The following is a 72089-nucleotide window of genomic DNA, read 5'->3' as shown; positions in this document are numbered from 1 at the left end:
CGGATAAGCGGTAGAGGATGGATGGATGGATGGACATTTACTCTACAAAACATAAACCAAGTACTTCTCAAAAGAGAAATTTCTATACAGCTAATAAAACATCTGTTTAAACCAGGTAGGAAAACATGTTAGCCCATTTTTCCCTCAAGACAGACCCAGCTGTGAAAACACACACACATTTTTTTCTAAAGATGTTTCTGCTCATCTATCTTACTTTGTCACACTGATGTCTGTTTGTAAAGTATATATTGTTCCATTTTTTTTTCTGCACCATTGGATCAATGTCATGCTGAGTGTGATGATTTGCCCTTACTTGCCAATGCTAGACCAAACATTTAATTACCTGGAAAGCTCATTGTTGAGACTCAGAGCCTTATTATGCTCAGTTTTATGATTGAAAAACAAATATTATTTGATGACTAAAGACAGCTAGCCTTTAATTTGTAATGTAAATGTCTAAAAAGTAACTGCGTTAGTTTGTGTTATTTTAGCATATAGTAAAGCAGTCAGCATACTAAGATCAACATTTGTGCTGCAACTTTTTTTTTAGTTATGTTATATATTAGTTTAAAACCAATCAGATCTGTCTGTCTGTCTTTCACAGTTTCCCGTCCTCCACTTGTCTTAGACTAGACTAGATTTTTACCTGCTCCAAATGACTTTGTCCACCACCGGCTGATTTTCTGTTTTACTTTCCCACTTTACTTTTGCAAAGTAAGCACAATGTTACCCTGGGAATGGCCTTATAACATATTTCATAGGAACTACCAATCCTAGTTTATACAAAGAACCACACTAACCAATAAACCAATTAGGACCAATCCTCTAATACCAGAGGTGATTTTCCACATCCTTCATTCCATCATATCCACTTATTTCCTTGCCTGTTATAACATAAACATTGGAATAGGAAAAGTATTTCTTTAGGGACATTATACATTAAATGTAAATTGGGTTTTACTGTGCATTTTTAACTCAGAGTCTTGCACTTTTTTATTAGTTAGCAGTTTGCTGCTATAGCAAGTGAATATAATCTATCTATCTATCTATCTATCTATCTATCTATCTATCTATCTATCTATCTATCTATCTATTGTGACAGTTTAGGGCTGTATCGCTCCCTTGAACCCCTGTCCAAGACTCCAGACACCAGGTAAAAGTCCAATAATCGACTTTATTTAAATGCCACAGTGCACAAAGCACCCTGTCCTCCACTATACTCATGTACAAACCAATAATTAATCACAAATACAATCCTCCACTCCCAGACGCGTTGCCACCCTTCCACCCAGCTCAGCTCACCGTCTGGGAGCTCCCACAGTCTTTTTATCCTCCCTGACCCGGAAGTGTTTCCAATCCCCAGTCCACGTGATTCTTTATCACTTCCGGGTCAGGTACAAGTCCTTCTTCTCACCCCGGAAGCACGTTGCTCTTTCTTTGACGCACTTCTGGGTTATAGGGCGCAAATGAGTCTTCGGTCCTCCCTGCAGCTCCCTCTTGCGGCTCCTGTGGTATCCAGCAGGGTCGTGTATGAAAACTACATAGTCCATGACTCCCTGCTGGTCTTTGGGGCACCTCCATACTGCAGGGAGGGCTCCATCTGGCGGCCTGGGGGTATTGGTCGGGATAACAAGCTGGCCAAAGACCACACTATCTATCTATCTATCTATCTATCTATCTATCTATCTATCTATCTATCTATCTATCTATCTATCTATCTATCTATCTATCTATCTATCTATCTATCTATCATCACACATGCAGGCAGGAGGCAATCAACAAGCCCTGAGATGAATGAAATATCACGAGACAAGGGGTTGATTTGTGGTACTAATGCCTCTCTCTCTTTTTCATCAGACAAAAAGGAGAAAAATAACATATCTCCCATACTTCCGGGTTCCCAAGATGGCAACCAAACGTCACTTGCTCATCCGGCTCCCACAGATGACATCACTTCTGGCTCCATCTCAATGATGTCACATCCATTCTCCAGAAGATAATGTCACTTCCACCATTACATCACTTCCGGTTCCTTCTGATGGCATCACATCTGTCAGTTACGACGTCATCTTCTGCCACATCATTTCTGCCCGCCATTTTGTTACATTATAAAAACACCATCTTTATAATTCATAATTCACAAACTCCTTTCCATTGTGGAAGCTTCGTTATTTTATCTATCTATCTATCTATCTATCTATAGTCTTCATTTATTATGTGATTCTAGTCCATTTCTGAAAATGGGTCAGAAAATGAAAAAAAATGCATATTGAAAGACAGTTTCCTATTTTCTGAATGAAAAAAATAATAATAGAAGCTGTGTTTATTATTTTTTATGCAGTCATTACATTTGTTGGACTGGAGCCCTGTATGATTGAATGAAGTTATGGGTGTGCAGCATTAGTTCCTGGCTTTTCTTGATAGGATCCGACACCCACTGATGAACACCATGCTGACAGCGAAGTGGATATTGACTTTTTAAAATGCATAGAGTGAATTGTTAGTTTGGCTTTTCCTAGATCAGACACTAAAAAAAACCCAAAACTTTCCATAGTCTGAATCCAAGTCAGTAACTGCAAGTCCTACGCAGCATTTTCATCCACAGGCATGTTGGTCACTTGCCATTTTGGTGAGACAGAGGGAGCAAGCGTCTCATCATGCATCCTGTGTGCCTGGCAGTCCCGTCTTTAGCTGGAGAAGTCTGTTCTTGCCTAATCGAAAAGGAAGTGAGTAGTAACCACAAAACAACAGTGAAAGTTTTCTTTATCACTATTTCAAATGAGAAAATGTGAGTCAGAGAGTAACAGAAGGGAAGAAAGACATGTAGAAAGGAGAAAAGGAAAGTCTTAAGAAGCCAGTGTTAAGGAGGAATTCCTGAAAGGCAGTTCTTCACTTTGAAAAAACAGGAAGAGAAAGAGAAAATTCCCACAGGCATTTATTTTTTCAGAACAGAGCCTTATAGTTGAATTGAATTAAATATGCAGAGGAGACGAAAACACCTCCTGCTTTAAACCATTCTGTTGTAGAGTGGCTCTGCTGCACAGTTCATTCAAATGTCGCACTTTTCAGTTGTTCATCTGTTTGTAGGAAGCTCTGTACAGCATACACTGAGTGAATGGGATGATTTTATTCCAGCTGCCTTACACTACGTCATCTGTCTGCACTTTTGGAACACCACTGAGATTCAAATGCCATTAAAATTACAAATATATTACTGAAAAAACTGCTTAACTCACTTCCTGATTACCATTTTCTGCCTAATCCCTTAATAATCCCTGTTTTAATTTTTTTTCTATGCCAGTTAGCACTGTAGCTTAGTATGTTATTTATAAAAACCTGATGAAAATAAATCGACAGAATTATTTTTTAGATGTCGGCACATACTTGGCAATTTCTTTAAGACATTGTATGAATATTTGGTTGACCTTGAGCTACTGGATGACATTTAATTCTGTCAGAATGTAAAGGATTCTTATTGCTGATGTCACCCATATGGTGTGGGTGGCAGTGTCAACACTTACACGTACCTCAGACCAACACGTTCAAGAAGTGATGTGTGCTTTGATTGCTATTCATTTTAGCCCTTGTTGGATATTTCTAAATACATTATTGATTATTCCAGTGGTTCTCAACCTGTGGGGCGGGCCCACCTAGGGGGGCACGAAGTAACAAAAAGGGGGCGCGAAGATGTGAAAAAAGAAAACAAGAATCAAAAATATGAAAAAAAACATCTGTTGAAACCAAAACAAATTAACTTAAACTACATTCTGATAGTAGAACAATAAATATAGAGTTAGATAAATGTCGATAAAAGTTAAGTAGGTATAATAAAATATGTATCTACATTTCAAAAAAATGTTAGGGGGAGGGGCACGATTAAAACTGTTATGAAAACTCGGGTTGCAAATGCTTAAAGGTTGAGAAATGCTGGATTATTCTATACTCTGTATAAGTCGCTGCAACTTCTCTCTTTATTTGTTTGATTTGATTTATTTCTCCTTTCTATAAGCAGGATATCTCCAAATAAAATTTCAATTTATTTCTTATATTTGTCATCCAAACAAAATATAATGAAAGATACCTGTATTTATTTTCAAATTCACTTTGCACTTTCTTGGTGGGTCACCATGGGTTCCCCACTTTGCTTCCACATTTACGAGATGGGCAGTTTAAATGAGTTGGCGTTGCTTTTGAATGTGTTGGCTTTTTAAAGGACAGACATTTGATTCCAGGCAGATTCCCGTCTTGTTCATAATTCTGTTAAAGATCCATATGAGGGAAGTAGAATCAAACAAATGTGTCTACAACGACCTTGTGCTTTCAGCAGCCAAATTTTAAGAAGTGCAATGCTGCCTTACAATCTCAGTGTACCTCTAGAGGATTATGAGTTCGGAGTTTAGGTCAGTGTCTTCACTACAGTTAATTAAATGGGGGCTGGCATGTTGCATCTGTTTTTAGGAAAAAATCACAACCATTTCATTAGAGGGCTTTGTTGGTTAACATTATTTTAGTAATGTTTTTGGTGTGATTCACAAAAAAAGTGTTTCTTATTCCTGATTATTTAGACATAGCACTGTCTCTGTGTGTGGTGTCACACACGTGTGAGTAGGAAGGAGCTGTATGAACAAAGGGAAGGTCCAAACACGGGAAAACCTGCCTGATTCACCCTTGATGACATCACTTCCAGTTCCGGCACACAGAAGAACGTCACTTCCAGTGCAGGCCTTTAAAGCCACCATATTCTCACAAAGACATCAGTTCAGTTGTGGACTCCAACCTATGCACATCAGTGCGATTTTCGTACCCTTTTGCAGCCAAGGATATTATACGGGTGGATGCCACAACCTTTTTTGAGTATGTCGAGTCTGTTTATTTCACAGTAGACAACAACAGATCATGGATTTTTCCTGCATTTGAACAAACGGTTAATAATAATAACAATAGTGAAATGTCATCAACTGAAAAGTCTGCCTACTCATCATCAATAAATGCTTCCCAAAGCTTTTCCCGTATTCTATTTTTCAGCCTGTTATATGCATGAATGGGTCAAAAGTGTTACAAGGCCAGATATAAAGGGGACACCTGGTAAGGTTTTAGAGTGGAGCCACAGCTTACATGTTTGTGCTTTTCTCCAAACCTGGGAGGACTGCAACATGGAACATTTCCTGAAAGCCTGCCTCTGATCTACCACCTAGTCTACTCCTTCTAGGGAATATAGCCGCCACCTCCATAGCCAAGAAGGTGCAGAAGCATCTCCACTTCCTCCACCGGCTGAAGAAGGCAGGACTATCTCCTCATCCATTCTGACGGCTTTTTACTGGGGCACCAATGTCTGCTTTGGGAACTACAGTGACACTGACTGTGAGGTCTTACACCAGATAGTGTACACTGCAGAAAAGATCATTGGGTCCTCTGTGCCCTCCATTGAAGATATCTTTGTAAATGTTGTATCCACAAATCTTACAGCATTTTGAAGCACCGCTACCACGACTACTATGGTGTCTTTGTCCCTCTTCCATCTGGTAGAAGGTTCTGTAGCATGTGAACCAGTTCTGCCAGGTACTACAACAGCTTGTACCTCTAGTCTGTCTGGACTCTGAACTCCGTGCTGTCCCACTGCCCTCAGATCTGCCCCAGTAGATAATTTATATGTAGTACGTTTGTTACAATTGTCATTTCTGCTGTTTTTATATTATTAGTTTTACTGTTAATGTATATGAATCATTTATGTATTACTATCCATTTCAAATGATTACTATTTATTCTCTTACCTATTATTTATTTATAGTATAGTTCTTTACCTGTCTTGCACTTGTCCTGTGTTTATGTATGCAGTATGTTTGTAGTATATTGTGAATTAATGTTTTAAAGTTGTTATGATCCAGATAACTAAGGTAAATATATGAACACTAGGGAGAGTAAATAAGAGACAGGGGTTAGCAACAAAGAGTAATGGAGACTGAGGTTTTTTATAAAGTTCTACTTCATGTGCTTTATTAATTTAAAATCTTTTATGAGTTAGCCATCTGCCTCGCACTGAACCATTTATGGAAGCTTCCAGAACAAATAAAGAATATTATAATGTTACAGAATGGATTGGTAAGAAGGCACACTGGTGAGAACTGCATAGCCAGTTATTTTTTCTGGTCAACCACTTTCCTTATGGCATTAAATGAAGACTCTTTACTAGTTTTCCATTCTTTACTCTACGCCACTAAAAAAGCGTTTCTTTGTGAGACATATTGTTCCAAAGATCTGTACACCAGTGGGGTTAAATCTAAAATGAAAAAGGACAGCATTCCCTGTTATTCGACCACGCAGAACACATATTTGAGTTTTGACTGAGTGAATGTGAACCTCCTGAGTCTTTTCCATTAGACATTCATAAAGTAAACAGTGTAGTCTAAGTCTCAGGCAGAACTGGATTTATAACTTACACACTCTTAGTAACATCTTTTTCTCCTAGCTGCTTCCATAAAAAAAGTAAAGCTAAATAAAAAGCTTTAAATGTAATTTGTATTAGTGTCTTGGGTCTTCTGGGGGTGGCCAAACATGTTTAGACAATGCTGCTGGTGAAATTCTTACAAATATTGTAATGTCAGTTATTGCTCTGCCAGAAATTCTACCTACTAATCTTAATGAAGCAAATAACACCAAGGACTAATACTCGTGGTGTTGATTTGTCATAAACATTGAAGAGGCAAAACATTATAGGCTACAGTATAAATAATAATTTAATCTGGCTGCATTGGGCAGGATATTACTGACAATATTTATTGTATGAGTGCAGTGATTCATCATTGGTATCAAAAAAATCAGTGCTAGTGAACTGCAGTGAAGCTTTTAGTTAAACAAAACAACACAAGTTTTGAATATTTGTTCAAAGGCATTGTAAGCTTCTTGGAGTTTTTTTTTATTTAAAATTTGTCTGGCAAACATGCCTTTAATAGACTTAAGTTCAAGACTGCTAATAAGGTCACCCTTGAGTGACAATGATGTAAATAATTCCCCTTTAGATTCATACTACTGAAAAATAATTATGGCAGCCACCCTTGATAAATTTAGAATTTATTTTAGATTTCTCTCTTTTCTTTAATTAAACACTTAGGAGCCCGGGATGAAAAAATCTGTTGAGGGCTTGTGCAGCGATTTTGAATGCACTGGCTGGACCGTGTTTCAAGAATTCTGTGCTGAAATATTGTAGATGAACTGACAGAACATGCTAAGGAGTTGTATGAAGTTTTGGAAGGATGCCTTAATTCATTTTAATCCTGTTAAAACAAGCCATGAATTACCAGACATTTAAAAGAAATTGATAACCAGATAAAACAGCACATTTCAACATGGAACATTAACAGGACAGAACAGAAAGAACTACAGAAGAAGGTCAAATGTGGCATCAAGCACGCAAAGCTTAAGTATAAGGACAGGATAGAGAATGAACTGCAGACTGATCAACTGGGCCCATTGTAGAATGGCATGAAGATGATGGCTTGCATTCACTGTAAATACAATAAACGTGTTGAATTGGCAGGGGTTAAAACTCACTATCAGATGGCTCAATAATACATTGAATTCTGTGTAAGGTTTGAGACACACAATCTTGCTTTGGAAATCATTTGCCACACGAAAAGGCTAGGAGTCAGCCCTTCTTTAATTAAGGCAATGTCAGAATAATCCTTCAACAAACTAAAATCAAAATGAATTCCAGCCCAAAAAGACTTAGTCAATCCCTAACAGTGCAGCTCTCTCTAATACTCCTCTCTTTATTTAACATACCTCTGGATTTACAGCAGGTGCCCAGTCTATGGAAACAGGGAGATGTTATTTCAGGAGCAAAAACTACACACCCAAAACTATTAAGTGACTTCAGACCAGTGGTCTTAACTTCTTCCATCCATCCATTATCCAACCCACTATATCCTAACTGCATGGTCACGGGGGTCTGCTGGAGCCAATCCCAGCCCACACAGGGTGCAGGGCAGGAAACAAACTCCGGGCAGGACGCCAGGCCACCGCAGGGGGTCTTAGCTTCTTCTATCATAAAATCCTTTGAAAGGTTAGTTAAGAAACAACCACTTAACAAAAGCCAGGCCTATCTGGACCCTTACCAATTTGCATACAGAGCAAAGATGTTGTGGAAGATGTCACAGCAACATTTCTCAATCTGCTGTAATAATAAAAACTAGAAATTTTAGTTATATAGCATCTTTCCCATACTCAAGATGCTTAAGGAACTTGGAAGGACCAAAAAAACCATGCAAGGTTGCAGTTTATAGATTTCTCGTCATCTTTTAATACAAAGTACAATCCATACCAATAGTTTAGTTGACAGTCAGATTGATCAATTCTGAGTGGACCCTAACTTGGTTGGCTGGATCCTGGACTTCTCAAATAACAGAACACAAACAGTGAGTGTAATTGGCCGTTTTTTTGAGATTCTTAATTCAGCGACTAGATCACCTCAAGGCTGTTGTCAACTCCTTCTTGGTTTATCATGTACATAAATTACTGCATGTGTTCATACAAGGAAATCATATTTTGAAATTTGCAGATAACTCAGCCATTTGTGAGTCTCCTACTGTGTGAGTGTTATACCACTCAAGACACTCAAAGCACTTAAGTCCTGAATATTTCAGAAAATACCCACAAGATGGGAAAATCCTACCAAAAACCCCAGCTAGAAACACAGAGAATTTTTATAAAATCCCTAACATAAAATACTTTGTCGTACATGCAGCTCTGTGGAGCACAAAAAGAAGTTGCCCAATAAACAATAAGACAATCCAAAGCAAACAAAGTCCCAATACAGTATCTAGAAATGTAGTCAAAAACAGAGCCTGAAGTCAACAATCAAAAAAGCACAGTAGAAACACAAGTAACCTCACCAACTCCCTAGTGCATTTGAATGAATCGACAGGAAGTGTGCCTTTATAGGGCTGAGAGAAATCCCTAGCAGTGATGAGGGTCCTGTCTCTTGGGGAACCACTCACAAGACACAAGGCATATAACACAGGCATAGAAAACAAGGCTGATCATTAATAAAAGTAACATTAACATAAATAACTGCCACAAAAATGAATAAAAAGGGCATAAAACAAGGAATTCAACCACAGCCAAAGTAGAGATGCAGGCTGAAATATACAGTAACAGTGATTCACCTACCTAAAATAGCCTAAGAGGTTTAAGGCCTTTAAAAATATCCAGCATGCCCAGAAGGAGGTGCACAAAAAGGAAGCCTAGCTTCTACTAGAGTAGCTGGGCCTGCACCAGACAAAGATGTGCTAAACAGATAAACTTCAAAAATATGCTTTGAAATGTCCCAAAAATGCTCACAAAATATTCGATTAGGGAGGGAAAAACTTTGCTAGTACAGAGTAAGGCAACAGAAACTCTTCAAAAAGTAAGGTTTATTCACAAAAATAGAAAAAAAGGCAAAGCTCAAAAAAGAGGCTCAAAGGAATTGCCTATGCAAAGTCCCAGTACGAAATCCAGAAATCATAAACCAAAAATAGTGTAGTATAATGTCAAAAAAGCCAGTGAAACCAAAGAATAATCAATAGAAAACAAGAGACTCTCAGCAACCACAAAGCACATAGTAATGTAGCACAGAGGGACTGCAATTCCCATGAGCCTTAATAGCACTGAGATCAGTCCATCAACAGATTGACAGGTGGCCCCGCCTCTTGGGGATCCACCCACAAAATAGAAGGGACAGGGCAGAACAAGCATCCATATATAGAAACCAAAAAAATTAACAAAAGATACATTTATATAAAGAATAAATATAAATAAAAATGTTAACATCAAATGCTTAAAAATGAATGAATCCTGGCTTAAACATAACATCTAGAAGAAAAGGAGGTCAGCCCTTGACTTATTGATAAATTTATTTAATGGTGTGATTATTCCTTTTTACAGCTAAATATCTTTGTTATAAGTATGTTTTAAAGTGGACAAAACTATAATGACTCCTTTTTGTAAGTCCTTTATTGAACCTGTTGCCACATTTTCTTTCATACTGTAGGTTGGGTTGGCAAACTCAGCATTAAGAATTTTAAACTAACAAAAGGATACTGTAAAAATCAGTAGTATAATTACTGGTCTGCAGCAGACCCCTGTCACTGAGTTGCATTACAAACAAATTAATCCAACGCAGTTCTGTCAGAGAATGATGGTGCTGTATTGGATTATTTGGATATTAACTTGTTGTGACCACTAAGAGGTACTCATTAAGACATAGGACGACACCAGGGATATTGTTCAAAATCAGCAATGATAAATGTTTTTATTTTAACCTCTTTTGAAGTTAAAAATCTCATAGTGTTCCGATCTTTAAATGGTCGACGTTCCAACATTTATCAAGTATAAAGAGAAACTTCTCAGGTGGAGATTTTTACCACCTTTTTTCATGTGCCATCTTTTATGAAGCTGTTCATAGGTTTATCACGAGGAGGAGTCCTTCATGCATCATAGACCACTTTGTCCTTCGTGGATGAGATTAGACTTGCTAGACAACTGTCCTGTGGAGAGAAAATGGATGTATCAAGAGTTTCTGAACCCCTCCTCACAGTCCTCCCCATGAAAAGAGACGGTAGAGTGAACTGTGGCATTACTTAATTTTCCTAATTAAAAAAACATTATATACAAATGACTTTTTTGAAATTCATAACACTGGATCTTTTGCTAAATTCTCTCAATGCTGAACCATGTTGTAAAAGAGTGAGAGGAAATGGTTGTGTCTGTTTTTTAAAACCACATGCAAGAGATCATTACTCCAAGCTCTGTAATCGTTCTGATGAATACAAAATGTAATGCTAACCCATTTCCTTATAAATAAATCATACAGCCTCCCAACCAATAGTTACTTTCACAGATAGAACTTGTGTAAAACATGCCAGGAATTTATTTTAGAGATATGTTCATTTGCACCTAATATGCTGGTTTTAAATGGTTCCACATATCAACGTGGGACACTCAGTGAAGAAGAAGGCCCATGGCCACATCTTCTGAAAATTTGGATTAATATAGATCTTGGAAAGAGTCAACCGGAGTGTACCTTCCTTGGTGAAATTTCTGCCCATTTTTCAAAAAACTAAACTTTGAAAATGTCTTAACTCATAACATTATTCCCTGGCCCCTGATGATTAGTGCATGTTCATTAACAACTCATCTTAGCAAAGGTGCTCATAATGTATTGGTTGTAGTTTTTACAGCTTTAGTCACATTTTAACAAAGATGTTATATTATTGTAGGCTCTAATTTAGGAAATTGCAGGGTCAGGTTTATCGGAATGTCTGGTTTTGTTCATTCAGATGCATGCACCCTCTACCTGGCAATCTACTGCTGAATTCCTGCATGGGATTGCCTGCATCTTTTAAAAAGGATAATACTGATAATTGATTTGAACCTGTCCAAACAATAAAGAGCATACCAAGGATATTATTCATCCCTGAAGTGTCCTAGTCATAAGCACAGAGGTTAGTGCTATTGATACATGGCTTCTAGGTTTTAATCACAGCCCAGTCACTGTTTATGTGCATTTTATACATTCTCCCAGGTTTCATCAAATTATTGGTTTCATCTCAAAGACATATCTTATAAATTTGCCTAAGTTTCATCAAATGCTTTGTTTCGTACCTAAAGACATAGATTTTAGGCTAATTAGCAACACCAAAGAGTGTTATGATGCTGCCCTGGTTAGTGCTGCTGCTGCTGCTTCATGGTTCCAGAGTCATGGATCTGGCACCTCATCTTTCTCTTTGTAAAGTATGCAGTTTCCTCTGTTTCCATACATTTTTCTCCAGTTATCTTCCTACATTCCTTGAAGTGGTGTATGTTAGATATCAAATCAGGTGCCTGTGTATGTGTGTGTACCATGGGATTGCCTTCATCACTCCACCCAGGATGAATTTTTGCCTTGTGTTCCAGCCTGGGATGCCTCTCTGGGATTAATGGATTTTTCTTAATGGATGGATGGACTGACTCTAAATTATTACTGATTAGGATAAGGTTCACCATAACAGTGGAGAGCTATGTCAGAATTACTAATAGTTTTGCTTTTTTAATGATGAATCAGCCTCCTTATTGGCACTCCTTCCAGGGTTGTTTTTGTCTTGATTCCTGCAATAGATAACAGCATAAATAGTTTACATATGGATGAATCAACAAAAATATTGAACTAGTTAGGATATGAATGAATCCACTCACAATCACTGCATGTTACTTCCAGTGTTTCACAACATTGTGTTGCTGGCCTGTTGCTCTTCAGCTCCTCATTGCTTACACTGGGTTGCCTTATCCTCCACGATGTGTATCAGAGGGTCATCTTCTGGGCTCAGCAGAGGTAAGCACTACCCCCCCTGGAAATGAGGGGACATTGTCACTGACTATCTTGTCTCTTCCCACTCACAGCTCAGCAGAAGATTCCAAATGAGGGCAACTGACTCCACCCTTTCCAGTCCAAGGTCTATAAGAGCAGAGAGTCTCATCTGGGGACAAACAACCCACCCGACAGAACTCCAACCTGAAGCCTGACTGATCTTCATAGCCTTATCACCTTATCTTTAGCAGATGCCATTGTTTGTTCTGCTCTGTGCCATCATGTGTCTGTTATTTTGTTTGAATTTGTTGTTTCACTAAGCACGGTGACCCGGTTGGCACCCTAGCATTTTATTTGGATTTGAGTGTTCGATTTTGGTTGACAATAACTTAAATATGGATGACAAACAAAGTACTGTATGAAATCCAACTTTGTTTTGCACCGGTTGTCAATATACTACTTACCTTAACATATTACCTACTGGATATTCATGTGATCATCATTGTCTAATTCTTCAATGTGAAGCCTGAAAACCATGAGGACTGATTTAGATCATTTATGGTAGGAACAATAGCTAGTGGGGGCTGGGTGGTCTCATGGCCTTGGCAGATTTATTTTTTTTTCTCCAGCCATCTGGATTTTTTTTTCTCTCCTTCTAGCCATCGGGCCTAACTTTATTCCTTGCTAATATATTATTTATATATTTTTTCTCTTTTTCTTTCTTCATCTTGTAAAGCACTTTGAGCTCCATCATTTGTATGAAAACGTGCTATACAAATAAATGTTGTTGTTGTTAATGACATCAATTCTGGGATGACTCCTGCCTATAAATATGAGACCTCCAGGTCAACTTAAAAACTTAACATACTGAATACTAGGCAAAGTCAAATTATTTAATTATTTATCATTTCCCCTAAAAACCTTGGTGTGATATGTAACCGCTGCTGAATTCTGAGATGTATAAATCTGCTATAGTCAAGATTTTACCTAGCGTTTATCATAATATTACTGATGTATGGAATGTTGTGTGCTGTGCTTGGCTTACCAGCATTGATGATTTTAATGTGTGCTGTCCTGATGAGCATTTCCATTTTTAGTTTGTCAGGATCTCAATTAAGTAAACCTGCTTGGTGTTGGGGGGAAAAAAGCTGCAAAAACACTCAAAGATAGTAACAAAGTGTACTAGTCCATCCAAGTAAGGAAGACAGCTGTACCTGTGGTGACTGCCTTCAGAGAAAAGCACAGATATATCACATGATCAGGAGATCATGTGACCAGATGGCAAAATCAGGAGATTAAAAGGAAGCAATCTGAAAACCAGGTTAAAAGATTAAAAAAATGGAAAGACATATACTTTAATTTAAACACTTAATGGAAAGTACATGAAAAATTAAACAAAAATGGCAATAACCACAGGACTGATGATGATCAGTTCCTTGGGTGTATAAAGCAGACTGAGGGACCTTAGAAAAAGTAAAGCTTACTGACAAACTGAAAAATGAGAGATTTCCCTTGTTATATTTTTTTTTGCATGTATTTTGTAGTCTTCCTTTAATTTTGTTTTCAGTTATGAGTTATTTTTGTTATATTTGTATGCTTTTCATGTTGTCATTTTGTACTTTGCTTTATTCTCAGATGTGCTGCTATTCTGTGTTTTGCCTGGCCACAGCCATGACATTTTGTATTCTGTTTTTGGATGTTAGATGTAATTATTTGAACATTTTGCACTATGTCTACTGCCAGTTATGTGGCAGAGATGTTATGTGGTGATGTGTTGTCTTGATCTGTCCATGAAAGATGGTGGTGCACAACGTCTGTATGTGACGGAAACAAGCATTCTTTATCAGAGAACAGAGAGGGGAAAATTCCAAATTAGTTTAAGTTATTTAGCTTCAGTCACCTTTATTTAAGACCTTTGTTTCTAGTTAATGTTCTGATTTTGCCATCTCAGTTTTCATTTGTCTTCCATGGCATTCAAACATCTAGCCTGTTCTCTAACCACATCCTTGTCTTTTCCCAAAATTTGCTTTCCTTTCAGTGATGCCAATCTGTTTCAGTCACAGAAAAGTTTTCCCAAAACACAAATCTTATTACTTTACTTCTGTGTTAATCAGAAATGTATGAAACTCAACAGAGGGGCAATATCTTCTGCATTGTGCGTCTCTTCGTTTTGAGCTCTCTGTGCTTTGTGCTACCATTTCCGTCCTTTGTGTTGCAACCATTTCCCACAGCTAATTAAAGGGTATAGAAACAAACTACAATAAATTATAATAAGGTAATCAGAGATAAATTATAAGATAATCAGAGTTGCAATACTTATTCTAGCGTCCAGGGTGGTGCTACAGATGAATATTTGTGTTCAGCCAACCCCATGATTAAATACTGTACATGCTGCGCTGATTTTTCACAGAACACAAGTGGGAATTATACTACAACTTCACACAAGTACTAGGTAGGGCAGTCAGTCTGCCAAGTATTCTGCAGCCCATTTTTGAATTGGAGGTCTGTCCTGTATTGCTGGAAATTTCAGTATGACTGTTAACTGAACAAGGTATCTTAGATAGATGGAGAGAGTCAGGGTTGGGATCAGTGAACTTTCCAAACAAAAATATGTTATAAACTTTTTTAAAACAATAAGAACTATGCTAAAGACTGGTTTTATTAAATTTTACACATTCTACCTGGGGACACAAGAATTGCTTCACTTTTGTAAAAAAAAAAAAAGTAAGCAGGTTCCTACGCAAAAATAAAGTCTTTTTCTTCATGATCTATAAGGTGGTGCAGATCTAATTATGTCATTTTCATTATGCTATAACTTAAGTTTATTATATAGAGAATCCACAAACAATTTTTTTGTTGCTGATAGATGGCAGCACCTGCCCTGCATTCCAAAATGGCGGGAAGACGGTTGTCAGTCGAACAGCAGGTGTGATGTGTTCGCCTTTTCATAATTGCATAATTAGATCTGGACCGCCCTGTACATTTTTGTGTCATGTCAATGTGAACTTTCCTCAATAGATAGCTTGAAGGAAGTGGAATTTAGGCTGGTATTTAAAGTGAATGGTGGTGACACTTATTCTAAACTACAGGAGGGCTACCAGAAAAGACAAGAGTCAAGAAAGGTCCAAGCTCAAAAAGAAAAAGAAATTGTGTCAATAGTGCTAATATTCACCAAGTGAACAAAAGGAAGCATATTGCAGGCTCACAGTGGTACTGTTACAAATCTCATTAGTTGGTATTCTATGAGAGTAAAATTTTCAGTGAGCATTCTTGAAAATATCAGATGCATTGTCTGCTTATTTCAGATCATCTGTGATGGTGATTCCAAGAAAGTTAAACCTGTTGACCCTCTTCATAGCATTCCCTCAGAATAGGTGAGAATACGGTCTGCCTCCAGCTTCTTGAAATCTATGACGAACTTTAGGATTTTGTTGAAGTTAACAGAGATTTCTGTCGCCCTGGTTTAAAGAGGAAAGCTTTTTCCCTGTCAGCCATCTCATAATTGTTGGTGATCAGGCTTTGATGGTGCTGACAGCAGCAAATGTAATGAGGATCTTGCAAATGAAATGTTTCTGCCAGTTCACACATCTTTTGGCACTTTTAGAATATCTAAAATACAGTCTTACACAGCCCACAGTAGCTTTTATCATCCAGGTATGGAATATGGCCTCCTTTGTGGACAGATTTTGACAAAATCCAAACTGGAAGTGGTCCAGATTACCTGGAATATGGCTTTCAGATTGTCCCGGCACCAATATCTCAAAGCATTTCATCATAAGAGGACTGAGAGAGGTAGTCTGTAGTCATTGGAACGGTCCATTTTTGTTTTCATTGCTTTTACATACTGTCACAATCTTAAAAATATGAAAATATGTTAGCATTCTTCATTGTGCTCCATTTAACAAATGCCATTCACCATATCCAGATATATCTTTATCATTTTTTTAACTAACCACTAAATTATGAATGACTTTGCATAAGAAGAGGCCCGGCCCATTATTGCATTAAAGTTGCTGATGCAAAAACCAATTTATATTGAATCTTAAATGTACCTGTTTAGTATTATTTAGAAGCTACAGAACAGAGCAAAATGGCTAAATATACTAAAACTAAGGTTCTAATAGAAGCAAATGCATTATTATTTATTCAGATTCAAACTGTAAAAGTAAAATCTTAAGAATTTTCTGAAAAAATCGGTAAATGTTTCCTTCAACATATACTTAATCTATTTTTTCAAATAAACTATTTGATGAAAATACATGGATTTTACATGAATGTGCATGTGAATTGTATAAACACACAAGATTTTAGAAAGCTCTGCAGTATCCTTCATTGAAGTACATGACTTTATTGCAGTTGAACATACTGTAAGGGTAATATTTACTACATTTTCATATATTGTACTTAAAACAATCCTTTACACATTGCATAGTCAAACATGTTTATGAACCAGTCAATAGATTTATTATAATTCAATTTGTTTCATGATTGCAGGAAGACTCCTTTTTACTGTCTGCAGTTCTCCTTAGTCTCAACACCGGCCATTGCACCATGCAATAAATAACTAAGCAGACTTCATCAAGAACAGCTCATAAATATGCATTTTTATTTGACTTGTCAGAGTGGTGAAAAAACCTAGGAAATAGAAGAAAGTGTGTTTACATCAGAACAACTTTAAAAATATGAAACACCTTATTTCACTTTTGCTCAATATGTGTCAAAATCTTATTTAAAAGCACATCACTCATGTAGGTCAGCATGGTGGTGAAGAGTCTGTCCTCCCTGGCCATTGGACCTTACTTTTATTTTATGTTAATTAGTGTTCCCTAATTCTATTTTCTAATTTATTTTGTCTTTTTTTCTCTTTCTTCATTATGTAAAGCACTTTGAGTTACATCAATTGTATGAAAATGTGCTATATAAATAAATGTTGTTTAGCCTTAAAGCCTTGCACTCCCAGCCTGGGCATTACCTGAGTGGAAGTTGCTCATTCTAGGTGTGTGTGATTTGTGATGTACTGGCACCATGATTATCGTAGGTGGGGTGGCTCTCCCTTGGAATTATGAAAGCACAGTGAAAGGACAGATTGTTTGACTAATTGCGTTGAGTACCAGCCTACTTCAAGCACTGACTACCATGTATAAAACCCACATTGCCCATCATTTTTCCACACCTGCTTAATGAATAACATGTAAGAATTTCACTGTACTCTCATTAACATTACGATTGTCCTACTACTTCTACTACTACTACTACAATAACTAATGTTTTATGGTTACAGGTGTCTGGAGCCTAACTTAGTTGCATCAAGGGAAAGACAGAAGGAAGTTCTGAGTATATAGGTCCAATACAAGCTAGGTACTGCCATCAGTGGCAAAAAAGAACTAGCGGAACTCCTTATTTTATGCAGAGATTATATAAGAGAGCAGAATGGGAAGGTTTCCAACTTGGAGGTCCAAAAATGTACTGCTATATGAGGTGAGATGCAAAAATAACTGGTCTGGGCTTGGGGCTTTCCTGGAAAACTGTCTGGAGGTTGGACGAACATAACCCATAGAACAATATCCCCTCCTACACGCCCTCTCATACGGCCGACTGGCTAGGTATATCCTGTGAATAGCCCAGTCAGTATATTCACAAGAATCACTACACGAGTTGCCATTATAATGTCAGGTGAAAAAAATCAAACAGTGAATCAACATCAAATTTCTTGCGAAATTGAGCAGAATGGCCACAGAATCTCATGAAATGATAAAAACAGTATACGGTGATAACAGTTTATCTCACACACAAGTTTTTGAGTGGCACAGATGTTTCAAGGAAGGACAAGAAAATGTGGAAGACGTTCAACGTCCAGGTCGCCCAAACTCATCTTGGTAAGATGAAAACATCAAAACGGTGAATCATATTGTTCGACATGATTGTACTGCTTTTTCCATAAAGCGGTTTTTGACTGACAAAAACATTCCTGTCCTCTATCATCCTCCCTATTTGCCCGATTCAGCTCCCTGTGATTTTTACCTGTTCCCGAAAATCAAAATTGACCTGAAGGGAACACATTTTTCTTCAATGGATGAGGTGAAGACAGAAATGTCAAGTCTGTTGAAGAGCCTCAAGCATGAAGACTTCCAGCACCGTTTCAATCAATGGAAGATACGTATGGAGCGGTGTAGAGATCGAAAGGAGGAGTATATAGAAGGTGACAATGTTTAGAATGCCGTAATTCATCAATAAATATATATTTTTTTAACAATCCGGTTATTTTTGAGTCTCACCTTGTATATAGAGTATACTGAGCGGCAGGTGGTGTGTTTTCCCCTTGGAAGTATGAAAACTCAGTGAAAGGACAGATTGGCTACAGTGTGTAGCGGCCCACTTTTAAGCACAGACTACCATGCATTAAACCCACATTTTTCTACACTAGACCCATTAAGGGATGTGAAATAACTTTTAACTTTTGTAACATGAGATGAAAACCAATATACGAGGAATAACTGATCAGACAAAAAAAAGACGAAATCCCATCCCCTTCAAAACTAATTCAGAATGGGCCAATTATCCAGGAATGAATTTTATCATTATCCTAAAATAAAGTAAAAACATAGAAATTAAAAAAGGGAGAATATCCGAAACTAGAAGGTAACAATCACAGTGGGATTATAATACCAAATTATCTTGATTACAGCTGTCAGTGTCGAGAGACGACTACAAACTATTATGTTAGAGATGGTTAAGTTGTTCCTAAAACCTGATGAAACGTCTCAGTTTCCCAGGTTTGTTTTTCATCTTCAAGATCTGATTTGCAATCCAAGTATTCTCTTGTTACATGTCTACTATTTGTACTATTGAAATCTCCAATGTTTCTACAAAACACTGGTGTACAGTATAGTAAAGCCATAGTAAAACCACATCCTTCCATTCATGAACACCAAGCAACAGCAGCTTCTTATCAAGAAAAAAGTTCTAAATTATTTTTAAATTTTATATTCTGGAGCATTGGCCGTTTATTAAATATTTTTCATTTATATAATGTTCACTGTGGTGGGCTGGCGCCCTGCCGGGGGTTTGTTTCCTGCCTTGTGCCCCGTGTTGGCTGGGATTGGCCCCAGCAGACTCCTGTGACCCTGTAGTTAGGATATAGAGGGTTGAATAATGGATGGATGAAATGGATGGATAATGTTCAGCAATTTTAGCTTTCAACTTGTAAAAAGGTAACTACTAACAATTTATAAGGTGTACCTTACCTTTACTAATTGAGTTCTTTAATAATACAATATTCTGGAAGAAAAAAGAAACAGAACTGTTAACATTTCTGGGAAAATTGTAACTTTCCTGTATTTTTGCTATCAAGCATTAGTATAATATACATGTGATAAGGATACAATGAAAGGATATAAAGTAAGCAACAGCACATCCAATCCCGCTCAGCAAAACCCAAATAACTCAGCATAAAAGAAAATGTGAAACAAAAAAGACAAACACCATTGACACCCTGCACACACGTTCACATCCACCTCTACATCAGAATCTTTAATTGCTTTAAATAATTAAATGTGTTCATTTATATGAAGCTTCCAGCAACAAAACAAGCCAGCTTTCTAGGTGTGTTGTTTTTTTAATGTTATAAAGTCATTGAGAAGTATTTAAGGTAATTTAAGGTAATTAACTCTAGTACTGTACCTGTAGCAACAAAAGGATATGATCAAAGTAGAGCATTTGATATTATTTATATGGACTTTTGGAAAACATTTGATAAGGTGCCACATGAGAGGTTGGGCATAAAACTAAGAGAAGTGGGAGTTCAGGGTGATGTTTTTAGATGGGTGCAAAATTGGCTCAGACACAGGAAGCAGAGGGTGATGGTGCGAGGAACCTCATCAGAACTGGCCGATGTTATGAGTGGTGTTCCACAGGGGTCAGTGTTAGGGCCGCTGCTATTTTTAAAGTAGATAAATGATTTAGATAGGAATAGATAGATAGATAGATAGATAGATAGATAGATAGATAGATAGATAGATAGATAGATAGATAGATAGATAGATAGATAGATAGATAGATAGATAGATAGATAGATAGATAGATAGATAGATAGATAGATAGATAGATAGATAGATACTTTATTAATCCCAAGGGGAAATTCACAAACATATAAGTAACAAGCTGGTTAAGTTTACAGTTGATACCAAGCCAGGTGGATTGGAAGATAATTTGGAATCCGTTGAACCATTACAGAGTGACTTGGACAGCATGCAGGCTTGGGCAGATTTGTGGCAGATTATATTTAATGTCAGAAAATGTGAAGAATTACATGTAAGGAAGTAAAAATGTTTGGTTTGAATACACAATGGGAGGTCTGTAAATCAAAAGTACACCTTATGAGGGGGATTTAGGAGTAATAGTGGCCTCTACGCTATCAACTTCCAGAGTGTTCAGAAGCCATTAAGAAAAAGCACAAGGTAAGAAAATTGGCCTTGTCTGTCTATACTGTTGTCCAGTGTTATACATCAGTAAAAGCAGCGTGGTAGCAATTTTCTTGCTCCTGCTTTGGCCACATAAACAAGGTTTATAACTGTAATGCTAATGATTGATAACTTCATGTGGTGGGCGATGGATTAGTGAAACATCAGGAAACCAAAGCCCTGACTTGACTAGACTAGAGTTATTAAACTTGACCAATGCAGTAGCGACCACCACTGCATTTACCCAGCTCAAAGAGTGGTCAGTTCAACAAACTAACCCAAGAGTAGTGGCAAAAGCCAGTGGCTCTATTCAAAGTGGAAAAGGGCCACCATAAGGGAAAGGGATCTGATGTATATTATTATATCAAGCCAAATTAATAACCCATTTCTAGTTGTAAAACACTGAGGTCTGTTTGTTTAGCCCCTCACAGCAATCTGATTGGCCAGTTCGGCTTTGGTGATGCGACAAAAGGGGAAGTGCAAGTGTGAGATGCAGGAGGAGGTGTAAAGGTGCACACTTTAGAGAGTCATCTTCAAAGACAAAAAGTATAAAAGCAGACAGAACACGAGAAAGGTGCTTAGAAAATAATGACGCAGTCGCAGAAGCAGAATTTACTGGAACAAGCTTTGGAAAGGGAGCATCAATCGGAAAAAGATAGCAAATATGTTTAAATTGTTCTATTACCTGTCTTCAACAGGTTCCATGGGGAGTATAAATAAAAAACATGAGGTCCACGTAGATCACTTAGATTTCAACCTGTCTTAAATGAGTAGCAGAGCTAGTCTGTTTGTAAAGTTTCAGCATTAAAAGGTCTTTATGTAAAAACAATTTATTCTTTTATTCAGAAGAAAAGGGAGTAGATTTTGGTACACAGGGTTGGTAACTCCGTACTTGTGCAAGCTGACTAAGGACCTCCTGACTTTACTCAGAATAAAGTTTTTGCATATATCTAAAGACTGGATTTTTTCTTTTACTGTATTTGGTGGATACAAATGTCACACTGACCACCTGTCATTTACTGGAAGCACAGTAATTGCTGCTTTCTTTTTATCATTAAAGATAAAAGTGAATTGAACTACAAAGTAAAAGGAAGCAGCTGTGTCTCAATTGCCTGAAGAAAAAAGGATGATTTAATGGCAAAGAGTGGAAAGCCCTAGACGATAGCATTGAGTCAGTTGTGATTTGATTTATTAAAAATTTAAAATCACTTGGAAACAATGACATCATAAAAATTCATAGTCTGTTAGTATACAGAATCTGCCTGTAAATGTGTGGCATTAAGAAACTGGAAACATTCATTGAATTAATGAAATAATTTCACTTATTTTAGCCGGGGAACATATTTTCTAACATGTTAATCCAATTCATAGTTGCAAGGATGTAGATGTGAGCAGATGAAATGAACATTTAAATGGAGGTAATAGCTTTATGGGTAGCATTGTTGAGCAGGGCAGCTCAAACCCATGATTGGTCATCTTCCATTCATATAGAGTTTGATTCATTTCCATGTCTTATTGTGGATTTCCCTCCAGGTACTCTGAATTACATCCTACATCCTCAAAGATGTACTTGTTAGATGATCACGCATTTCCAATTTGATGCATTGTGACTGTGGATTTGTGTGTATGACTGGGCCCTGCTGTGGCCAGTCACCCACTATAGGGCAGTTTCCTGTCTTGAATATGATGTTGTAAGGGTGGGCTCTGGCCCCCCATAACCCAGAAACTGATTGCCATAGGTGTATTTGAGGATGTTATATTACTTATTTTATTTTTACGATTCAATATTGCAATGGCGCTGGATAAATTACATCAGTAAGTCGCCAAAAGAATGAACTGGCATTACATCACCAACAGCAGGAGCACCTATAAAACTGGTCATTCTGCAGAGTCGCGCATGCTTTTTCCAACTAGTGAGCCATGGCAAAGAGCCATGTAAAGAGCAGTGAATTCATCCATTGTGGACCTTGATGCCAACACCATATTGGTGTTAGAAGTGGGATATGGAGATGACCTACAATCCGACTTAGCATAGCACCAAGTGCTTTGGAGAGCTAAAATAAACCTGTTTGGCTCTTTGGAGGAGATGCTGGAGAGTCTTGAGGCGCAGCATCCCCACCACTGCTTCTCTATCTGCTGAGGTCCATTAGCCCAAGATCGTAAACAATGGTGGAGCTTCAGGCTTATGAGGCTTAGGGAAAAGTGCCACAGATCGAGCTGTCATTGACCCCAAGTGAGCTGTGAGAAGCAGGGTTGGTGGTAAAAATGTGCAAGCAAAGGACAAGGCAGACGATAGAGGCATTGTGAAGTGGCACTAAAGGCAGAGTCTCAAAGCTAAGATCCAGACCTGAAACATGGTTTGTAGCACCAGTTCAGTAAAAGCAACTCTTTTGAACTGCAAAACAGCACAGCACTTAGCATCCCAGTTATGCCACCTGCCAGTGCAGCATGTAATATCCCTACTGCACCACCTGACAAAACAGTGCTCCCAAACCCTGCTGATGCGTCCTTGTCACTGGCTGCATGTCGGAAGCAGGAGAGAAGACCACCCAGCCATTTTGATGAGGTTTTGCGCCGTTTCAGAGAGTTGGAAGTGGCCGCTGGGGACAGCATCTTTGAAGGGAGGGGTATGGACAAGTTACATCAGCCAGAGATGAGTCACCAAAAGAATGAGCTGGCATTATATTATCAATAGCAGGAGCACGTTTAAAAATCGCAGCTGCACAATTCACATGTGCTTTTTTCAACTAGTGTGGCAAAAGGCATGCAGTCCTTTTAAGGACAGTGAGCCACCTCAGCCATATAAAGATCAGAGAATGCATCCATTGCCTGAGAATCAATTCTATGTTCATCACAGAGAGGTATTTTCCAAGTCCTCTGGGTTCCAGTCAAGCATTAGGAGATAAAAAAAGAGATAAGAAATTTGAAATCATTTACTCCAGTTTCAGATGGCTTAGAATCTCCTTTTCCCTGCATCCCAAAATGGGATCAAACATGAATGAGTGCATGCAAATGTATGTTCATTCATTAAAACCTTCCCAGCTTTTACAGTCAACAAATTATATACTGAAAATCAATTCATACTGTATGTATACATTCAAAGTTAAGGAACCATGACATAGTTTAAGGCTTTACCTTCTTCTTGTGGCATTAAGAGGAACACCTTTAATCCCATGCAAGATGCTTTTTCTTGGAAATCCTGAACATGATCAGATGTTACATTTCTGGAGCGGGCTTCAAAGGAAAACATTATCATTTTATTAGTTCTTCTGAATTTCATTTGTATTATGCTTCTGCTTAACAAAATGAAAACTTCATAGATGGGTCATCAAAAAATGTATTTTGGACCTTTCTTGCCATTGTCCCTTTAGATTTTTCTCGGTTCAATTTGTTTTTTTTTTTTACAGTTTGGTACAACAGTTTGCACCCACTTCCTAAAGATGTGGCGTTATTGTGATTGGTGACACAGTGTAATGGTGTGTGACAGGTCCCCACAGTCAACTGGTGCTACATTCTGGCTTTGCTCCTGCCGTACACTTTTTGCTGCTGGCATAAGTTATTTCTTCTTATAACTTTCTATAGCCATAAGAAGATTTAAAAATAGATAGATGAATTGTATTGGTTAAATATGCTAATTAAAAAACAGAAATATAATGAAATTTCAAGATTTACTGCTGAAATAAGAATAGAAAAATGATAATAAGAAAGAAACAAAATAGTATATCAACAATAAACACAAGAAAACAATGATGGCTGTAAAAATTAACAACAGCTTGGTCTTGTGTGACCACTTTTTGCGTCCACACCGATTTGACTCCTTTATCAAACTGAGCCAAGGATCCTCTGAATATGCATATGCGGGCTGTTATCCCACTCCTGCAGTAGGGCCCTGATGAAGTTGCTGGACATTTGGTAATGGCAGAGGGTAATGTCCATTGATGTTGTGACGCCAGTTATCCCAAGAGTATTCTATAGCATTAAGGTTAGGAGAGGACAAAGGCTGATCAGCACCCACACAAGCAGCATTCCTCAGGACATTTGTGATCACAGCAGATGTTTGTGGACTGGCATTGTTCTTCTGTAGGGTCAGACATTTAGGAAGTCTGAATAGAGGACATTTGACAGGACACCTTACTCTAAGAATAGCTGTATAGAGCCAGTTCCTAACTATCCTGTTATTGATGTGAGTATTATGTCTGCTGGCAGTTTCAGAAGTTGTATGGGTGGCAGATCTGTAATGATCTTTGAGATGAACCAGTCAAATGGGTCAGACATGCTCTGGAGTGGTCAATTAAGAGCAACCATGTCTTTTTAAAATGGATCAGGTATTGTTTCATCTCTACCTTATTGGGTAAAAATGACCTAAATAGCTTTTGTGTGCTTGGCAGTGTGCACAAGCTACACTGCTATTCAGACAGTTAAAACAATTTTTTGCAAAAGTACACAAGCTATAACAACAGATTGCTCATTACAGAAAATATTGTGTTGCTTTTCCCTATCAGTATCAAGAAAATTCATTAACAATGGAAGAATTGAATTTCATTAGATATCAACGAAACCTGAGGCTGACTATTTGGATTCAGCATGTGACTTTCTTCTACCTATTCAGTATTTAGAATTTGGTTTGTTAACTGAAGCTATATAAAATATAAAACTTGGTATATTGAAATCTGTTGAAAGAAAGATTAATATTGAATATAATATTAAAATGGTAAAACACTAAATATGTAAAAATTAATTTATATTATATGATTGGGCTGAGTTTTCCGAGGGCCATGTGGCTGGATAACTACTGAGCACTGCGCTTTCTGAAGAAGCAGTGCATTATGCAAATGACACAACCACAAGCACGAGAGACAGGTTTGGAGTGGAAGGTCCTGGAATGGAGACGCCCATCCTTGGTGGTGATGATGGAGAGCAGAACAGCACAGGATGCAGTGTTGCTGGTTCCTGGAAATATTCCCAGTCCAATGACAGCTGAAAACCCGCCTAATGGTGTAGTGGATTAGCCCAATGAACAATGCTGCTGATGTCTGGTTTGGGACGCCTTAGAGTTCTGCTGCAGTAGACGTCTTTGTTCCCCTTTAAGTTTTGCTGCTTCTAATGTTAGGGTTCCCCCTTGAAGTTTCCTGCTGTTGACTATTTGCAACCCCCTTGGAAACTTTGCCATTTAGGTGACAGCATATAACCTTTGAAAATAGCATAAAAATAGCATACCACCAAATCATAAATTTGTCCCTGCACAACACTTTCAATAATAGCCCAATTTGTGGTGAAAACCGCACATCTGGAAACCCTGACGTGGTGCATCAGAGGCACACTTATATACTAGAGGGATGAGCAAGGAGAGTATATGTGAGTAAAGGGGAGTGAGGGTCATAACACTGAGGCAGAAGAAGAGCCGTGCAGTGAAGTTAAGGGCCAAGTGCAATTAAAGGCTTAAGGCCTCTCCCATGACCAGAACAGTGGAAGTGCAGTTGTAATACAAGAATAAAGGCTTGTAAGATATTTTAGCTTCTTGAACGTGTACCACTGTTGTTCCTCCCTGCCTGGTTGTGGGCTATACAATATTTTAATATTCATGTAAAAATAGTAAAATATAAACAACAAATACATTTTTAGAATGAAAACAACAACATACACACACATTATTTTATCTGAGGCAATTGAGGAACTTATTAAATTATAGCAAAAGAAATATTAAATTAATTTAGGTAATTCATATTGTCTAAAAGTATAGTTTGTTATAGAACACGAATGCTCTAGTCCAGTCCTGGAGGTCCATGGTGGATGCAAGTTCCAAAGCAATAGCTTAATTAGAAGCAAATATTTGCTGACTATGGCTTGTCTCTGTTTTCATTCCGGCATGCCCAGTTATTCTTGTATCAAAGATTTTTTCTTTCTGAGGATATCTTCCATATGATTTGTGTCATAGAGCCGACTAGTAACTCTCAGTCCTTCATTGTTTTCTGTTCAGTTTCTTCCTACGTGTTTCAGATAGTTCATGAGAAACACACATTGGTATAAATGGGACCAATGTGGATGCTCAGCTGCTGGTTTCTTTGAATTTCATTACTAATAGGAAGCAGGTTTAAAAACAAGAGCTAATTGAAAACAATAAATCCAGCTTAAAGAACTTATTAAATGTTTGGAATTTTAATAAGCAAGTTAGCTACAGCAAAAACAAACAGGATACTTTAACAATAATTGCATCTTAACTTTCCCTTGGGGACCAATTATCTATCTATCTATCTATCTATCTATCTATCTATCTATCTATCTATCTATCTATCTATCTATCTATCTATCTATCTATCTATCTATCAGCAACAATAGTTTGCTTCTAACTAAGAAATCAACATGGAACAAAAGCTTGTACCTACTGTAGCCCTTCAAGACTGAACTTGAGGACTCCTTGTATACTCAACAATGTTAAGTTGTTAGAATTCCTTAGATCCTAAATGAAACAAGAAAATAAAATTTACAGTAATATTAGTACAGTATTGTAAAACTAAAGTGATGATTATTTTACCATAGAGCATAATTCTGTTAAATGGATGATCTCCCATTTCTTCGATTTCCTGTAAAATGATACTGTTCTTAGTATCCGATTGATAAAGGAATGTCTTCCTCTCAGGGCGTCCTGTTATATTTAAAAGGAAAATTTTAATTTAGTGGTCATGCTGTTAACTGAATACATACAACTAAGCAATGCAAATTTCGAATTCATTAACAAAAAGTCTTTTTAAATTAATAACAAATAACTTTCAGAACTGAATACTATCATATTTAATAATATAAATTGTTAAGTGAATTCTCTCTTCAGAACACAAATGGCACATTTGCACTATGAATTTTAGTTTGAATCAAATTGAAGCATCTGTTGTAAACGACATTACGATGTAAACGCAAGTAATCTCATTGTAAGATAAACTGAGTCTACTTAAGTTTAATGCTTGCAAAGCATTTGAAAGTCAACTGATGCAAATTTAAAATAGACCTTTTTTTTGAATTACACTCTCAAATCCTTATCAGTCATAGCGTTTTATTCCAGCATTTAGCAGTTTACATACAAAATGGTTTAGTTTGTTTCCTGTGAGTCTGTTACAAATCAGAAACTCAAAGGCAATGCCAAAAAAGATAACAGAACTTTAAAAAACAGAAAGAGCTGCATTAACCACTCTGGATGACAGCTTGTTGTGGCACTCCAGAGACAGAACAGAACCTCAGTTCAAATACGTGAGGTGATGAAACTTGTGGCAGAGACGTCTAAAAGCGTCACACATTCATTATAAAGGACATATTTGTACATTTCTTTAGTTAAATCATTTGGTTCTCCTTGTTATAATCTTCCACATTATATTATATTTTAGATGGGACAGGGTAAATTTTCTTGTTTATTTATTTATTTTTTTTATCCATTCAATTTGACAGCTCCACTGAAATGTTTCAGTAAGTGTGCAATAGTCAGCACACTGAATAGTCAAATCTACAAAAGGTAGTTAGGTATGGAGTTTTAGAGGTAAAAGCGACACTGTAAGCAGAGACGTAACTAGAATGTGATGAGCTCTAATGCAAAAAAAGAAATCAACCCCCTCATGTGAAATTAAATCAAATCAAAATGAAATAATGGCCACCATCAGTAAAATACATCAAACATATAAGCTACATAATACTTCAGAAGTCATAATAAACGTTTATGGAATTGTGGGAATGACAACACTATTAATCTGTTTTAATGTCAGATAGGCAAGCCCGCCAGTAGTAAAGCCTTGCGAAACAACAATCATACTCTCACCAATGGCCCCCCAACTCAAACAGCTCTGGTGCAACTGGCCCACCCACGCTGCCTAAGGTTACAGCAATGACTGTAACAGTAACTTGAGTATGTTAATTATTAGCTGTGTTTGTAAATGAGTCATTCTAAAGTAATGCAATGAGCTTTAGATAAAAATTGCTGTTCATTTTCTCCTCCTACCTTGCAGGTCCAAGCCATCTTGGTGCCTGTGTATGAAGTAAATCCACTTTTTATCTACGCATCCATGTCCACTCCTGAAAACAATCATAAACAATAACCACAATAATGAAATTGATGATGTACAGCACTTACTGAACTGTGAGGTTTTGTTTTTTTATTATTTTGGCTTTTCTGCATTAAAACTATACGAAAACATGAAAGCTGTTAATGTTACTGCAGAATTCTTATACAGCATCGTACAAGTAGGGTTTATTAGATAGTCCAAATTATTGTATTCCCCATATCTTCAGTTTTGTATATGTGTCTAACATGTTCACATATTGATCATCCAGTAAAACAGACCCAGTTTCGTCATAGTCTTCAAACCAATGTTTGCTCTGCTCTCAGAGTGTGCCAACGAGCTGAAGGGTCTTGATAGTTTGCTTTAGACTACCATGTTGTTTGCCTTGCACAAAGCACATTTCTTCCTACGTTTCCATTCTCCATACATGCTTTATGTGTTTCCTTGAACTATTAAGTCTCCAGGCAAAGATTCCAATTTAGATTATAATTGGGAATATGGATGCAAATAAATAAAAACAGCTTTATCATTAAACAATGTTTTTTTTAAATATAATTCTATTTCATTTAAAATTAAAGTATCACAATTAATAGATTATAATATAATCCATCCATTATCCAACCCGCTATATCCTAACTACAGGGTCACATGGGTCTGTTGGAGCCAATCCCATATAATGGCACTGAACAGCGTAGAATATTCTGAAACTATTGTCTGGCTATTCTCTTCAGGTTCTGGTTCACTGAACTGCATACCAGGAAAAATAAACAGCTACTGAAATAAGATGAGTCAGGAAAAATAAAAAATCTATTCGAATGAGTTACTAATTTGTTCAAATGGATTTTTTTTTTGCCTAACACCTACAGAGCTCTGTTAAAGAGCGATAGTAAATGAGGGAAAAAACCAGCATCAGAGAGTGGGTTTTGATAGACTTTTACATTTGAGGAAAAAACATGTAACCTACAGGAAGCCATCAGAGGAACACAGGCTCCTTTCAACAGAACGCAAGAGAAACTGAATACTGTAGATCGAGGATTGCTTTTCCTTCTAAGGGTGAATTTAGGAGAGGGCCCGTTAGCCCTGTGTGAAGAGATGGTGGGTGATAATTTCCTTAAGGTTTAGTACGGAGAAACCCTTGCATTAAAGAACATTATGGCAAAATGTTAATACTTTTATGAGCATTTAAAAAAATTGTTTAGTTACTATAAATTCATTAATTTTATTGTTGTTTTTGTACTAGTGTCTTGTTGTGTTGGGCATGTGGGTGGGGTGCACTGCAGTGCAGGATTTTATAAATGGTTGATTATATTTGTGTGTGTTTTCAGTATTTATACTAACAACTTTCATTCCATTCTTACATTTGCTTCTGTCGGTGTGCTATGTACTTTTTGTTGTGGCTAGTAGGAAAGAAGTGTTCATCACTCACGCTCCAACTCTGACACATTTAATTTTTTCTTCTTTCTGACATTCTGAGGATTGGTAGCATATGTTAAAATTGTATCATCTCTCAGAGGTTACAAGTAAACACAAAACTCTTTATCAACAAAATTTGCATGGAAAAAATCCAGCAAGACTTGCATAGATGGTCAACCCTTCATCTCACTCTAGCTGGAAGAATTAACGCTGTAAAGATGAATATTCATCCTAAGCTCCTCGTTTTATTTCAAAACATTCCAATATACATCAATAAATCATTTTTTAAGCAATTAGATTCAACAATAACCTCATTTATTTGGAACTCAAAACATCCATGTATCCAAAGAGCGACCCTACAAAGACCTAAGGCAGAAGGTGGCATGGCGCTACCTAACTTTCAGTTTTATTACTGGGCAGCAAACATACAAGCTACAAAATCCTGGACGCAAATACATGAACATACAAAGGCTTGGTCCACAATAGAAGTAAAAACCTGCAGTACTTCTTTATATTCCCTGCTTTATGCCCCAATAAATGCAAGTTATCGGCAATATACTAATAACCCAATTGTGCTCCACTCACTCAGAATAATGAACCAATGTAGAAAGCATTTTAAGAGGGAGAAGCTTTTATCTGTAGCAGCTATGCAAGAGAACCACCTCTTTCAACCTTCGCAAACATATGCAGTTTTTAATATCTGGAAAAAATGTGGGATTAACTTGCTTAGAGATCTTTATATGGACAACGTCTTTGCATCCTATGAACAATTACATTCCAAATTTAACTTTCCAGCTACACATTTCTTTCACTATCTTCAAATTAGGAACTTTGTTAAGCAGAACCTGCCCAATTTTCCTCATCTTGCATCCTCGTCCATCCTGGAATAAATATTGCTCAATTTCAAGGGCTTAGACACCATCTCTGTAATATATAAAATTATTTTACAGTCCCTCCCTTTCAAAGATCCAAGAGGACCTTGGGAAAAAGATCTCTTAATTAATATATCAGAAAAGGAGTGGAAAGTGGCAATTCAGAGACTTCACTCGAGCTCCATATGTGCAAAATATACACTTATTCAACTCAAAATTATATATCAAACACATCCGTCTCACCTAAAACTGCCCAAAATGTTTCCAGGGCAAGATCCAACCTGTGAACGCTGCAATCAAGTCCCAGCCTCACTGGGTCACATGTTCTGGGCCTGCATCAAATTAACATCATTTTGGACCAAAATTTTTAATTACCTTTCAGACAGCCTTGGTGTCACAATCCCTCCTAACCCATTAACAGCTGTGTTTGGGGTTCTTCCAGAAGGGTTTAAAGTGGAGAAGGACAAACAAACTGATTGCATTCACTACAGTTTGGCATGCAGACTTATTTTGCTAAACTGGAAGAATCCTAACTCTCCACTTTAAAGTCAGTGGGAAATACTATTTGAAATTGGAAAAAAATCAAATACTCAGTTTGAGGATCTGTACAGATTTTTTTCAAAACCTGGCAGGATCTAATCAGTAATATTTTAGAATAAGCTCTTAAAGCACCGAGGAAGCAATTATCTCTGCATTTCTTTTTCTTCTCCATTCAACTCTATTGGCCTATTCAACTCATTAATTTAGGTACTGTATGTTTACAAGCCTTAAGTTTTACCCCATTGGCCATGCTTTCTCTATCAGGGGTGGGGGTTAACTTGTTCTCAATCCTATTTTTTGTAAAAATTGATTGCTTTGTATGGAATGATTACAATAAAATTAATAAAATAAAAAAAATAAAAAATTGTACCATCTCTGGGACAGAAATGTGTCTTGAGAAGTGGTACATGATGACCCTAAGGGAAAACTCACCCTGATTCAGTGTCTTACTAGCATTACAGAAGGAATGAGCAGTAATTTCATGAAACTAAAAAAGGAAAAAACAGAAATTTTAGTTGTTGGCAGAAATGAAAAAAATAGGGTTTTAGAAAAAAAAAACTTGATCACCTGGCTTTGCAAAGTAAGCCCAAGTAAATAATTTATTCAGTGTCTTCAAGACAGATTTAAACTTCAAGTCACATGTTAACCTTTGCCCTGATCTATGCCTCACCACAATTTAATTGTGGAATTCCACACAGAGATCCATCAACTTCACTGCTTGGTTTTTGCCCTGACCTGACCTGCATTGTGAATCGTGGGACCTTCAATACACAGGTGAATGATTGTCTCTCTACTCTAAATGCAATCAATTGATCTTGCTAGGTGAACTCCAATCAAATTCTAGACAAATGTCAAAGATAAAAAAAGTAAACAGGACGCACCTGAGCATAACTGGATGCCACATTAAAGGGTCTAAATACTTCTTTGAACAAGATATTTCAGTTTTTGATTTTTATTAAATTTATAAACATTTCTGAAAACTTGTTTTCACTTTGCCACTATGGGTTATTGAGAGGAGACTGATGAGCAAAAATGGCAAATTTATTCATTTATTATCTATTTAAAATTAAATCTACAGCACAATAAAGTGTGCAGAAAGTGAAGGGGTATGAATACTTCCTGAATCCACTATATATAAATCTGTACATAAATAAACATTCATAAATTAATCCATTCAACAGCATATTTATTTTCTAACCAATTTACCAATTAAGTATTTATAAACAGAATTATATTAAATGGGGACCAAAAATGGTCTCTTTATTGTGTTGACTTTGTTTTGTATTTCTTAAAATTAGCAAAAACAAGGGTTAAATTAGAACTGTTTCAATCAATGTTTAATTTGTAATTAAATTATGTTTATGTATTTTTTTTTAAATAATTACAGTTTTAACATTTACTTTGTCCTTGCTGATATGACTTTTTAACACTTATTATCATTCTATTTCATATTCAGATATAATCTTACACTTGCAATGCTCCACGAAGGACCAGTCTTTCTGGAATTTCTGCTCCTTGAAGATCAAAAATGATATTATCTACATGTTTGAAGGTATGGAGATGGGATTCTTCTTTCCCAGCAGCTGCAATAAAATACCATGTCCCAAAATACTATGACAGAAAAGAGAAAGGGGGTGTCATTACAATATGCAGCACACAGGACCGTAAAAAACATTTTAGTGAAAGCAGGGCACCAACATCAGCATAGTTCATTAACCTCTATTCATTTGATTTCATCGTCTTCAAGTCAAAATGTAAATGTCCCTGGAACACTGACGTCATCTACTCTATGGAGCAACCTATTTCTTGTATCTAATTCTTTGTGCGTAAAGAAGCTTTCTGATAATACCTGTGCCACAATGTATTTCTTGAAGAACAACTTTCATTGGATATCCACCCTGCTTAGTGCCTGTATAATTTGAAACACTTCTTAGTTTTCAAACATTTCTGTTGCTTCACCATTTAATCTCCACTTGAATAAGCTTAAAAGATTCAATTCCTTCCCTTATAAGGCATACTACACTGCCCTAGGACTTATATAGTTACTTTGGTATTCCTTCAATTAAATAATTCATAATATAATACTACATCTATATTATTTCAACATTTTTTCACAGCAATAAAATAGTAAGAACACACTGTATAAAAAAGCACAGTGTTTGATATTCTTGATTATGCAATAACAATAAAACACTCATTAGGCTGAAATAGTGTTTTATTTTTTAGGTTTCGTAGTATATGTCACATTTTAATGCCACAATCCTAATGATGGCTTTGCTGTGTGCAGCTCCTCTGCGTTTTTGCCCACAACATATTAATTGAAAATAGTTTCAGCTTCATATATCACACAATTTATTTGTCTTGAACAGTAAATGTGTGTTTGTCGTCACATTCCATAGAAGCTTGTTTGCAGTCTCCATGCAGCTTGTGTCAAAGTCATTTGCAGTCAATGTTGTTTATTCTAAACTTAATATGGACTAATTTCAATTTCGGGAAAAATGTTCAGTTTTCCACTGGTGTTGTCAGCTCCTGTGTTCAAAGTTAGTGACATGAGCAGTCACATATTGCAATTGTGTCAGCTAAGTTTTGCACTTATGGCTGTTCTCTTCTGTTGAACATACAGTATATCAATATTGTATTATGATGTTGCAGGATTTGATATTTCAATTATTCAAAGACAAAATATCTTTTATTGCTTTTAGTCAGTTTTAAGTCATTAGAATAAGTCTGTTTCATGATCCATTGCGATTAGGTGCCACTTCTTTAAGAGAGATAGAGTGCCTTGTTGTTTGGGTAAAAGAAGGCTGTTATATGATGTGGTGTGGCAGCACAAGAGATTTTCTTTTTGTGGATGTAACTTGGATAATAAATGTTACTTGATTTATTCAACACCCGGCATTGGAAGAAACAATCGACTGAACACCAGCAGATCATTGGTAAAGTTAAATCACATTGTTTTTCAGTTCTAGCTTTGTTGAATTTTTCATAGAAATTCAGATAAGAATTGGTATTGATCAGTGACCACTGTTTGCTGGTGGATATACATGCTTTTCATTTTTCATCTGTACATGATTCTTTTTTGTCTTTTAGTTTTTACTTTGAAGAGAATATGCATGGATGAAATCATAGGTTCACATAAATATTGCATTTTTTTCGGTATCATATTATTTTGACCAAAATTATTAGCAAAAAAAATCATTCTCTATTCTTTAGTCAAAATTAATAGGAATTTATGTAATTTTATGTAATTTTCTAACCTGCTGAATCCAGACAAGGGTCACAAGCAGAGGTGGGTGCTGGAATGTATCCCAAAAAGCATAGGACACAAGGAAGGAACAGGGCACCAGTGCATCACAGGGTAAAAACATACACATATGGACACCTAACCTGCATGTCTTTGGACAGTCGAAGGAAACTGGAGCACCCAAAGGAAACCCCCGCTGGCATAGGGATGACCCTAGATGTGAACCATGGTATCCTTACTGTGTGATGGCAGCACAACTGCTGTGCCACCCCTGTTTATAATTTATTCCATAGTTAATTGAAATGTCTCATTTGTGACTACAGTGTCACAGAAGAATTGTTTTTATGGAGCATGCACAATTGGGCCTCCCAATGGAGTCATGTGGTGATGTGCATTTTAAGCAGTGTTTTTGAATTTATTTTTGGTACAGAAGGGGTCAGTGACAGTCACCAACAGTAAAAAATTTATATGGTAAAAATACTAAAGGCTTTTTGGATTTCATGTATATTTCTCAGGATTCTGAGAAATACTAAACGCAGCTCTGGTTGTCCAATAAAGTAGTCAGTTTAGGTATTGCTTTAATCTGATGAAGACATCATTCAAGAGGATCAATATATTGGGACCAAAAAGCTTGAAACTGAACAATTAGTATTCAAGAGAACTGGGAACAACATCAATAATGCTATAGAGTATTCAAAAGTGTGTGCATGTTGAGTTCCAAGAAGTCTTTCAGTCATGGGTCACTGCTGGGGATGAAATAAGGATCAATCATTTTGAACCATCGACCAAAAGACCATCACCTAAATTTTCTTCAAGTAAGAAGGTTAAGTTACACCTTCACCACAGAAAGTCATGGCCATTGTTTTCGTTGAGATGCAGAAAGTTTGCATGCATACAGACTCTTTGAGAAACGGCTGAGGAGGTTAAGGAAGGTTCAGCTTCACAAAAATGTTGCTTAAGTCCTTCTTTCAACATGACAATGCACAACCACACACAAGTAGAAAACCACAGGCAGTAATCACAAACCATCCATGGTCTGTTCTTCACTATGCACACTACAATCCAGCTCTTGTTCCTCACATCTCCACCTCTTATGAGCTCCAAAAGACAGCATCCATGGAAACTGGCTTGGGAGTGTCGGTGAGGTTATTGAAGAAGCGGCTTCAAGGATTCAGACGGGTAAGTTGAGGGAGTGTAAAAAAGTGAGAGTTATAGCATCTAGTTATTCTCTTGGCATGGTCATACATGCAATTTAACTCTGGTTTGAAAATCTTTTTAAGCAGCTTTGTGCTGTACATTGTAATGATGGCATTTGCTAAAAAAAGAGTAATGTAAAACTTTAGTCTCAATATTTTTAGGAATATTTTGAATTACAATGTTACCATTTATACTGTTTTAAATACAGATGTTAAAGGAATATACCACCGAGATTTTTTTAATTTATTAATGTATTGCCTATTTACAGTACATACTTATTTAAATTTATATCTACATTTGAATTGAATACTCATGTTTTTCCTTCATTCATTAGTTATCAATGCTGTTGTCACGTCAAAAGCTCATTCTTGTGCAGGTGTATTTCCTCTGCGTACACTGTTCTAAGATTTTGAGAGCATTTATTTAACGATATTTTACATATGTGCATGTATTTTACCCATTCATGTGGATCTCGTAACATGAGATTTTTTTCATGGATGTTTTTATATTGTTAGCTGATGTACAGCACTGTTCTCCGTAGACGGTCATTCTATGAGGAAGTTTTTTCTTTGTTCGGGATGAGATTAAAAATGTTTTCTCAGCCATCATTCATAGAAAACTACATGGAGTAAAGTAACATATACATGGTGAAGTACTCTTTAAATATTTTACCTTACATTTAGTTTGAAGTAAATATTTGGCAGATATGCTACGTGTGAAGTTCTGCTTTGATTTCTGGGATTGTAATGATTTGTTCTGTGAAAAAGAGGTCCTATATTTAAAATAAATATAACAGCTTTGATTCTTTCCTTTTCCAAATATTTGGAATTACAAGATTACAGTCTGGGTTGCATTAATATTTTATTTCAGCCACATATACTAGTAAATTGATTCTTGACATGTTGTTTAGAGAGGAATTAAATCCTAATCACTACACTTTGTAAACACTTAGAAATTACAAGGATTTTAGTTGGATTTATTAAGTGAAGGCCTTTCTTTAGCAAAGAATGCAGTGCAGAGTTTTTTTTTTTAAATGTGTTTCTTTTAGTGTGAAAATTTAAGATCCGATGGTTGACCTAGTCATTGTAAAATATGGTAGTAAAAAGTTTAGGCTTGCAAATCAAACAACAGGCAGAAGAAAAAGTAAAGAGTAAAATATTTATTTATTTTAATAAATTTAACTGCACACATACTACAGTGATTTACACCTTTAGAAGTTAAAATACTTGGGTTAATTAGCAAGTTTGTATACATACATCTATTTTCTGAATTCATTTCATCCATTAAACTGTGTTTTGGACGCACTGTAGTGTCTGCTGTAGTTCATATGGGTGTTTTCTCCATCCATCCATCAAGTGTCTATATTATCATATGTGCAAGTAAGACTTAGTCCTTAAAGGGATGGCAGTGCATTGCATGGGACTCACACGCTCATACACAAGCACACGTGCAGACACCATGCACAAAAAAAACAAATAACCATTTAAGGAGAAGAAGCCATGTAGGCATGACCAGATCATGCACTCTCCACAAAGTCAGATATCACACTAAGTCTCCAACCCAGAATCCTGTGGCTGTTAGGCAGTAGCACTTACCACTGTGCTGCTGTACTTTCCCTGTAAACTTTAAGAAATTTTGCGCATTCAACTATACCTTAGAACTACAGAATTTAGTTCTATGTCTGTTTAGGTTTTTGATTAAAAATACATTTTTCATTAATTCCCAACTGAAAGTAGACATCCATAATGAAAGAATTCAAATTAGTCAGTGGTTTGCTTCTTCTCCTTTCGTTTTCTCTCATTTAACTCACTTGGTACAGTCACTCACTTTGACAACACCCCGTCAAGGTCAGAAGGTTTTGTGATTCAGTTTTGGTTTTAATTTTTATTCACTTTTATTGTATTTTTAGTTTTAATTATTTTTTACCAATAAATATAATATCATTATTTTTCTTTGAATTCTGTTAAGTAATTGTCAGTTATGTTCTTGTCAGGGTTTTCCAATGTCTGTTTTTTTTTAATAATATTCATTAAATTAATTCTGTTAGTGGGTGGCACGGTGGCGCTGTTGCCTCGCAGCTAGAAGACCCAGGTTCGCTTCCCGGGTCCTCCCTGCGTGGAGTTTGCATGTTCTCCCCATGGCTGTGCCAGTTTCCTCCCACAGTCCAAAGACATGCAGGTTAGGTGGATTGGCGATTCTAAATTGGCCCTAGTGTGTGCTTGGTGTGTGTCCTGCGGTGGGTTGGCACCCTGCCTGGGATTGGTTCCTGCCTTGTGCCCTGTGTTGGTTGGGATTGGCTCTAGCGGACCCCCGTGACCCTGTGTTTGGATTCAGTGGGTTGGAAAATGGATGGATGGAAAATTCTGTTAGTTACTTATTTTATTTTGTTGCATACTTTTTGTCTCAAGGACCAGAGCCACGAATGGTTGTGATTGGGGTTTGTTTAAATTTTTATCTCTTTTTAACAACTTTTTGTTTTCCATTACAGGTTTTATTTTGACACTAATTCTGATATTCATTTTTTATTTTGAAATTATGTTACTATAGTTATAAAGTATTTACATTTTTTCTGGCACCTTTTTGTTTTTATATACGTAGGAGCTGTCATTTTATATTTTTTCTATACTGTTATTAGGGTGGTTGCCATAGAAGGATGACCCGCGGTTTTCACCTTTGATGTACTCAGGTGATCAGTATAAAAATCATTACCACGCACATCCTCGTCATCTGAGACTGCAGATTTCATTAAAGACTTTGTGTGTGTTTCTTTGCTTTAGATCGTTTTGCTTTGTTTCCTCTTCTATGTTTTGGGCTTTGACTTTCTGTTTTCGACTCTGGCTTGTTTTTTGCCTCTGTTTAATCAAATTAAATCCAAACCCCCTCCTGGTATACTTATGTAAAACAACAGTTCAGATTAATTATGTCCGGCAGCATGTCATTATGGCTTACCTTATTCTATGGATTAGTGCCTGGTGGTGGCCTTCCTCACTCTCGGCCTACATAGATTTGCTTGCCTTTGGTCTCAGTTGCCCTTTTAGTTTGGCTCTTGCAAAAAGTTTTCTAAGTCTAAACTTCAATTTAGGGTTTGGAATTTTGTCATTTGTTTTGCTTTTCTTTGTTTGAGCTTTGTTTAGGGAATTGCATTTGACTAAACTATACTGTGAAGTATTAATTGCTTAACTGACTTGGTGTTAGATTGTGATGATTAAGTGTTCCCTTCATTTTTTGAGCAGTGTAGTTTGCCCTTTAAGGTTTTCATAGTAGTTTTCACTTTGGAGTATTATGGCAAAAGTTTACCTGTATTATTTTAATATTTAAGATTTTGTCGACACATTTTAAAAGCCAAAGTAAAATATTATATTTTAATCGAGCTTATGGTGTTTTCTTTTCTAATAGGGTTTTGTTATTTAGTAATTGCTGTCCTTTTTTCAACAATCCCTAAATGTATATGTCATCAATTCCTTTCTTCTTTTTGACGTCTTTAAATATTGATCAAGTCACATTTAGGAGAAGTAATAGAGCATTTGTTGTTCTGAATTGTTCTCTCTTTGTAGGTCTGATTTTGTAGTAGTAGAAGTTTTGTAGTAAACCGCAATATATGTCTGGTAATGTGTTATGCTAAAAAGAAACACTTTTCAGTGCAGTTGGTTTTATGGAAAAATCCATAAAAAAGAAATATATAAAAAATCTGAATGACGCAAATGTTGAGTGCATGGAAAAAATATTTTTATGTTGAAGCCTATTACTATCCCAAAAGAACATGCATATTTCAAAATGGGAGGTGAAGGGCAAAACAATCAACTTTACAGAAGAAAAGAAACTCAGCACTTATCTTGACTTTTAATACTGATTTAATTTCATTAAATAAACTGTTTTGAAAAGACAGGAAGACAGCTCATCATTAGAATAGGAATCGCTGTTACAACACTTATAAGAGGAACAAAGGCAAGTTTTTAAAATCTGTTGCCGAGGTCATGTCCCTTCAGCTGTGTTCATTTGATTTGACTCAGGAAAGAAATCTTCAAAGGCTTAATGTCTTGGTGAATTCCAACAGGACAGTAAAGGAATGTTACAACAATGCAACAGACTCAGCTGTAAGGTCTTATAGCTTCTCTTTTAATCATTCAAATAATGTTCAAAAGCAATACAATACCCTAATGAAAACAATATGGAATTAACTACTTTAACTTCTAGAATATTTTTATGTACACAAATAAATGTTCAGTAGAATGAACAGAAAATTGAATGAAGTGTACAACGTTAATAATATTTAATTTGAAACTAAACATTTTGGGTCAAATAACATGAACAAGCCACACAGACAGATTGGTTCATGGCTTAATGCCTCTGTCCACTTTGACCTGTACACCTATGGTGTGTGTGTGTGTGTGTGTTTTCATTTCTTTCTCTTCATCATCTGGCATGTACTCTGGTAGGGCAAACACGCTGTCAGCTATCTTCACTTATACATTTCTTTAAGTGAGTGTGTGCTTGCGTATGCCTCTGTGTGTTCATACTGTACATGTGAATCTAAATAAACTCCGGATCTCAGAAACTACTAGTGCAAACATCTTACAAATCAATACCTCTAGTTCCGGGACTAAAGAATCACGGTTAAATTAAACATTTTCTACGGCAGTTATCTTTGGACATATGTCAAACTTTTTGTAAAGAATATGGAGATGAGTATTGGACCAAACTGGACCAAAAACAATAGTCCTGGAGCCCGTGACAAGACAAACAAGATGGATCTTGTTTAAAGATGATAAGTCTTTTTTTTTTCTGAAGTTATCTTTGCACAAATGTCATAGCATTCAGGGAAGATATTTCTGAAACCACTTGATCAAAATGTTTCTGTCTTTGCTAGGGTATAGACAACTAGGAGCTCAACAATACAAATAAAATCATAATTATCCAACAAAAATTGCAATTTTACAATGTTAAAATCAATTTAGATTTTCTGCAGATATAGACACCTTGCTAAAATAAACTTTGCTCAGTGTTTTGAACATTGTAGAATCAGAATCGGAACTTAATTAAACAGTATGAGAGATGGCCAGCAGTTTATCCCGGCCAGCACCCCCAGGCCGCTAGATGGAGCACTCCCTGCAACATGGAGGTGCCCTGAATTCCCGCAGGGCATCATGGACAATGGAGTTCGGCTTCACAGCCCTGCTTGATACCGTGGGGGCCACCAGGGGACGCTGCAGGGAGACACGATTGTGTCTATTATAGCCCGGAAGTACTCCCTAGTTACGGAGATAGAAGAAATGAAGTACTTCCAGGCTGAAGAAAAATAAGAGTTTTCATCCGATCTGGAAGTGCTATGGAATCACATGGACTGAGGGACAGAAGCACTTCTGGGTCGAGGACTATAAAAAGGACGATGGGAAATCCAGCAGACTGAGCCGGAGTTGGGAGGAAGTGCCACAGAGCTGCTGGGTGGAGAGGAGGATTTATTGAATTGATTACTGTTGATTATTGTTTCTTATTGAGTATTGTGGAGGAGGAGGTGCTTTGTGCACAGTATATAAGAAATTAAAATTATTTTTGGGAGTTTTACCTGGTGTCTGGACGTATTGACTGTGGATTACACAGGACAACAGCGACCCCTAGTGCCACAACAGCAAATTTGTCACCCTATCACCAAATTTCCATTTACATGGAAGTAAAACCTCTTCTCCCTGGTGTTTGCTCTCTGTCTATAGTTTTTGCTTCTACTGTAAAAGAGATATAGGGCTTGACCTTCACTTCTCTTTTACTTTGCATTTGGTAGTTTATATTTGAAAACAGTCATCTCTCATGGCTCATATAATATCTGATTTTTCTGTACAAACAGTGCTTATCATTTGCATTGAAGCAATCTTAATCTATGCGTGCGCAGACAGACAGACAGACAGACATACAGATAGATAGATAGATAGATAGATAGATAGATAGATAGATAGATAGATAGATAGATAGATAGATAGATGTCTTTATATTTATTTAAAGCCTAAGACAGAGGTACAAAGTGAGGACAGATTAAACTTTGTATGCATAACATTAGGCCTAAGCAGTTAAAGTATCTAAAATATATTTCTGCTACACATGATTCATGACAAATAGGATTAATACATCAGACTGGAATGAAAATGGAAACTTATTGATATCAGTCTGGAACATTTTGCTAAAAATGGTTTTTAACTGAAACAATAATTACTTTTCTCCCAAATGCACATGTCAAACACTGGCATAAATAATAGTCTAGGCTGACCACATAAGAACAATAGCTGAAGGGGGATTCATGGAATCTGTCATGGCAGCAGATCAAGACTTAATAAGGCTCTACCACGTTCTTCTTTGTTTTTTTGGCTGCAAATGTAAATTGTTGATGTTAAATATATTTCTGTTTAAATTACTCATTAAAATATACTTATAAATTTTCCACTAGGTTTATTTGTTTGTTCACTAGGGAGAATTTTTTGCTTCCATTGCCAGAGCAAGCGGGGCGTTTTACATAAAACATTCATTGGATTTTTGAGGTAAGTTTTGCGGGTGTTTGTTTGATAGCTCTAGAGGATGAGTGGGTGGGTCATACAAGACACTGAGTAAAAGCTTCAGGTGCAAGTTGGAACCAATCCTGGGTGGGATACGGGTTTATTGCAGGGCACACTTAGTTATAAAAGGCCCATTTAGAGTTGCATGTTAATCTAATATTCACTCAAAGTAGAGAAAAGAGGAAAAAAAAGTTTTTATTTTGAGTAATGATTTGCAAGATCAACCAGTCTATGTTGTTTATTAAATACTGTGCAAACTCAATAGACCTGGAGACTTCATTACTGTGAGGCTGTTTTTTTAAGCATTTGTTTTAAATGAATTAATATACAAAATGAATGATGCTACACAACTGTTAAAGAGCACAATCAACTTTCCTTTGAAAGAAAATGTTTACAGATGAAATGTTATCACAATGATCTGTATAGTTGTGAGTCATATATAGTTTACAGAAATGTAGAATATTTACTCAATATATAAACTGAACTTTGTGGCTATGAAAAAGTGTACAATTATTTGCACATCCTGGCAGATATCAAGACACATAGTAACCAAAAAGCAGATTGTACATTTTCCATCATTTAGGACATCTTCAGTTTGAAAAATATGTTTGCATTTGTCATTGGATCAAAACAAAAACAGCTTTATCAAGTCCTACACTTGGATTAAAGACACTATACAAATGAAGCCATGCTGCAGTCATACCTGTATGAGTGACACAGGTGATTTAGACAAGAGGTGTTTCATTTCACAAGGATCGTCTGTTGAAGGAAATGAGCAGAGTATGGGAGGAAACCTCACAAAAATGTACTTTTTGCTGTCAATCTGTACAGAAAGGAGGACTTGACCAGGAAGAATTTCTGTAGATCCAGCTATGACCTACCAGTAAGACCCTCTTCTGGTCTCCAGGGTATTAAGCCTGAAGATACAATACAAAAAGATGGTGCCTTTGTGGATTAGCTCACCACTTATTATGTTTTTCTTGCCAGCTACCATTAAGAACTTTAAATGGGGACATTTGTTGTGGGTCTTTTTAACACTTGTTTTGTGGTTGTTTTTTGCAATGTTCAATATTTAAGATGCATCACATCTATCTGTGCATTTTTCAGATGATATTAACAGAACAATATGAAGAATCTAGTGTAGATTAGGACCCTGAATAAACATAATTTAATTTGCCAAATAACAAGATACTTGCACTTCAACAGAGCCAGTAGTCTCCTAACATGATCCCCAAAGACTTTTTCATGTCATGTCCACAGGGACACAAATTCAAATCAACAGAAAAGGAGCAGAGATGAAATTAGTTCATTTAAAGTGGTCACTAAGTAAGACAACTGTGATATAAATGGTAGAAAAACTAAATTAATGTGGAAGAGGTTTATGTTGAAGGGGTGTTTTATAAAAACTTTAAGAGCAGCTAATAAACTAAACCCTATGAGAGGCCATCTGAGGTTTACTGGATCCAGCATGATAATAACCTTTAAAGGTTTTAACATTTTCTGAGTACAGGGAGAAAATGCTGTCCACCCAGGAACTCCTGTTTAAATGGCCTTTTCATAAAAACACGAAAGATAGACTTGATATTTCCTGTACTTCTGTAAATCATTTATTCCCAGCTATCTTAAATAACATTATACTGCTGCATTAATATCAGACTATATAGACTTTTCTTATTCAGAACACAAAAAGGTAGATATCAGCAAGTGTTTTGTGATATTTATGGTCTAAACCAAAGCACCTAAAATTTCACCTCTTTCTTCCTCCAATATGCCCCCTGTGTCCCAGAATGTAGCATGTTGTCCATGGTGAGAGGAGCAACAGGGATTTCTGTAAAGCATTCAAGACTGCCACGTGAAGCCAAAGGTATGCCATCAGCTGTGTGGACTTCAGTTGCCTTCTCCCTTCAAACATTATTTTACATTAATCATATTTTAGTGGCTATGAGCCTATGCAGTAGGATGTCTTTTGATGGACCAGCAACTCATATATTGGGTTGGTTCCTTCACATCAAATTAGGCTTTACGTCAACTTCCTGTCACACTGAACTGAATACCGTGTGTTCAAAAACTGGCAAAAGTGACGTTTTGTCTTTTGCTAAACCTGATTTTGGTTTAATCTTATGATGCAAATGGTCATCTATTTGCAGATGCAGTTTTTGAAGCCTCCTTGGATACTACAAATTCTGTGAATGTGAAATAAATCACAAAGGAAAAAATGGAACTTAAATGGAGATTTATTAACTTATACTATGTTATGCATAGAAGACAGTGATAGTCACAGAAAATAAGCAAAAAAAGCAACCTTTTCTGCAAACAATGCACAATAATTCATTGCAACTTCTCGTTTATTGTTTGCTGCCATACTACTGTTTTATTGTTATCTTACAGACAAAATTTATTCCACTGGATCACTGACTGAATATAGTATAGAGCAAATTAAAATGTTTGAAAAATGAAATGCTATAATTACCTTGAATGACAAACTATTGTTCTGGCCAAAGTAAAACATTGTTCAAAATAACCATTTAAATGCAAGGTATGGGCTGCGTAAATCAAAACCTCTTCAAAAGTGATAAAGAAGCTAATAAATCAGGAATCAGTGTCCAGAAAAATGAGAGTCTGTAAAGGTGAATGAAAGATTGATGAATTATACCAGGCAGCCAGCCAAAGACATGAAACACAAGAAAATACATTTAGAATCTTAGACGTAGGACATGAAGTTAAATGTGGGCAGAGTTTTTGTATAGCTTTGAAAAATAAAAAAAAATAAAAATAAAAAAATAAAGAAGGATAAAATGCTGTAAAAATATAGCATAACCACTTGTTTCCTACCAAAATCAAGTTTGAGCAGCATACTGGCAAGAAAGGTCATCTAAATAGTTTAGTAATTCTCACGGTACTTTTTTTTTTTACCATATAAAACATAAATAATAAAAAGCTGAAAAAGCTGGTCACAGGTGTTGTGCTGAAAGATGATAATTGATGTTAAAAATATCTCTAGATTTATGAAAGAGCAAGAGAAGATAAATGACCGAATAAAAATGAAAGCCACAGAGAAAATGAGCTTAAAAATTTAAAGATGACACAAATGATGGGCAGAAAAAGCACAGATGCTACATACTCTTACTTCACACCCCTGGAACAATTCACCTGAAATCATTGGCAGAGTGTGATCTGAAAAGTGAGGTTTATTTCTAGCAGGATAAATGGCAGTGCCTTTTTAAAATTAGGAGTTTGCAATGGGAAAAAAATTGGATCAAACTCATCTTCACTGTAACAATATTGATATATGACAACTCCATGAGCTGACAAAATAGGTTATAGGAAATACATTTTCCAATTTAACAAAAAAAATGCTAATTCCCTATTTATATATATATGGTAATTTGACTTTTCTTGTTTCATCCAGTATATAAGTCCCACATTAGGCATGCCAGCTAATTCTTAAAAAGGAAATTATGAAGACTTTGCTCTGGGCATGTTACTCACAGTATGTTATAGGTGCCTCTATGCATGAAGTTCAATCTTCAGTCACACCCTATAACTACTTATATTTTCTACACGGATAGCTTCCTGTACTAGTCATATATGTAACCTGTAAAATAATAAATAATAAAATACAGCCCTAATAATACAGCTCAAATAATAAAATATGGCCCTAAAAGTGAATGGCCATCTTCTAGATGAGAAAGGATGTTTTTAAATGGTGTGAACCAATTGCCAATTGAAGTCACCATTTGTTGCAAATAGAAGTCTTGTCCAAATTAGAATAGACTGTATGTCAGAGTGGATGTTATAATTTGTATAACTGACTCTATGGGTAAATCATGTTGTTTTAGGTATGTTTCACTTGCCAATATGCCATCATCATGGGAGATGTTTGTGTAAAGTGCCTCAACATCCATTGTGGCCAAGTCAAAGTCAAAGTGAACTTTATTGTCATCTCAACCATATACAAGTATACAGATAGACAAAATTGCAAAGCTCAGGGTTCACAGTGTAACGTGGCGTGCAAATAATAAATTAAAAATAGAATTAAAATGTAAATTTAAAATTAAAACACAAACAAGAAATTGTGCAAAGACAAGACAAAGAAGTAGCAGCAATATTGACGTGTAGTTAGCAATATGAACATTGATGCAATGTATGGTATTTGCAATCCAGATACATAAATATAGTCAATAGATATGTAATATAATAAATAAATAATAAATATAGATAATACAGAAATTATCAGTGTATGATAATAGTTGTTTAAGACACGTGTAAACAATGACAGGTCAGAATGTTTCAAAGCAGAAGGATATCAAGAGTGTCAAAATACTTAAAGGTCAGTATGAGATTTTCAGTTCTTTTCTACATGCCCACACGTCTTTGCAGGAAAGTGGCTTGCATTTACAGTATAAAAGTTCTGATTTTAGAGGTGGTTGAGGCAGTGTGGAAGATCCCAGGGAGCAGCATGCAATTAAGGAGTCTGACAGCTTGTGGATAAAAACTCTCCTGAAGCCTGGTAGATCTGGCTTTGATGCTGCGGTATCTTCTCTTGGATGGCAGAAGTGTGAAAAGTCCATGTGAGGGGTGAAAGGGGTCCTACACAATGCTGCAGGCCTTGCAGACATTGTGTTTGTAAAATATGTCCTGTAGTGAAGGGAGAGGCACCCCAATAATGTTCTCTGCTGTCTTCACTATCTTTTGCAGGCACTTGCGGTCGGATAGGTTTCAGTTGCCATACCAGACAGTGATGCAGCTGGTCAGAACACTCTCAATGGTGCCTCTGTAGAACATGGTAAGGATGGAAGGGGGAAGACTTGCTCGCTTCAGCCGCCTCAGGAAGTGTAGTCTCTGCTGGGCTTTTTTAATTAGTGATGAGGAGTTATGTGTCCACTACTGTAAGTTCCTCAGTTAAGTGCACACCGAGGAACTTGGTACTCCTGACAGTCTCCACATCTAAACCATTGACACTGAGTGGAATGTGGGCAGGATGTAATTTTCTGAAGTCCACGATTATCTCTTTTAATCTATCAACATTGAGAGATAGATTGTTGTCTTCACACCACACAGACAGCCGTTCCACCTCATCTCTGTATGCTGATTCATCATCCCTGCTTATCAGTCCCAGCACCGTCATATCATCCTCAAACTTGATGTGGTTGGTGTTGTGCGTGGCTATGCAGTTGTGAGTCAGCAGGGTGAACAGCAGTGGACGAAGCACGCAGCCCTGCATTGCTCCAGTGCTCAGTGTGATGTTGCTGGAAGTCAATCCGAACTGACTGGGGCCTCTCTGTCAGTAAAGTTTCCTCAGGTAAGCGGCCTATAGCAGACAGTTTTTTTGAAAATCAGTGGTGTCTTGGATGTTGCAGGTTGGACTGCAGACAAGGGTTTTAAGGATGTGCACCACCCAAAGATATTTAATATTTTCTTTAGTTCTTCTTTTAGGAATCCTTGGGTTTCGTCCTGTAGTTTGTAATAATGCATAGTATTGGACAATTGTATAGTCAGATGTGTTTGTGATAGCTAAATCAGATGTAAATTGTACTTCTGTGGTTACAAATGATTATAACGTCTTCATTCTCACAGATCCATGTCTTTATCCAAATGCATAGCAACTCTTGAAAATAATTTTATTGTATGTATATATATATATATATATATACTGTATATATATATATATATATATATATATATATATATATATATATATATATATATATATTAATTATAAATGCACATTGTGAAGTCTAGAAAAAACTTTAGGAAGATTAATAAGAATAGTGAAGTATAAATATTTATTTTTTTTGCATTTTACCTAAAGGCATTGTTCCAGCTATGGCTGATTAAGTTCAGTTGATTTCAAAGATGGAGTAGGAAGATGACTTAGTTACCATGGCAAAGAGCTCATAATGGCAGTATCAAAATCACTTACAATCATTTTGTAAGTAACCTTACAGAAGATAGGTTATCCATATTGGCTTGAACCATTTAAAGGGAAGAAGATAGATGGATGAGGACTTAATTAATATGTTGTCAACTATGTTCATATATAAAAACACATTAAAAGTTCTGTAGAAACATTGTGGATGGAAAATTACAAATTACAAAGTAGCACCTTAGACAAAATTGCAGCTGCAAGGTTACACGACATTCATCAATCAGCACATACCATACTCAAGTACTGCATGAGCAACCAGTCAATGTGGTTCTGACTTTTATTTGACTGAGTCAGCAAACATACACTAAACTCTGCTCCATTCAGTTTGTTGAGAAAGGTTTTATGTAACTGACCACTGTTGAGATTTTGATAAGCTTGGTTTTCCTTGCATTTTCTCATTATGGATAAAACTGATTGTCCTAAAGAGAACAATAGTAATGAAAAATACTCTTACAGCATACGGCCATTCCCATTAGTCATTCTCAAAGATGAATTAGATTTAGGAATATGAGACCATTCAGTCTCAATTAATTTGTGAAATTTTGATCCCATGCCTCCTGCATACCTAGAGTGCTACTGTTTATACTGGTCTATTGTCTGAAAATTGAAATTCAAACAACAAATACTGGGAACATTTTTGGGAAAGGTCAGAAGTTGTGCATAAGTTGTGTGGGCTGAAGAATGAGTCAAAGATAGAAACTGAATGGCCAATGGCATGTCATTCTAGGTGTGCAGAGCTAGAAAATACAGGAATAAACCCAACAAAGATCATTCCATTATGTTGAGACCAGACTGTTACAAGTATTGAGAAAGACAGCTGCCTTTATGGTTATATACCTCACTAAAATGTGATATTCAGTTAAAATAGTGGCAAAGTTAGAATGAATTAAATATTTCAATGAAAATGTGGACACAAATGAGAATGAGGTGAGCATGAATGAAATAAGCATTAGAATTGAATAAAAATGGAAGCAGAATAGAATCTGAGCGGTAAAATTTTGCCATGTCTAAGAGTCTAATTTTGAGATGATGAGAGCACAAATGTATCTCTTGAAGTTAACCAAAGGTTAAAAGAGTGCCTGTCTAGCTTCTGCAATGTTCTTCAAAGTCTAAAATAACAGTTCCCCCAGGAAATGAAACCACTATAAGTAAAGGAGAAAAGATCCTATGTTTTTTTTTGTTTTTGAAATTTAGCTCAATATCTGAACAATGGAAGAAAGTCACAGAGGCCCATCTGTTTAGTGAATATCTCTCTATTATATAAAAAAAATCCTGGGACGAGACAAGACTTTTTAGCCTGGGGCGAGAAGTGACTTCTGCAGACAGATACTTTCAAGTCCTGCGAGACGAGACTTTGTGCCAAGAGATTTAACTACGCCTGGGGCCGGAAATAAAAGACAAAGAGTAGATGACAAAGTAGAACATCATAAAGTGGTTCAGAAACATTGGCGCAGTACACATGCAGAGCAGGTTAGAGATAATGAAAGTACTAAAATTCATATGTCTCAAAAAATGATAGTAAAGATTGGATTAGCGCAAACGGAAATTATTACTCTGTGAAATAACAGGACAACGAAAAGAGATTGAATATATTGTTCGGATTTAAACTTTAAGTCAGAGACTTGTAGATCATCTAATTCGTGTTGCCATCAGGGAAAAGTAGTGTTTTTTTCCCAATGAAGAGGTGTAACAGCGAGAATTAAAAGATTTGTTGTTTGGTGAAAGTGAAATCCACATACGTGAGTGGCAGAGATGTGAAGTAGCTGGCGTGTAGCGCAGGCCAGGGGGTTGGTGAGCGAAGTGAAGAGGGCATAAAGCCCCCTAGTCTGTCTAATTGAAAAGAAAAAAAAGTTTCTATTTAAGTGTAATTGCTTGATTGATTGTAAATGATAGATAGATAAATGTATGAGTTATTACATCTTTTCACTTGTGGCAATCAATTTTTGTTACCTGTCCTATTACACTTGCTGAAAAAACAGGTCCTAGTCTAATGTTATTCAATTGTTTACCTCTTTTTTAAGTCACTTTGGATAAAAATATCTAAATGTAAAACCAGATTATGTTCTGTTGATGAAGGAGTTCAGAGAGAAAAAAAAAAACTGTAAAGATAAGAAAGGGATGAGCGATTAATTAAAAGGCGATATTCTAATTGTATATTAGTAAGTTCATACATGTATAGTCACTACTGGAGAAAGTTTTATACTTTAGGGGCATGCAAAGTGAACATGGAGAACAAAGAGAAATAATTCTACAATACTGACAACTTGCACACAGATTCATTATACCATATATACTCGCGTTTAAGTTCTCCCACAGATAAGTCAGGGCTTGATTTTACCATATAATTTCAAGTATTTTATAATGTTGGTCATATAAGTCGAACGTGGAAAACTCACGCTATTGGTCCAAGATATTATGATATGCTAACGCCCATATGAGAGAGTAACCACAGAGCACACTGCCTTTTTTTTGTGCCTATGCGACCACATGGTAAAACCCAAACTATTCCGAAGTGACATTTACACTGTTTAGTGTTTATTGTATCTCACACCTTCATACACCTTTATCGTAAGAGCATCCCTTATCTACGATGGAGCATTTGATTAGAAGAAAATATGAAGCTGCTTTTAAATTTAAAGTCGTTGAAGGGGCAAAAGAAATTGGTAACTGTGCTGCTGCAACAAAATTTGATGTGTCTGAGAATCTGGTGAGAGATTGGAGGAAGCAAGAAGATGTAAAAAAAAAAATACATTAAGTGTCGTATTTTTGAACAGACGTATAAGTCAGGGTCTGATTTTATGACCAATTTTTCGAGTTTCAAGACCCAACTTATACATTAATATATATTGTAATTAATTACACAGCTGACAACCACTGAAATGCGGATCTAAGATTAATATGAACATCTGAAAACATCAACTTTTCTTTTTCTTCTTTATTTTGCCTTATACAATTTCTTGTATTAGGAATTTGTTAGTTTTCAGATACCCCTTGGGGTCAGAGATTGTACAGCACCCCTGGAGCAATTGAAGGTTAAGGGCCTTGCTCAAGGGCTCAGCAGAGTAGGACCTCTTTTTGGCAGTGATGGGGATTTGAACCAGCAACCTTCGGGATACCAGCACAGATCCTTAGCCTCAGAGCCACCACTCCACCCCAAGCTTTCAGCTTTGTTGAAGGAGCAACAGAATAAGCTAGTAAATAAAATTCAAGAATATATTTGTGTGTCAATGGAATTTGAGTTATACTAATTATGCAGATTAACAGCAGTTTAAGGGAAAAATCTTGGAAGAATTTGAGAGAGGAAAGGAACTGCCATAATCACCAACTGCGTAGATCAGATATATACCAAAACTCATTAATTGACAAAGAAGTGACCAATTCACAAGAATGAATTGAGGTTATGGGTATAAAACCTAGCAAACAAATAAGCAGAGAGCTCTAGATTGGACTCAGGTAAGCTGTACAGAATGAATATACAGTGGGGTTGAATGGAACAGAGGTTGAATGACAGTTTTATGATAAAGATCTATCTGTCTATCTATCTATCAATCTGTCTATCAATCATTTGGGAAATAGAAAAGAGAAATATGAGAAAACTGGCCCATCAGCAAAATCTGACTGTTAGATGGCAGTGATAAATCTAAATGCGACAATTGTAAGGCCAAATCAGATAGTAGAAGAGTTGAAAACAAACAAAAGTGAATTCTGGTGTAATACCTGAGCCGCAAAAGCTAGTGAGCAGAGAAGACTGGTTTAGATGTGATATCAGATGATCTGCAGATACAGGCAGCTGAGAACTGTGTTGCATCCAGCAGCCATAATTTGACAGAATTGAACAATTCAAATAAATGATATGGTAAATGATCTGGAACAACAGATCAATAAGTTAGAAGCTAATAACAGTTGGCAGATTGTCTCTTATTGTATAAACAAGCTATTTGAGCTAAAAATCATGTGTTTCACATAGAAAACAGCTGCTTAGTTACAACAGAGAGACAAGTACCATTTGATTTGAAATACAATTGACTTGCAGGTCTATACTTTCCCAATCAGGACATCAGTACTCTCTCCTCCAAGTTAAGAATTTGGCAGTGGTCATCAGAGGTTGCTTTTGGCCTCTACTTCCCAGTGTTTTGCTAGAAAATGAAAGTGGAGATTCTTGGTGATCTGATATGATGCACCACTCTGTATACCAAATGCTTATTACAACAGCCAGATCATAAGCATCATTCGAGTGAAGATCAGCAAAGGTGAAGCCAGTGAACTGCTTCAGATTCCTGTCAGTCTATTCCTGATCACATTTGTTGGAGTAGGTAGGTTACATTTGGACTTTCTAGAGAGCTTGAGTCAGTACAGACAAGTGCAACTTGCATTTCAATGTTGTCCACTGTTTTGGGATTCCTTATTTTTCAATACTTTGAGTTGAATGGAATGTTTGTTCTTCCATTTTCATACATTGAGAGATAAACTCATGAAGAAATTGCAGTGACCAGACCTAAACAAAACATAACTACTCTGGACTGGACAGTGTTTTCGTATATGTTTCTGTAATGTATTTAGCTGATATTTTCTCCACTCTGGGGGACTGGATGTCAGTTGCTAATATATAATAACATGGGGGTGCCAGTTAAAGATGACTGCTGTTGTGTCACCACCTAATCCTGCTGCGATTAGCTTGAAGTACTGTTTATCCACAAACACACAAGTTTTATAGCCACCTTAAGTATGCGTGGGAGAAGACTGAACATGATGACATTTCAAGTTACGTGGGACTGAAGCAGTTTAAATATTGAATGATTCAAATTTAAATAAAGGTTGACCTGAAAAGGAATTTGGAAAAAAAACAGACTGCACAGTTTCAGAAGACTAGTAAAGAAATAGCAAATAAATTGTTCACTTTAATTCTCCACCATCCATAAAATGTCTCCTAGTTTCTGGCACAAACAAACAATTAGGTGCAGCATAAATAGGCAGAGTTAAAATATTTTCTTGCACTTAGTCAAAAAATATAGTAAATCTCCTGACATTTCTGACCCATTTCATTGAAAATTGGGAAACACTAGTATGTATTAGTTTGATAGCATGTATTTAAGGTTCTCAGAATATCAAGAAAATGTTACACACTAGTATTATTGTGTAATACTATTATTGGAGACAAAGCCAGCAGGACTGACTGCAAGCCACACACCACCCCAGTTCATGACATGGACTGTAACCATACTTACTCCACTCAATATGTGTAATAATATGCTGCTATCTTGACATTTAAACCTCTTAAGAGCGTAAATACCTTCTTTCTCTTTAATTTATGATTGAGACCTTTGACATTCCAACTCACATACAGTAGGCCATTGTTTGGTCATAAAAACATTATTTCTGAATTTTTGTTGACATTTTGTAATCTTAAGTTCAGGTAGTACATTTTTACGCATGATTAAGCCTGTTGTTGTGTTAGTATTAATGATTACTGGGGTAGGAAGGATAAATAAGCAAAGCTTTCTTTCTCCACCAACCACCTCCATTTTGCCTCCCTGAGTGAGGCAGACCACACTTCACAAAGTTCTGGTCCTCTGACGTACCAAGAGAGACAGAGGGGGTCCAGAACAAAATGAACCTCCCAGCAGCAGTGTAGAAAAGGTTAGAATTGAGGTATCTTGACAGAACAGTCCCAATACAATAAACTTAGGGAATGAAGTACCCATTGTACTTGTTATAATGGCAGAGATAAAATTTTAATCTCATGATTTTATGGAGAATAGAGAACAATGGTAGCCTAGGGAAACATTTTTTTTCTCAGCCATCACTAAAAAGTACATGGGGTAAATCACATATTAAAACATATATCATTTTTGGGTGGAGTGTTCCTACTAAATGAGCCATGTTTCACCTGGCAGTTATCTTGTTTGTTAGCTTGATTTGGATATGAGATGAAAATACAGCATTGATAGGAAACCCAGGCAGGATTATTCAAAATGCACAAAAACATATTAGATCCAAAATGCTCTGAAAATCACTATTCAATTTTATGTCCTATTTCTGAAATGCATGTTTCAATATCTCTCTAAAGATTTTGTCTATGCAAGCCTTTATTGGTTTTGCTTTAGATATGGTCACAAGAAAAAGGCTTACTTTAAAGTAGGCGTGTGTTTTTTTCCTTCATCATATACTACCTTCTCCAGAAGATACATATGCAGACACCGTCATGTACATTGCTTTCAGCCCAGATGTTGTAGTGAAAATATGTAAATCAATACTACTTGCAAACAATCCTTTTTATATTACTTCATCAGGATTATAGAAGATATTAAGTTACTTTCTTAGGATTACACAGTGAGATATCAGCAGGCTTGAACCTGCCATCTGTTGCTTAACAGTCAAGCATTTTAGAAAATTTGTTTAATGCTTACCTCTATGCGATTGAGGCTTCCAGCAGATATTTTCAAAGGTTCTTCACAATTCCAAATTATTTGTACCACTAGTCCGTATAGATAAACCAAAAAAAACCAAGCACTTTTGTACATTGTGCTTTAACTTGTTTTTTAATTCCAAATACTGGCTATAGAAGCTTAAAGTTTTGTATTATTTTAGATATTCTACAATAAACCCACTGTTGTTACTTGTGAAAACTGTAGACACTCGTAACTAAGTGAGAATCCAGTCATTTAATCCTTTCATGTCAATGATTCACTAGAGAAAATGTTTACCTGTGGCATTGTAGCTCTACATATCAAGGACATGTTACAAAATGTAGATAAATACTGGAGGTCAGTTTGAAAATATTTTCAAAGTTCACCTAGTGGAATTGAGAGTATGTTTTCTTAATGTTTGTCATTCATCTAATCATATAACATGACATTCTCAAACCTGTTTATGACAATTCACTTTTGTGGAGTGCCATGCCAAATCTTGGTAGCATAGGATAAAAAGCAGGAACCAACAACAGATGGAGAGGTGTCAGTCCACTGAAATGACCACCTACACACACTCCCACATGGGAATATTTCAGAGTAACTGATTAACCTAACTTTAGGGGCTTTGATGTGTGGGTGTGTGGGAGAAAACAGTGTACTCTGAGAAACACCTACGCAGATGTGTAGAATTTGTTGAAATAAAATAATTAATTACTTATACGCTGAAGAAAGATAGATAGATTTTGTTCTCAATAAGTGGAAATTCTACCACTGGGTTAGAATAAGGTCATTGTCCTCCTTGTATGTCAATCAGCACATATTAGGGGCTTATCCCTTTTCTTTCATAATGCTGTTACTTCAACATATGTTTAAGAGGAATGGGCAGGAAGAGGAGTACAGGAACCTAACCAAGGTCTTTGTTAAATGGTGTGACTCAAACCACCTACAACTGAACACCAGCAACACCAAGGAGCTGGTGGTGGATTTTAGGAGACCCAGGCCCCTCACAGACCCCGTGATTATCAGAGGTGACTGTGAGCAGAGGGTGCAGACCTATAAATACCTGGGAGTGCAGCTGGATGATAAATTGGACTGGACTGCCAATATTGATGCTCTGTGCAAGAGAGGACAGCGCCGACTTTACTTCCTTAGAAGGCTGGCATCTTTCAACATCTTCAACATGGTTCTATCAGATGGTTGTGGCGAGCGCCCTCTTCTAGGTGGTGGTGTGCTGGGGAGGCAGCATAAAGAAGAGGGACGCCTCACGCCTGGACAAACTGGTGAGGAATGCAGGCTCTATTGTAGGCACGGATCTGGACAGTTTGACATCTGTGGCAGAGCGACAGGCGCTGAGCAGGCTCCTGTCAATCATGGAGAATCCACTGCATTCCACTGAACAGGATCATCGCCAGACTGAGGAGTAGCTTCAGCGACAGACTGCTGTCACTGTCCTGCTCCACTTACAGACTGAGGAGATCGTTCCTCCCCCACACTATATGACTCTTCAGTTCCACCTGGGGGAGTAAATGTTATCTTTATACAAAGTTATTGTCTGTTATACCTGCATTTTTATCACTCTTTAATTTAATATTGTTTTTTATCAGTATGCTGCTGCTGGAGTATGTGAATTTCCCCTTGAGATTAATAAAGTATCTATCTATCTGTCTAAGATGGTTCCCCTATTTAATTTTCATACAGGTATTGAGTGAGGAGGGGCACGGTCCACTATGGAGTTTCTGAGCAGTTGACCAGTGGGATTGAGGGGTCCCCCAAAGACTTTTCACGTGCTTTTCCATGCATATCAGAATGAAGAACAGGAAGAAGAAGGGTGGGCTCTCAAAGCAGTCATACACCATACGCTTCATGGCAGGTAATCCACTTGGATGGGAGACCAGCCAGGAAACACATGGGTGGCTGCTGGAAGAAGTGTTGCCAAGGCCAGGAGGGGATGTTTACCCTCTGGTCAGAATGTGGATCCCAATGCCCCAGTGCAGTGACAGGGACACTTAAGCTATCCTTCGGATGAGATTTAAAACCAGTCCTGATTCTATGTGGTCATTAAAGATCCCTTTGCATCTTTCGAAAAGAGTAGGGTGCATCCTGATGTCCAGTTTAAATTTAATACTACAGCCTAGTCATTCTGGCCACCTAATATTCCCCTGTTCCTAACTGGCTGACTGTCTCTTTTTCTCACCATTTCACCACCTAATAACTAATAGGTGGTGAGCATACTGGCACAAAATGGCTGTGGTTACTTAATCCTATTGGATGCTACACAGTAGTGGTGATTGAAGTGGTTCCCACTCTCTGAGTAAAGCATATTGAGCAGTGAGAAAAATGTTACATATAAATGTAACAAATTATTATTAAATATCAGGGGATGGATGTTAAATTGGGATTAAGGTTTTGGAAAGCATGCATTTTCTCTAGCTTCCCCTGTCTGTTTTTGTTCACAGTTATATATTTCCGGAATATAAGGATTAATTATTCACAGTGCAGTGGCATTATTTTGTATTACAGTCAGGCACCATTATGTTGTTATATACAGAATTGGCAGATGGCTGCCAGTTGCCATGGAAGTTGCGTAGCACATGCTGCACTTTGGATCATCTGTGCAACCCTTGAAAACCAGAGCAAACATTCAATTCTACCATTCTCTCACTAACTTTGATTTCTGGTTTACGGTTAAGCTTTGGTGATTAGGGTTTGATCTTTACGGTTTTGACTTGTTTCTGGTTTAACACATGCTTCATCTCCTGGTCTTCTTCTTGCCTTCGGGCAGAATAGGGTGGAGGTGATTGTAATGGATGGTGTCTTGAATGGGCATGTTGGAGCCAGTGATGATGGTTATGAATGACAGCATGAGGGCTTTTACTGTGGTATCAGGAATTTTGAGGCTGAGAGGATTCTGAAGTTTGGTGATACAATGGAAATGGTCGTATACAACACCACATTTAAGAAAAAAGGAAAACAAGTTGGTGAAATTTGAATCTAGTGTTTTAAGAAGCACAACAGACTTTGTCTGGGAAGGAAAGTTGGGGCATGTCGTTAAAAAATGTAATTGATTCCTGAAGATGGTTGCACATGACAGCTTTCCTTTTAGGAAATCTTGTAGACAGACACATAAAGAAAATTAGCAAGAGTGAATAGGGTTTTAAAAACATCAGTCTTAAATGAAAGAAAATGAAATAAAAATTTAAAAAAGTTGAGGAAAAGAAGAGACGCTATAAGGAGTGGCACAAAAAAAAGGCAAAAAATGATGGGGATATCTACTGTATAAGGAGACAAAGTGAAATGTGAGAAAAACAGTTGGGAGGGTACAAGAAGCTAAGAAATGGGTTTGCGAGTTAAGCTGCTGAATGAGTAGGGAAAGAGAAACGTGTTCTGGATCGTGAAGCACATAGCAAAAGAGAGAGGCGTTGGAAAATGCTAAAGAGGACATATTGATTTGTAGTGATGGGATCAAAGGTACTTGGAGGAAATATTTGTAAAAGTTGATAAAGGAGGAGAATAAATTGGATAATGTCTCTCTTTGTGAGTAGATGAGAGGTAGGGGGATGAGGTCCACAGAGAGGCCAAAAAAAGTGTGAAAATTATGAAGATCATCAGGAAAAACATTAAAGTGTAAAGCAATCAACCAGAGTAAACCTGGAAAATTAAACTAGCAGTGATGAAGATGATGTTGATTACAGGGAATTCATTCATTTCTTTTAGATCAGCTGATTAGTACCTAGCGCATGCTAAAACGTGCATATAATACAATGAGAGAACCTAAGATGTAAACAGCAATGAGAAAAATGGTACAGTGATACCAATATCCATAGATAAACATCTGTCACATTAAGATTTCATTTACAGGTAGGATTTGTCAACTTACAAAGAGGTTGGCAGCACCTAAAAATCTCCATGCATCTTAAAGCTAGCAATTTAAATTTGCTCCTCTGTTAAAATGTGCATGCAAGACAGTTTTCTAGTTCATAAACACACTTTCACAGATTAAAGTACTTGAGGGATATCATGGGTATACTGTAAGAGTATAAACTTAAATGTTTTAATGTCACTGTTAGAAAAAAGAACTGTCTGCTTACTAGGCTCAGTCAGGACATGTCCAGGCTCTACTGTTTGCTTTGCAGTTGACCTTTTGCTCATAAAGTGTTGGGGTGGGAAGAATTTGGGGGTGGTTGACCAGAGGTGGCTTTTTGATAACCTAATGTTTGCAAAATACTGTTGGGGGGCTGGGGCAATGGATCTGCCTGGCTAAATAATAATTACTGTCCATCTTTGCTTTATCTGCTTTATCCCTGTATAGCCAGGCATCCACTCCAGGCAAACAGAGATTAGCATTGCTTTACCCATGTAGTGATTAATAATAACAATAATAATAAAATAATCAAATTGGTAAACAGCATATCTCTCTGTCTGTTCAACATTATTATAATAGATTCAAAAATATGTTCAGTATATTTCATATTAATATAAAGGTAACTTACACAAGTTACTGCATGCGTTATTGCTATAAACACTTAATTTTTTTCTCTGCAACATCTGAATCAGTGTCATGCCACTCCTTCAAAGCTTGTATTGATGGAGGTATGAAGAGGGCTGAAGCTCAGTGTAATGCTCCAAAGTAATCTGTTCTAAGTTGGGAAACGGCACATTCCACAGATACCATGGACCTCAGCGTTGTTAAAGACATCATAAAAACAGTGCAAATATTTAGATAAACATCCTCGAACATCTGGCTGCTTGCAGTGTCTTTTAAACATACTGGAGGATTTTGAAGAAAACATCTGGAATAACTCTTCAAGTTTGCTGCAACTCCCTCAATGCCATCCAAGTCCTTTGATCCAGGGCTTTAAAAAGCTAATATCAGTTATATGTAAATTGTGAACTTTTTGATCAAATCCAGTTACAAGACAGTGCTTAGAGTACTAAGCTAGATGGAAATACACTTTAATAAGACTGAATGATTTATGTAATTACTGAATGTCCCAAATAGGGAGCACATAGTAGTTAAACCTGTTGCATCACAGCTTCAGGGATCTGGATTCAATATATGGCATTTAATCTTCTTTTAACATCTGATTGGTCTGTCTATTTGGACTTCCAATTTATTATTGTTGATGTATATTTAGAAGACTCTTTTACACAAGGTGACTTATGGCCATAATTCTTTACATACTTTTGTTAGTCTGAATATACTCATGTTAAGAGACTTTCTCACGGTAAACACAGTCAGTTGAAGGTGGTTTAACAAATTTCAGGGTGTAAAACCTAGTGCTTTAGTCACTACAACAAACTGTACATGGACATTTCATTTTGATTAAATAGTGACTGAATTGACTGTGAGTGAGTGAGTGAGGGTTTGTGCATAAGGGTATCAATGACTTTAGGGCTCCATGTAATTTTGGGTAATTTAAATGTGTTTGTATGGTTATTCACAATCTATATTTATATACTATACTGATCTTTAAGTTTAAATCTTCCATGTTTGAGTTTGGACTTCACTTGTCAGAGATGCTTTTTGCTGTCAGATATGATTTTTACTGTTTAATTATTCAGTTGATTGTTATACCCTTTTTACTATTGGCTTCTGCTCTTGAAACTCTTGGAAAGGATTTTGATTGAAGCTTTTTAATCTTTGATCCAGTCTCATCTGTGCTGGGCTTGCTGCTGGTGTATGCTTAATTCAATAATTGTGGGGGCTGGTGCAGGCAGCAGTGGGGGACATTCTGACTCCCGGGGTCTGTTTGTTGGTGGTTTGCAGAGACATGAAAAACACCCACTAATCACTGTGGGTGCCCTAAAGGAAGTGAGATTTAAGTGTCCAGTAATTGAGAGTGTCAGAGGTTTATCCAATTCCTTTGCATGTACAGTATCTAGCTGTGGTATTTGTAATGCATCAGAAAAACTAATTAAATTGTGTAGTATCTTCTTTAAACTAAGTAGAATATGAGGACTTATAGTATTCTCTAAATGTGGGGGTAATATTTTTATGATCAGGGATTTTATCTCCATCTGTGTTGGTTACTTCCGTAATCGTGTTGTGATGGACTTGTGGACTTGTTGAACTAAGATCTTATTAGCCATCTCTCCATATTTATAGTAATAATGTCACAATTTAAAGGTGAGATGTTCTGCTTCTTTAGATGTTCTTTCGTTTGATTGCAAAACCTTTCTTTTTCTATAAAGGGCCTAATTTGGAGACCTGACATATTATTGATCTATTCTGGTAAGTTAACTAATTAACACTGAAGCCTTCTTGTTTTCCAATTTATTAATACAGGAAAGATATGAAATAATCTTCAAAAAGCCCTCAGAGTTTCCAAGAGTATACCTGAAAAGACCTCTGAGGATGCTGTCTCTAAAAAATAATCAATTTGCTTAGAGATGAATACTGTACAGCTCTCATCAACTAATGACATGAGGTTGAGATGCCAGCTATGAAATTAGTGTGTAGGGCATAGTGATTCAAGCTCCAAGATCAGTGGGGTGTGGTCGGAGATAACAATAGCGCTGTACTTGCAAGATTTAACTGTGGGAAATAAATTATTATCTATAAAGAAATAATCAAATTCTGAGTAATTGTGATGTAGTGATGAGAAGAAGGAATGTGTTCTTGAGATTGGATTTAAAAATCTCCATGGGTCTGATATGTTATGATCCATTAGAAACTGCGTGATTATTTTTGCAGTATTATTATATGTTATTGCCACTGTAGTTGAAGACCTATCCAGGTATGAATTTAAAACACAGTTGAAATCTTCTGCCATTATAATTTTATGAGTGTTCATATTAGGAATAGATGCAAATACATTTTAGTTGAAATCTCTATCGTCCACATTAGGCACATAGCTATTTAGCTACTTTAGATTGAAATAATTTACCCATCACCGTGACATACCGCTCTTCAGGATCAGATACTACGTCTGATACAACAAATGAGATTATTTTATGTATTAAGGTTCCCTCTAGTTTTCTTTATACAGCTGGAGTGAAAGATTTAGCCAATCCAATCTCTTTGCAACTGAAACTTGTCCTTACTTATTAAGTGAGTCTTCTGTAAAAATACTGTCTTGGCATTTAGACCTGTTAGGTGTGAAAATAAATTTTTTCTCTTTAGATTGTGATTGAGACCTTTGACATTTCAACTGACAAAGTTTACTGTTTGGTCAGTGAGGAAATGTTTGAACTTTTGAGGACAATTTGTAATGTTAAGCAAAGGTACCCATTTGTTTCATATAATAGCTTTAACCTTGGGATCATATTATTGCAGGAATTATGGCTAAGGAGCCTATTATTATGTTGGCTCTTACAGTTATTGAGGTAAAAATAAATAAATAAGAAGTAACCTGCTGCCCACCCCCTATCTGCCTCCCCACACTTCACGAAGTCCCAGTCCTCTAACATGCCTAGAGACAAAGCAACGTACCAAACTAAACAAACCTCCAGCAGCGGTGCAGAAATTTATTAAAATTGAGATATCTTATTAGATACAGTCCAAATAAAATAAACCTAGGGTATGATGTTAAACAGCCACCTGGTTACAAAAATACACCTATATTTAATAGAGTAAATTTCAATATAAGAACTGAAAAAAGTGGCTAAAAAGAAATAGAATGTATAATTATGGCAAATGTTGCATTACAGATAGACCATGTTGGAAACAGAATTTTCTTTGTATTACCAGGACACAAAATGATTCATGTTCATATTTTGGATGATGTTGGGATCAGTCTTCTTAGCTCCTTTTCTGCTTCTTCAGGAGAACTAAATATGTAGAGCTGGCCATCAGAAATCACTTTCAATTTGACTGGAAACAAGAGGCTGTATCTGATTTCAGCTTTATATAAGCACAGTTTATTGCTATAGAATGCAGTTCATTTGGCAGCTGTTGAAGGGGGAAAAGCTAGGAAAATATGAATGCAGTTATTTTCAAATCTCCTCTTTCTGACTGAAAATCATTATCAAGTTCTTAACCTGTAATTTGTTGAATTGGGCAATCAGGCTTCTCGGTTTTGAGGCATTCAAGCCAAGTATGTTATAAGCTGCTGAGATCTTAGTGTCTGATTTAAAGTACCCTCTCCAGTTATTTCGGAAAATAATTCAGCTAGGAAATTCACTGGGTTTGGACTCTCACGGTTTTCAGGGAGACCTTCAATTCTGATGTTGTTCCTTCTATATCTGTCTTCCAACGCAGCTAATTTATCACCAAGCACTTTGCATTCAGATTCAACAGCAGCTGCTTTTTAGTATGAAATCTAAACAAGATTTTGTACATGAGGCCCCAGGTTGGGAGTCTCAGCTAGGCACTGTCTTTCTGTGTCTGTGTGGTGTTTTCTCCATCTGGTCCTTCCCAAAGACATGCATGAAAGTGTTAATAATAACTCTAAGGTGGTCCACTGTGATTGAGTACTGGTGTGTGTGTGTGTGTGTGTGTGTGTGTGAGTGAATCTACCTTGCAAAGCACTCAGCCACCATCCAGGTTTGGTTCTTGCCTTCTGCCACCCTCAACTGAATTAATTTGGCTCAGGAATAGAGGAAATGTATGATGGTCATTACAACATCCACTTCAATGTTGCAAATTTTCAATAATAATTTAAACAGGTTGGAGAACTACGTAATAGAAAGAAACTTGTGAAACACCAGCTAACATAGAGGAGGGAGAGTTGTGTGTTTAGTGATAGGATTCTGATGTGCAGGCCTAATGTGTGGAGTTTACTCTTCTTTGCAGTATTTGTGTATTGAGTTTGTGGGTCATATGAAGCAATCAATCATTCTTTAACACATCTATTACCAGGGAAATTTCAAATCAAAGCATGTTTCAACAGAATATTTGCACATGTATGTATTTGTAATGAAGTGACTCAGTTTGGGCTGCATAGTGAGGCAACAAAGAAAAAAACATGCATTCCTATGGCTTACAATCATAATCCTTAAGACAATAATAAACCACGCTGTACATACCATACATACACAAAACATAATGCAATAGTTAAGAAAATATACTCCTAAGACAATCCCCCAAACTCAACCCCCAACCAGCACAAAAAGTTATTTGACAAGAAAGTCCTGTCTAAAGGGGTCCTTCAGATATACAATAGTAACTCAAATAAAAGGCTCAGCATGCTTACTTTAGAATTTCATCAATGAATTCTTGCAAAATTTTGATAAAATTAACACATCCTTTTTAAGAGAATTAGATTTTTTCCATTTTGAAAAAATATAGAGCATCACTTATCCCCTAAGTTATAAACAATGAATTAGGATTCTTATTACCAAGCACAATAAGTGTTTATGTAGTGTGGTATCTCAACAGAGTTTTCAATAATTTATCATCTGATATTACTCCAATTATTTCTGTTAAAGCAATAAGACTGATTTTAAGTCCAAGGCTATTAAACTTACTTAAACAAAGCCTGACTTTTCATTGTGTGACTTGCATGTCTTGTAAAACCAGCTGTGGACGTGCCATTTTCAGTCCACACATCACCCCTTTCTCTCCATACTTTCCCCTTATAGAACCTATGCTATGCAGTTGTCCCAAAAACATCCATCCATCCATTGTCCACCGCTTATCCGAGGTCAGGTTGCAGGGGCAGCAGCCTAAGCAGGGAAGCCCAGACCTCCCTCTCCCCGGCCACCTCCTCCAGCTCCACTGGGAGGACCCTGAGGCGTTCCCAGGCCAGCCGGGAGTTATAATCCCTCCAGCGTGTCCTGGGTCTGCCCCATGGCTTTCTCCCAGTGGGGCATGCCCGGAACACCCCCCAGGGAGGCGTCCAGGAGGCATCCTAAACAGATGCCCGAACCACCTCAATTGACTCCTTTCGATGCGGAGGAGCAGCGACTCTACTCTGAGTCTCTCCCGGATAACTGAACTCCTCACCCTATCTCTAAGGGAAAGTCCCAAAAACAAACTCTGAAATTTCCTACATTATTAATACTGTACTAGCAAAATACTAATATTCACCTCTCCACAGCTGTGAATTTGAATATCTGGTGCAGACAATGATGGGATGGAAATATTTCTTTTTAAAAATTTAGATATTTCAAAATAAAGGGTTAGTCGTTTTACTTTTTGAGTCATTTGATCCTAAAACTCAAATTGCGTGAGGTTTATGAAGTTGCACAAAATCCTGTAGCTTAGTATTGACACAGTTGCATCATTTTTAAATATGTTACTTAAATTCAGCTAGTGTAATCTTTTTGTTATTCCACCTTTGGGAATAGTAATTATTCTTTGGCAATAATTACATTATTGTTCATTGACAAAAGCAAGTTAGATCGGGTAGAAATTACTTTGCTGGTTTGTATACTGTTCAGAGTGCCAGATGCCTGTACAGAAGTCTCTTAGTATGTGTTCTTCACAGTCATTATCTGCTATTACAGAAATGTCTGATTGAATCAGCTTGTGTAGCAGATATTTTTTCTTGCAATCTTCATCCTCACCAGGTAACAGCTCATTGAGTGAAAGAGTGAAAAAAATATTTGAATATGCATTATGTGAATATTTAGAAAAAGTTTCTTTGTATTAGAAGACCAATTTTTCTTAAACTCCATCATTAGGAGTTCCGTTAGGTCAGATTATCTCAGGGCACAACGTGAGCTACCACAGCTATGCTGATGACACACAGCTGTACTTATCAATAGCTCCTGATGACCCTGATTCTATTGATTCACTAACACAATGTCTGACTAGTATCTCAGAATGGATGAATAGTAATTTTCTCAAGTTAAATAAAGAGAAAACTGAAATCTTAGTGATCAGCAATAATGGATACAATGAGGCTATTAGAAATAAACTGGATACATTAGGATTAAAAGTCAAGACGGAGGTAAAAAGCTTAGGGGTGATTGTTGACTGTAATCTGAATTTTAAATCACATATTAATCAGATCACTAGGACAGCATTTTTTCACTTAAGAAACATAAGTAAAGTTAGACCGCTTATATCACTGAAAGATGCTGAGAAATTAGTTCACGCGTTTGTTTTCAGTCGACTAGATTACTGTAACACACTCCTCTCAGGACTACCCAAAAAAGATATAAATCGTTTGCAACTAGTGTAGAATGCAGCTGCTAGAATCCTAACTAGGAAAAGAAAATCCGAACACATTTCTCCAGTTTTAATGTCACTACACTGGTTACCTGTGTCATTCAGAATTGACTTTAAAATTCTGCTTATGGTTTATAAAGCCTTAAATAATCTCGCCCCATCTTATATATCGGAATGTCTGACACCTTATATTCCAAATCGTAACCTCAGATCCTCAAATGAGTGTCTCCTTAGAATTCCAAGAACAAAACTTAAAAGAAGTGGTGAGGCGGCCTTCTGCTGCTATGCACCTAAAATCTGGAATAGCCTGCCAATAGGAATTCGCCAGGCTGATACAGTAGAGCACTTTAAAACACTGCTGAAAACACATTACTTTAACATGGCCTTTTATAACTTTAATTTAATTTAATTTAACTTAATCCTGATACTCTGTATGTTCAATTTCCTCATAATAACTATTCATGGTGGCTCTAAAATCCGTACTGACCCCTACTCTCTTTTCTGTTTCTTTTTCCGCCTGCGCCACCACCACCTACTCAAAGCTTCATGATGCTCCAACAATGATGGACGGATTAAAAGGCAGAAGTCTAGGTGACCATCATCATCATCAAGCCCTTCTGTGAGAACCCTAAGTCCAAAGAGGACTGTTTCATTTATGTTAGGTAGAATGCCCAGAGGGGACTGGGCAGTCTCATGGTCTGGAATCCCTACAGATTTTATTTTTCTCCAGCCGTCTGGAGTTTTTTTTTTGTTTTTTCTGTCCCCCCTGGCCATTGAACCTTACTCTTATTCGATGTTAATTAATGTTGATTTATTTTGTTTTATAATTGTGTCTTTCATTTTTCTATTCTTTAATATGTAAAGCACTTTGAGCTACTGTTTGTATGAAAATGTGCTATATAAATAAATGTTGTTGTTGTTGTTATTAGGTAGCATCCCAAAGAAATCCTAGTTGTCATTTTTGTGGCTATGTAGTGGTCAGTTATAGCATGTGGTTCAGATGACTTTCATTTTTTAGACTGGAACAACATGTGGTAATTTTCATAATGACAAATTCTCTTTGCTTCGGGATAAGCATTTAGTATATAAAGAGGATATGTCAGGTTCAGGGAAAGCCAGGGATTTTCCATTCTATACCTGCATTAACAGATTAAAGTTATGTTCTGCTTCAAATACGGATAATTACTTATTTTTTACTTCAGAAGCTTGCCACACTCCTTCATTTAATTAAAAGAAAAGTGCTTTCAAAGAAGTCAGGAAAACACATGATTGCAATATGACGTGAGAAGAGGCAAAAATGAGTGAGTCACTGTTTTACTTCTCAGCAATTTCTCTCATTCATTCTAATTGCTGCAGTCTACACTTAGCAAACAAATCCCACAATAGTCCTGCCAAGAAGCAGATCCTGCATAAAGCTCTACACACTTAGAAAAAGACAAGCTGAAAAGGCAAGAAGAGGCATTAATGAGGCATTGTGAAAATAGTAATATGTCAGTAAAGTACATACAGATGGGAATTACAGCCATTCATTGCCATTTATGGATTGCACGCAAGATTAAATGAAAACATGACCTCCCAGGGTACACAAAAGGTCAATCTTTGTTTAAACATTTGAGTTCAACTCTCTCACATGACCAATGGAATGGTGGTGCATTTATTAACACTGCTGTTTCACAGCTCCACACGATTGGGTTCAGTGTCCAGCCATATTTCCAGTGTTGGTAACCTCTCCAGGTGCCGTCCAAGCCTATTCTTCAGATACTTTGGTTTCCACATGGATTCCAAGCATTTAAAGTCAGTCAGTCATTTCCTAACCCACTCAGTCCTGAACAGGGCTGCATAAAGTTTAGATGAATTGTGAACTGTAAGTGACCCAGTGTGAGGAAGTGCGAGATACATACATGAGTGTGCTCTTTGATGGACTGAACTGTCTCTAATGGCTGTTTCCAGCCTTGCGCAGCATGCTTCTAAAATAGACTCTGACCTTCTGTCACCCTAAAGCAGATTTAAAATGAAAAATGGGTGGGTTCTCCATACCAAAGATGCAAAACCTTAACAACTCTCCAACACTTGTCACTTTACCCTAAGCTTGATATTTGGATGGATTGATCAATTTTTATTCATTTACTATTCACTTGCACAAATCTGAATTATTGCAGCACATTGTGAGGGGTGCTGTTCATGACAGTGTGTACTATACAAGACGTTATATTAACCATATCTGCTTATGGTGTGCATTTGTTTTGCAGTTTACACTTTGGGTACGATGCTCTTTCTTTATTTAAACATGGAGACATTTTTTATAAATTATTAAAATAATAGAAAACTGCATCATCTTCCTAAAATGCACAATGTACTACTCCAACTGTAAATGACAGAAAGGAGAGCAAATTTACACTTTAAATCATTTGTTATTTGCAAAAAAAGAGATTGTAAGAAAGGCAGAATTCAAGTAACATTATATAAGGAAAACACCACAAGGTGTAATGAAGCTGTAATATGTAGGAGATTGAAAGGAAAAAGTTTTAAAGGGTGCATCATCTTCCTAAAATGCACAATGTACTACTCCAACTGTAAATGACAGAAAGGAGAGCAAATTTACACTTTAAATCATTTGTTATTTGCAAAAAAAGAGATTGTAAGAAAGGCAGAATTCAAGTAACATTATATAAGGAAAACACCACAAGGTGTAATGAAGCTGTAATATGTAGGAGATTGAAAGGAAAAAGTTTTAAAGGGGATGAACGTGATTGGCTATGTAAAATGTATTCCCATTCATGTAAATGGTAAGTGGAATATGTAACTTTAAGTAAAGAATGACAGATATTGTATTTACCTCCTTTCTGATCATTGGCCGTAGTACAAATGTTGGACAGGTTAACTGCTGCCATTGTAAAAATGGCTGACTTCTACCACACCATCCCTTCCCAAGTGCCCAGTTTGTGTTTTTCTCATTTTTGAGTCTAAAGTAGAAGAGAGGAGAAAAAAGATTTGGTAGGTCAGAGGCAGCAAGGTGTTTTGTTGGACAGCAGAATGAGGATGGGATTTTGTGGAAGGTAGGAGGATGGATGCCATTTTGAAAGAGCAAGAGGGACAATGGAGTTTTGCTGCAGGGAAGTTTTGTTGCAGGATGGATACCAGAGAAAGGATGGAGGATAAAGTGCTTTTTTTCTGGAAGGAGGTGGATACACTAAAATGATGAATGTATACTAGGGACTCACTAAATCTGTAGTACGAGTTAAGGGCCACACATTAGTTGAAGTATCTATTATAAACATTTCATTAACTATGCTATTAACACTATAATAAGACTCTGCAATTTTTCATTGTTTTATACCATGTTTAAAAAATCTTATATGTTTCCTAACAAGCAAACTGTTATTAACTGGTTATAAAGGATAACTAAACTAAAGTGTTACCTAATTAATATTGTCATTGTTAAAGGCTACAATAGACACAGAATAGACAAATTGCATAAATGCATATGCAAACAGTCTGAATTGGTACCTTCATTACTTCTCATACTGTCAGGACACTCTAGGGGAAACAAAGCTGATAATAAATGGCTTGATATAAATATATAATACTAGAAAATATGTGTACCTTTGATCCTTGCAAGACCAAAATTCCAGCCTCTACCGTGCACAAGTACCAGCACATTGCCACGTTGCATGTGCTTGCTAGGGTTCTTCTTCTTCCTATTACTTAGTCATCTTCTGCATTTTGTGTCATTTTCTCTTTCTGCTATTTTACAGTCTCAATTAGTTTGCCCATGCACTTTGTTGTAAGAAAGATACAAACCCCAAAAACTTCAAGGAGGTTGCGGCCAGCCAAATGTTTTGCTTCATCGGCATGTATCATATTATAAGCTTTCAATTAAGTCCCAGATCAAGGTTCTATCCCTGGTGGTTTGTGGGTAATCATGTGACAGAAAGACACACACCCTACCATATATATATATATATATATATATATATATATATATATATATATATATATATATATATATATATATATATATATATATACAATGGAACCTCGGTTTGCGAGTAACTTGGTTTACAAGTGTTTTGTAAGACGAGCTAAAATTTTTAATAAATTTTGACTTGATAAAAGCGCGAGGTCTTGCAATACGAGTAGTATGGATACGCTTTGTCTGCTGAGCGTCATGTGATCACAACTGAGCTGATGGTTCTTCTTGCGTGCGTGCGTGCGTGCGTGCGTGTGTGTGTCTCTCTCTGCACGGGTGTGTGTGTCTCTCTCTTGCGTGCGTGTAACAGTGTGTGTGTGTCGCTTGCACGATCGTGTGTGTGTGTGCGTGTGTTTCTGGTACAGCGCTGGGAGACTGCGATTGCTTTGGGACACTCTTCTGCATATTGTCCCGTTGGGTGGAATCCCACAAGAGTTTAGAAACTCACTCACACCAGCCATGATTCTTTTCAAAGGTAAAGTGCAGGTTAATTTGTTTTATGTATCTTTATTTTATATTTTGTATTAATTATTTTTATATGAATAGTTTTGGGTTGTGGAACGAATCATCTGAGTTTCCATTATTTCTTATGAGGAAATTCATTTTGATATACGAGTGCTTTGGACTGCGAGCACATTTCTGGAACGAATTATTCTCGCAAACCGAGGTTCCACTGTATATATATATATATATATATATATATATATATATATATATATATATATATATATATATATATAGACAGATGGCATGGTAGACCAGCGGCCTCATGTATAACGGCGTGCGTAGAACTCGCACTATAACATGGCGTAAGCACAAAAGCCGAAATGTGCTTACGCACAGAAAAATCCAGATGCAGGAATCTGTGCGTACTCCAACTTCCACGTCCTTCCGTTACATAAATCCCGATCAGCGTGAAAACTAACGCTCGTGCACGCGCATTATGTAACGCCCAAATCCTCCCAGAATTACGCCTATTTGAATATGCAAATCAATATAAATCGCCCTTAAGCGCAGCCTTCTGTGAAAAGACAATGGGAAAAGCACGGGAAAATATAAGAATTTCAGCGAATACCAAGTGGAGGCAAAGGAAAAACATACTATTTGTTCAAATAAACCGTGGTATAATCAACAAAATGAAGTTGATCGAGTGACATAGCGTGTTGGAGAAACTTGAAAGCTCACATTCACAAAATCGCACAGTGCCGGAAATAAAAAAGAAGTCACATATCAAAGTTGCCGTGAAAAGAAGAGTTGTAAGCCCACTGTCTGAGTGTCATATGAAAGTTTATTAGGGTACAGAGAAAAAAGGCACACGGTGGGGAAAAAGCACGAAATGTCAACTTTAATCTCGAATTTTCCACTTTAATCACGTAGTTTATTTTGTCATTTAGTAGAACATTATAAACTTCATCTTAAAATCGTTTAATTAACCAGTTTCTCAAAATTACATCGTAATTAAAGTAGCACGTTAAATGCTTTGTTTTGTATTTGATCTTCTACTCGTATGTGATCTATGTGTGTGAATCACTACTTGCTTCTTAAACTGGCTCTCTTCCTCCAACTGGACACAGAGTCCATTACATTTGTGATATTACAGCTCTCTGAATAACTAAAATACTGAGATGTATACGTGATGTCATTTTCATGATGATAGGAGCTAAAGCACATTATTAAACATGTGTTTCATGAGCCTCGTGCTCATGACAAGCATTTATCTTTTGTCGAAATTTGTCGCTGCGTTTTTAGCTGTGTTGTTATTTTCTCTTTCTGTTTTATATTCAATATATATTGGCGTGGCACCCAAGAGTCCTTGCTTTTCTTTCCCAAGTAACCGATCGCCATACAATCAGCTCTGTAATAGAGTTAAGCCATCTGTAAGCTTAGCGCCGATTCTTCAAAACGCTTAAAGAACATTGAAATATCTTCGTAGTACATGTTTAATTATTCTATCCTTCACGACACTCCCAGTGAAGAATATAGATTATTTAAATGAAGTTAAAGTTTTATGTGTATAATTTAACAAACATATTTTGCTGCATTTCACCTTAAAAATGATATCGTCATCATATGTAAATACGCGCTTTATAAAGTGGCCC

The 72089-nt window shown here is 36.7% G+C and overlaps 1 protein-coding gene across 1 annotated transcript; it reads right to left on the bottom strand.

The window, feature by feature from the left end:
• Positions 1 to 16645: 16645 nt before the first annotated feature.
• apom (apolipoprotein M) lies at positions 16646 to 55231 on the bottom strand. The gene is made up of 7 exons (XM_039768665.1): positions 54962 to 55231; positions 33114 to 33256; positions 28760 to 28833; positions 27314 to 27424; positions 23917 to 24015; positions 19567 to 19600; positions 16646 to 16957 (listed from the first exon to the last, which is right to left on the bottom strand). Exons 1-6 carry the CDS (start codon positions 55073 to 55075, stop codon positions 19572 to 19574), a joined length of 570 nt encoding a protein of 189 aa, XP_039624599.1. The 5' UTR covers positions 55076 to 55231; the 3' UTR covers positions 16646 to 16957; positions 19567 to 19571.
• Positions 55232 to 72089: the final 16858 nt, after the last annotated feature.

The sequence above is a fragment of the Polypterus senegalus genome, chromosome 11 (assembly GCF_016835505.1).
Source record: "Polypterus senegalus isolate Bchr_013 chromosome 11, ASM1683550v1, whole genome shotgun sequence".
NCBI classification, from domain to species: Eukaryota; Metazoa; Chordata; class Cladistia; order Polypteriformes; family Polypteridae; genus Polypterus; species Polypterus senegalus.
This window is presented reverse-complemented; position numbering and strand designations above follow the sequence as displayed.

Bases quoted from the DNA above. Each gene is read 5' to 3' on its own strand.
- apom (XM_039768665.1), bottom strand. From the start codon at position 55,075: ATGTACAAAAGTGCTTGGTTTTTTTTGGTTTATCTATACGGACTAGTG. The intron at 28,834-33,113 runs GTAAGATTATAT...GATTGTTTTCAG, and splicing joins CTTCGTGGAGCATTGCAAGT to GAGTGGACATGGATGCGTAG. The intron at 19,601-23,916 runs GTAAAGCCTTAA...TTTTTCTTCCAG, and splicing joins CTTAATGCCACAAGAAGAAG to AATATTGTATTATTAAAGAA.